At 34.2% G+C, this 72,089-nt stretch overlaps 1 long non-coding RNA gene across 1 annotated transcript; it reads right to left on the bottom strand.

Annotated features, from left to right (window-relative positions):
- Positions 1-34,155: 34,155 nt before the first annotated feature.
- Positions 34,156-42,086, bottom strand: LOC149777657 (uncharacterized). Its single transcript, XR_016415388.1, has 3 exons — positions 41,989-42,086; positions 36,555-36,680; positions 34,156-34,428 (listed from the first exon to the last, which is right to left on the bottom strand). It is a non-coding gene; the product is annotated as an uncharacterized LOC149777657 (long non-coding RNA).
- Positions 42,087-72,089: the final 30,003 nt, after the last annotated feature.

Consider the following 72,089-nt stretch of genomic DNA (forward strand, 5'->3'; position numbering starts at 1 on the left):
TGAAATGTTTCAACGAAATGGAAATGTTTTTCCGGAGTACTTTTTGGCATCATTTTGCGAAATCACTGAGGCGAGAAAAGTATAGGCCATTACAAAATACAGATCGTCATAATATGGTTTAAACATTTAGCTGCAAGAGGTTACTCATAAAAAAAAAATGTTTTTCCTTAAACTTATTCGCTTTACCATTAGTGAGGTCCATCTCTCATCATGAATTTAATTTTGAATACGTACAACATACCATATAGTCCATGAAAACGGATTAACCAAATTATATAAGAAAACATATTGTACGACTAGAATTACTGTACATATTAAGTAATGAGGTTTACTCCCAAAATATTTAAGATAAGCACTTTCTATACTTTTCAGTGGGCCAATATTAACAATATCTGACCAGCCGTACGTTTCTTCGTACGCTTTCTTGTATAATCTGCTAATTCTAGCTGGTTTGTATGTAATTTGGCCTTCCTTACCTTAGTCTGTTCTTCTCTTTTAGTGTTGAAAGTTTGAGAAACATTTTCCTTACTTTCTTGAGGTTTAGTATTCGTGTACCTGTTGATTCTGTTACTAATAAATGATACAACCTCAATAGGTCACAAGGTGGAGAAGAGTAACATATGGCCATTGGAAACACTATTACACGCATTTGTCACTTACAGGTAACACTTGCAGATTGTACTATTACACCACTGCCCTGAGTTACTTATTTTCTAGGAGGAGAAAACTCCATTGCCCTAGTGATGGCATGCTAGTCCTTGTCGTTCTTCTTTGATGATTTGATTTCTTTATAACAACGCGAGTAAAACAAACGTAAATCTCGTGGCAATGTAAATGCTATAACCTACTCCGTACAGTTAAAACGAGCAACATAATGTACTAGTTCATGCGTTAAATGAATATCTATAACCTGCCAGATTTGATTCACATCCAACTAAGTATTCGTTCATTATTTGCTCATAATCATTCAGAAAGAGACATAACAGTGATTATCGACAACTTCTCGATTTGTCTAGATAGTCAATTTCATACAAGAAGATCTTTGATACCACTGACCTGCGGATGACTTCTTAGTATGCTATTTCATTACGTCACTGCTTCTAGATTATACAAGCAATTATCATCTTACCCTCATTTTGTTGAGCTGGTTCCTTGAAAATCTGGTAGTAGCACTCGGATGGTACCAAAAGGTCACCCAATTCCGCTCGGCAGACTGTGCGTGCAGCAGACCAGGATTTACAGCTTGAGGACTCGTATCGATAACAGAATCGTCCACACGCGGTTGAGTACAAGTAATACGTTGATGGACATCCTGGAGAAAAATGTTACATAGGTAGATATTAAAAATACAAGCCTATCTCAACCAATCATGCCAACCAAGAATTAACCTTTTGTATCTTCTTGTAACCTCTGTAATTTAATCTCGTTTATCAATATATTTGTTTTACAACTTCATAATCTTTTGCGTTTTTAAAGTATTACAATTATGTTTTTATAAGCTGTCTTCTGTTTGCCTCACTAGCTTCTCCCACATATTCGTATGATATAGACACTTTAGACAAGAATTTGTTCATTTTGTTCGTAAGCCGTTCTTTTTAATTAATTTGTAGAAAAGAGTTGGTTGATTCATCGATTCTGCGTTCGAGCTGAAAATGTTATCTCTTTTATTATTGGGTGATAACTAGAGTAGGTTTTGTTTTGTTTTAAACGCAAGAACGTCAGGTCAATTTGTTTCATTTATTTATTTAATTATTGTGTCTGTCAATGTTCACTGTAAAATCAAACTATCAATAATAAACTGATTAATATCCTTCTTTCAGTAGCCATTTGCGATGGTAATACTATTTTACATCTGAACATTTATTAGCTGCAACGGTAACTCAGTGAACGGCACGTTGTGTGCCACGTTTCTGGAAATAGTAATCCATTTTTTCACACATTTGGAAGCTGCACTTGAGATTGCTGCCTTCAGTTATCTCTGACATCCAATGGTTTTTAGTTTACGCGTTGATGTGTTGTCTCTGTGATTAAATTAAACAAGTTGTTAAATAATAACTACAGGTAAACAAACTATTTATTATTTACATGATTGTACGTTTCTAAACTTGTGAACTTGTTTGATTTGCTTTCTCCCACGCCAACAATATTTGCCCCCTTATTAGAAATGCTTAAGCTCTGGAATATTTTAATCCAACTACTTTTGGTTTCCTCATTTATGTTTTATAAAAAACATACATCATTAATTACTGTCAAGGAATGGTGTAAATGTTATTCATTAAATACATGTACTCGGGTTTCGTTTTTTCGCTGTACAACGATACCCGAGGGTGATTATGTATATGGTCTATTGTATTTCGAAATCGTGAGTACGATTCGTCCTATGCCACACGTGCAAGGTGCTTTCGATACGGCAAAACGAAAAGTCTAAACGTATAAATACTTTACTGTATGTAAAGGGTCTTTACAATACTAATGGTTTTGTCAGCAAGCGCCCTGCTTAAAGGATTCGCACAACTCCAGCTGTAGGGGTAGGTAATTTTTTGGTCTTAAGTGATAACTAGTGTATTACCATATTTACCTTTGCATGTTTGTTATATAGTTTTCTTTATACAGCATAATGGGTGCATTTTTTATTCTTGTTGCGACGTAGTACAGGATTTATATTGGTAATGTAAAGCTACATTTTTTTTAAAGAATTGTTTACTATAGTCTTATCGAGAAGGGTTAGGTTTGCCATTGAACTTTGTCATTTTGTAATTGCCATTATAATATAATCTGTATAACTTACCATGTATGACGTCCTAACGTTATTATGTCTGTATCAAGTTTAGTACACTGTATCGGGTATATTTTCAGCTGTCTGAGGGTAGGAATATCCGGGGTGTCCGGTGTTGTCTGAGTGTAGAAACGTCCGTTTGTCCGGAGCGTTTAAGGTGCCGGATGTCTACTGTCCGGAGTGTCTAATGTCAAGAGTGACTAAGGTGACCCAGCTGTAGAGCCGTCAAAGGACAAGGGTGTCCGGAAGGTCTAATATTTGGAGTGTCCGGAGGGCCTAATGTTCCGAGTGATCATAGTATTCCGAGGGTCCGGGGTCTGTAGCAGTTGTGAAATTGATTCGTAGGAGCTGTGGAGCGGATATGGTGCACGGGTAACGGAGTGTATCTCCGTACATGTATCTTATTAGCTGTAGGCTAATTTTGGGTTAGTATTTTGGTATCATTCAGGACTGGAAAGATAGATGGCATATCCGTTCTTGTGTTTAGCAACATAATTTCGCTACCTATGAGTAAAAAGCTTAAATCGTTTACTATTTGAGTGAACTATATTCATCTTTCCATTATTGAATCATTTGTGAATCATTTATCCTACATACGTACCTACATACATACATACATACATACTTTCCTGCATACGTACCTACATACGTAGGATCATTAATATTTATAAAAACATACATCATTAATTACATTACACAAATCTGTTAGACAAATGAACTTACTTTATTTCAACATACGATTTTTACAGATATTGAAGATAAGACCGGACCGTCAAAATATTATTTCCATACCAGAATTCAGTACTTCGTGTCTTTCTACCAGAACTTATTCGCGTGCTAAACACATAACTTGTTCTGTCAATTGCAGCACTATAATGTGCAAAACTGACAAATTATTCTGGACGATACAACATCGTGTACGCAATCGAGAATGCTCTTGAACGTCTGTGACTACTCCTGATAAATTTATGTGCCACGTTTTATTTCATTAAATATGCAACTAGAATCTTCCAACAATGCTGAGATGCAAGGAATGATCTTAAGTCTGAATTAATTTATGGTAGGCATTCATGAATTATTATGAATTCTTAATATATGTATTACTGTCTATATGCTTAAAAATGTAAAACACTGCTGGAACACAAGGAAACGATTACACTATAGACACGAAAATTAGTAACGTAGTTTCTTTACATGTCAGACTAAATAATTTCTTAAAAAGTGCCATAAAGGATATTTACACCAATTAAGCAAACCTAAGGAGAGTTAAAAAGTGTGTATATGAACGTAACAATTTACACTACGAAATTAATGAATGCATCAAACATAAGTAGCGTTTAACTTTCTGAGCAAATACGCCAGATTAAAAACTGAATTGTATATCAAAATAGTTTAGCTGAATTTAGGTATATTTAGTTGCAAAGATAAATAGCATACTATTAAACGTGTTATTAAAACAGCTTACATAGACCCAACATATACAAATATAGAGCAAGAGAAATAATTATGAAGAGTAAGAATTTGTAATGCGTTTTGCGTGATGTTGCTTTTACTCCCCCAAATTAGAATTATCCCTGAAGATTCTTTTAATAGAACAATCAGATGAAATATCAGAAATTCTGTAAAATGTGTTACAGGTTTAAACTACAGATCTAAGAGATAAAACTCTCCACATTTGCAAACTCATCGCTGATAATATCAATTAATGTTTGCCCAGCATATTGTAAATGTCTGGAATATGAAATATTTTTCAGAGCAAGCTAGCATCAAGAAATCAGATCTTTGAGCGTGTGAACATGTTAAAATCATTATATAAAATATGTGTATTTAGCATCGATAGATCATAATCAATCGCGTTGCAAAACTTATTAACTTCCATAAAAATATATACAATTTGTCGGCTCAACAAGAGTACCTATACCTAAGGCTTGGATCCGTAGGTTGTGTTTGAGGTTGTTTGCTTAGTCTAGATGATATGGGGATTGGGTAATGCAGGCAAGGCGATGTGGTTCAAAACTCGAATTCGAATTACACTAGGGGAAGAGGTAAAATTTGCTTACCCTGTAATAGTACCTTTATTTCTCAAGATATAATGGCATTTTATATTCTCACTCATCCGTATATGGGATCCGTGAATAGATCTTGCCACAATATCTTGTGCATATTTGCGTTTGCTACATAAATATCTATTACATGGAGACATGTTTATTGATGGATTTAAAAACCTAGTACATTTCCTAATATGATTTCAACGATAACAATAAAGAAACTTGGTTGCAGTTGATATATACAGAGCACGTGTGCATTGTCTGCGCTTGCAAGGTCGTTAAAGAGATAAGGAATAAGAGACGATAGGAGGGTTACGTGGGGTGGGCGTCGTAGGTGTAACATTTCTAAGCCGAAGAAGTTCTGGCAAGATTTCTAAAACAAGAAGTGCGAAGCCTGAAACAAAAGCGAACTTTACAAATACTTAAAAATATGCTCAAAGTAACACAAGTCATGAAAACCAAAGAAAAATACACGCAAATAATCTAGCCAACTATAAATAATTATGTAAGCGAACTATGATTAACTTCATCTGGGTTCTCATCGATCAAACAATGTCATGCTAAATTTATTGTCTAAATATTCTCTTTGATAACATCGTCGTTTTCTGTCGATGTACATCTTGTTTGTTTTGACTTAGACACACAGCTGGTATGCATACGTTCTTCATAATCGATTATAATTCTGTTTGCAAGTTACTAATACTTTTTATACAAAAAAATGTTTGCCCTTGACTGTTCATTTTAGTGAACAAATAAGGCTTACCTTGTTCCCGACCTTAATTCAAAATTAGTAACTGTCACGTGAACAAGTTTTTATTAATTTGTTTATGGCAATAATAAGTTTGAGAATGAGGCAGTGATGGTTACGTGACCATCCACTTGCAAATAGTTTTTAGTTAAGTATGCAACTCAACATCTTCGAGTAAAATGATTGGCTTTTGTCAGCGCCATGTTATGAGAGTACCTGGTGTAAATATGAACATGTAGCGCACATATGGGCATCCATTCTGCGCCGCACAATTACTGTATAACCGTTATTTTAGAGACATAATCGGAGTTAGGCTTTTACACTGGAAAATGTTTGTTGTGTCAGTTAGAGTTATAATTTTTATTCGAATTATTTGGATTCTAAAAGACTGATTCGTTTCTCATGACATATTTAGAGTGTTCATACAAAATTCTTAATCAAAGAATTTTTTAAAAACTTTGTTCGGATTTCCAACACCGGATAGTTATTTCTTGTTCCTGCAAGGAACTGTATACAACGGTACAATACCAGATACATCATACGTTATCGCCTTCCATCTTGGATTCTTAGCCGGGACTCGAACATGAATTCATTAGAACATTTCATTATTAGGACTTCTAAAATGTAATTCGAGGATTTTTTTGGGAGTGTTTTGCTGATTTGATTCTTATAACTGCAAGTTCTTATTTTTCCATTTATAGAGTATTTTCCCAGTGAAATAAGTTTATTTTTTAATTTTTCCAAAGCTTGTTGTTATCACTCTTTCTTGTGTTACTGTTTATCCTAAACACATAACACAACGACTGTTGTGACAAACAAGTTGGTCAGGAAAGGACATTGAGATCATTTTGGGTTTGATAGAGAACATTCTTCTCAGTGTTCACTTGATTATGTGTCATGATCACCCGACAAATCTCATTCACCTATATTTTTGGATGCCTAACAATTCTGAACCAACTAAAGCTGCTAATATTATAATCAACACGCTTTTCCAAAGATTGTGGAGAACTTGGACAATTTCATCAACGCAGTTTCATAATGGACTTGATTTACATTCCAACACCAAAGTGTATTCCATAACCAGCATTAATACATCTGAAACGCAATGACTATCGACCTTGATGCTCAAATTGATATGTTATTGTTGATAAGCATGGAAAACGTGGACGGCACTAATACCCAAGCAGCGTAGTGCCATTACGTGTGTGTAAAATATATTTCCTTAAGGTACTGGCACATAAAACCAGGTGTAAGAAAGTTTCCGTGTCGAAACTGCTTCTGTCTATACAGCACCATTCTTTCTATACATAAAACTGCTCACACGCGCAAGTAAAAAACAGATGAGGAAAATCATGTAATAAATTGAATCAAATAGTGGGCTAAACATAAAAAACACAAAACTATTGCAGCAATATATGCATGGAAAATAATTATACCATTTTATACTAAATGTTTTCCATTTAACTCTCTGTACATAGGTTTAAGCTACCTAACACATTGTAATAATTCAATGTCATTATTAAGAAATATACCCTCTGGAAGGGTTGGGGTAGCATCAATTGAATAATGGTATATTTGTTATATCCTGTTAATCAGTTCCATCTCCACGTATTAAAATAAAAGATCACATAGATCGTGAGACTTTCTGATAATGTGAGGTAAATTTGTTTCTGACCAAATATCTTTTTCACCTTCTATATCTCGTGACGAAAAGCGACTAAAACATGTATATGTTTTATGTTATAATAACTGCGCATGCGGAAGATTTGAGAGGGAATAACCTATACTGCAATAAAAGTACTATGTTTTAAAATTCCTTGGAATCATTTAACATAAAATAGATCTATCCATCATAATGTTGTACATCCCAACATAAATCTATCCATCATAAATTCTTAGGTGCCAACACACACATACACACAAACACACACACACACACACACACACACAAACACACACACCTACACACACATACATATATATATATATATGTTTGCATGTTGAATAACATATTTCAACATTTCTATTTGCTTGGTTTTGAAATATCTGTTTAAAAACATATACTTCGCCCCTGAGGTAATGTAACTTTCACTTCCGTCTCAACTGCTAGGAGTGTTTCTGCTGAATATGATCCTACGTTCTCACAAATCGAGATTCGGACAAATTTTAAAACATACAGATAAATGGAAATCACACCAAATTAATGCATACATGTATCCATACTTACTGATACGTGTATTTTTTCAGTAATGAATATACACAATTTGTTATTACTTTTTGGAGTTCGTATTGCAGAACTATTTCGTTAACTTAGGAGATTTTTAGAGATGTACTGGAACTATGAATTTATCTTAATACACGCATTCATTATAAAACTATGCATCATGCAAGCTTACAGCTTACATATTAGCCCAAATTAAAAATGTAAAAATATACATTTTTTATTTATAGTAATACTTAATATTGTGTTGTTTCCAGTACAGTATGAAAGATTATTTGTATATGTGTGAAAGGAACTGAGAAATTTGACTGCTTTATAATAGGTATTTTCTTATATAGGTAGAACAATTGCTGTGTTCATTCATTTACTTTGCATTTAAAGGCCTTTATTACATGTATGTATGTATGTATGTATGTATGTATGGATGTATGAGAATGTATGTATGTATGTATATATGTATGTATGTACGTACATATGTAGGCCACGTTGTCTATAACGTTCTTTACTAACGGGGAATCTTTGCGATCTAGTAAAACCTGTAAATATTAAAAGTCAATATTAGAAATCTTTTGTTTGAGTAGTCGGTGGGCAGAAAGCAGACGGTATTTAGAAGCAGTCCTTTGTTTAGTTTTATTTTGATTACTGCATGTTTCTATTTTATATATCGCTGAGTATTCCGAGTGTCTTCCTTATTGTATCTGAAGTTATAATTGCATGTTGCAGACCGGAGAACAATATGATTTGTAGAAAACAAAAGCAGTTTGCCAGCTATGTTCAAGATTACGTTGACTGAAACAGTTGCAATAAATTGTCGTTTGGTTTCTCCTAGTCATCCTAATGACATGTTGAAGATTTCTTACAGTGGATAGCTTTGACGACAAATATATAGTTCATGATTCCATTGCCTCTAGATTTTTTTGTAATAATTATTTCCCACGTTTCCCTAACCCATGTCTTAGCAATTTTTAATGGTCATACTTATGTGTTCTTTGTGGTCGTGTTCTACAAGTGGTTTTAAAATGAGCTAGCAGAAACCAGACGGCCATCAACGGCAACTGTTGCATTGGAAACAACTATAAACCCATCAGAAAGAAAGCCCTTATGCTTCAGCGGCGGAGGAAAGAAGTTGGTTTGAACATAGTCCAAATGTCTTTCTAACGCGATTTGGATGCAAACTGCAGATTTCTCCTTTCTTTGTAATTATCAAAATATATGCATTTTGCATGTATAATAGGTAATGCTTCAGAATAAACAGATTCACGTTAAAACTGCAGAGTTCTGCCACAAGTAAATAATAATAAATAATGCCAGTATTTGTTATAATGGAGGTTACATTATATATAACCTTATCTGCTGCAATGGATGAAGATAATATTTTTCTCGTTTCTTTGTACTCTATTTTATTGATAGTAAATAGAACCGTCTCTTTTCATAGGAAAAAATCAACTTCTTGGCATAGACACGGCTATGCTATATAAGGAGGATCAATGATATATTGTGTTATGATGTTTGCGTTTTCTGAATGAAACCGTAGAGAAGACCACATTTATCCAACTTTAAAGTCAGTAAAAACCTTACACCCACCCGCACCAGGAAGTACAACCTTTGCAGAGTCGATGTAGGTCTGGTTACAAATATAATATTAAATTTTACGGCAAGATTAAGAAAGCCAAAAAATATTTGTATCTATGATTACAGATTTCTCGAGTGCTATATAATATTACCTTTTGTGTGATTTGCTTATTATTTTCCATTTTACTTAAGGTTTGAAACATTTATTTAAATACTTATAAACATACCCTACCTTACTTTGAAGTTTGCTTGGATCAACAGTGACGTGCTGCAGATGGCACACCTCTAGATGACGACGTCGACGACATAAATATTTAATATACAATATTAAAACAGAATGATTCAAAATCTAAAAATGAAACTTACTTAGGGTTTTCAGCATTTTGTAATATAGTCTATATACATACCAACTAAGTTATTTCCCTTGGGAATATTATTGCATTACGTTTTGCTAGAGGCGGCAGTGGAGACAGTCTGTACTGCCTTCATTCGTTCTTGGTGAGATTTTAATTTCATAGAAGACCTTTTATATCTGACTTTGAGAATAAGCCACACATTTTCAATAATTGGAAGACATGTGATCGTTTAGGCCTTTCAGTAGAGTTAATATTGTCAACCTGTTTCCAGGCACAAGAAAGTGCATTGTCCTTTTGCACTATGAATTGCACATATGCAAAATAATTTGCAGCGACACAACTAACATAAAGATTGAGCTTACTAATATTCTTTCGATATAAAATATTTCCCTTAATTGCGACCAAAATATCCATTTCGTGATACTAATGTGGCCCCAATAGATGGCCCTTCCATTACATTATTTCCATATAGGCGTATGCACTCGAGTTTGTAAGTTTCTTGGACGGTTCTCTACAATAACGGTTTTCACCAGAGATGATATAAAGTGTTTTAATTGCAAGTATCAAAAAGACGCTATTGAATTTAATATTTATTTTATTTTTAGTACAGTAAGGAGGATGTAATTGCACTTGGAATATAGTCGAAATTACAGTACAGTTTCGAAATGTGTGATCAAGCTTGGGAACTCCTGACATGGCTCATGTAAGTCGGATTTGCAGAACCAAGAAAGTACATTTTGAGGAAATTCTGGATGTAAAACTGTAAGTATATTTTTTGCCATTCGTATTGTCAGCTAAAGGAGACAGTTTGACTTTATAGCTTGCATGTTATTTGTAGGTACCAAGCAAGTTTATGAAATCTAGTGTCTATCGCAAAATCTGAAACAATGTATCAAAACGTTAATGTGGAATGTAGCAAAACAGTTGGTATGTTGCAGTGCACGAAACATCTGCTTTAGTTCATTCAGAAACAAATTTAATCAACCAAAATGTATTGAGCCTACTATACGAATGTACATGATTTGTTTACAAAGTAGTTCATAATACACTGTTGGGCACACGTGTTCTGTGCGTGGGTGCAATATGAAGGTGTACAATATCGTAAAATATTGAACGATTATGATAATGTAAAGTTAACGGAGAAAATAACGAGCATATAATAAAATTGTATTTTTTAAATATTGTTGTAAAAGTGTATGTATAAGTTTACAATCTATTGATTTTTTCTTTCTTCTGTTGGTTTCAAGAAGTGACTGACTTTTGTTTTCGTATCTATAGACTTAGGTCGTAGCAATTTACATTTGTATTGGTTATCCACCCTATTCACAGTGATACATTATTTTTCCATCAAGTTTTCAAGATGCTTAACTATATTATATTGGTATCAGTTTTGTTAGCAACTATGAGTACATAATCGTAGCAAACACCCTCTGCCTTCAGTTTGCAATTCAAATGGACTGAATAACAGATTGAAAAAGAAGATAGAAACGGTAAAAACGTCTGATATGCTTATATTCGTCCAAAACATAATTATTTTTGATCGGGACAAATGTTCGATATCTCTTATTAAAATACACTGGTGAAAACTGAGTGTTTTTCTTTTGCAAGGTCTTACAAACTGTTCACTTCGTACAAATGTCTGATAGATGACGCGAGATATCAACTGGACACATACAGTTCACTGATGCCGAAGGAGATCGCCAAGTTCTGAGAGTTATTAATAAAAACGGATGAAATGTTGAGTCAGATTAGAGATAATTGCAACCAATGTGTACGCAAAAAGAATAATTGAGGATGGTTAAAACCGACTGCATGATTATGATTTGAACTAACACACAGTTATGGTAATAACAGAACAAATCGGATGAAGTGGCGCAAGCAAAAGAGACATCCGACGGCTCAGATATACGTGAAATGAACAAATGTTTTTCGATGAAACTATATTTTCCCACATTATGATTTCAAGTAGTCAATGACAGAACAAACACACTTGCTGGTGTAAAGAGGCTTCTCCCACGCCGCTTCAGTCTGATGTGTTTCAGGTACAATTTGCACAGATGAATCCAGTCCACAATCACAAACTTTCGTCGAATCGAAACAAAATACCAAAATATATTACTTCCAGATCAAATGGAAAAGTTGTTGCAATGCGCATTCATTCACAATATGACTGCAAATTTCAATTTTAACTAGACACGCCATTTTCTTTCAAAAGTTATGTCGAGCGCGCGGCCAAGTTCAAATTTATCTGGGCGGAGTTGTGTGCGCATTAATAATGTTATTGTTTAATGATAAATCTGCGCTTGTGTATTTAGTTTGGAATGCGTCATACATTCATTTACGTTGTTTCTTGTAGTGTATCTTGCTTATATTTGTTTATATTTTGGGTAGAATAAGAAAATGAGCATATAATAAAAAGGTTACTACATTTATATGGGAAAATATGAACTCGTTTTGTTGGATGGATATACTGCACTCCCAACGTCGTTCAGTATTCCATCCAAAAAACTCGTTCATATCGTCCCATACAAGTACAGTAAACTATAAGTATGGAATAAACTCAGAAAATAGAAAATCACACACACAAACACACACACACACACACACACACATGTATATATATATATATATATGTATATATATATATATATATATATATATGTATATATGTATATATGTATATATATATATATATATATATATATATATATATATATATATATATATATATATATATATATATATATATATATATATATATATATATATATATATGCGTATGTATGTATATAGACCACGATAGAATTACAAACGGAAAATTGTTAACTCCAAGGCAGAGATAATTTACTTTCAAAAGAAAGAGAATGAAACGGTTATGATATTGATATAAAATTGATGGAAATACATCTACAATCGATTTAACAGTGTTTCTGAGTTTGCCGTCAGAGTCGCTAAGGATTCATTTTATATTAATAAAAATATACAGGATTGCTATAACAACTATACATCGGCACTTATGCATCATGGGGTTAATGAAGAATAAAACAAAAATATATACTTAATTATTCTGAATCCTCCGACGTTGAAATTAAGGATATTTATTACCCAAAAAGTCAAATGCCATATTGTCATCAGCACCATCTTCATACGATCATGTTACCATAACTACGATTTTGTTTATCTCAGTCGACCTGGTGGTTGTGTTTAAACAACTCATGTGATTGAATTATTTCGGAATTTAATATTTCTTGATTGGTTAATGACACAAAATACTGCTGTAATAATGTAAGGCGATCATGGCCAACCACCGCCTTTTGTTGGATTGTCTCCACATAAATGGCTGAAAAATTTGTGTAGATCATTCTGAAGAAATAATTGATCATCATGTAGCACTTGTTCCAGAATTAAGAGAGTTTAAGAAATTAATCAGACTACAAACGAATAAAAATCAGAGTGAAATATTGCGTAAAGTAATTTCAGAAATTACTATAACAATTTGCAGAATTTATGATGACCAAATGATTTGATAGGGTCAAGTAGAAAGATAATTCGTGATAGACTTCTACAACAATTATTTATGTTACATAAATATATTTTTTCAAATCTACCCGTACCTTGTGTTATCGACGAGCAGATACGTGACGATAGAATATCGCCGTTGATTAAAAAAAATCGAGAAAAAAAGAAAAAAGAAACACCAGGCAAATCCAACAAGAAACCAGAGATGTAAAGCAAGCAGGATCGTTCCCGAGCTCTCCTTCCCATTACTGACAGCCAGCCATTCAACTGTAGGGACCTTTATGGACCCACAGATTGGGGCCAAACTATTAGGGTTCCTTGAATCCATAAAAGCCTTGGGGAGATGCCACCATCCCCTTCCCCAGGAACAACTAGCAGGCTGCGGTGCAGTCAGAAAAAAGTGGCACATGCACAATTGTGCGCACGCCACTATAATTAAACTCAGCAACAAAAACAAATCGCCGTTGATATACCAGGATCGTCAGAGAAACAAAATTTTATATTAAATGATATTACTTTAGTTCATGTCAGTGTTGTTGAGAGCGCGTTAACTATTGGGAAAAAATCCATGGACGCTTGGATGCGCAGTGTGAAGTCATTCATCACAAGGATTTACCATCTCTGATAAAAATGTTTGGTTCGTCGATGATTGAATCAAATGGTCAAACTTATTTTATCTCGCAGTGTCTCGAGTCAGAAGAATATCTCAGGTGCGGAGAATTCCTTTATACTTCACAGACAATAATAACCAAATTCAGCAAGGCAACGATGATATAGGAAAAAATAGTTATAAACAGTGTGACAAAAAAACCATCGAGACTTTGATCTCGATGTTGAATTTATCATGACGCTGAAACAACAGGAAAAAAAAAAACGATCGTGCAAGCTGTAACATAGTAATGTTTTCAAATAATAATCCAAGACAGTTTACTGTATATAGAATTAATAGCAGTCTTGGTCACACCGCGAGAATGTGATGCTGACCAGTCTTGAATGTAATTGACGTCGAGGTGCTAGTTTACAAAAGTGAATGCGTAGGTAAGCGTGTCTTTAGGAATTACGTGTAATTACTCACGTACAAAATCCACGTTGAGGAGCAGTTGAATCTAAGCTGTAGATTACAGGTCTCCCTGTAGACTCACGTGACTCAACAAACGGAATGATGAATTCAGGTTCCAAATTATGCTGTGTGATATGAAGTGATATAGCATGAAATGAAATGATTGAATCCCAAAATTGAAATCATGAATTCAGATTTCAAATGATTTGGCGTTTTATAAAATGATTCGAGAAAACAAAACGGGATGATGATATTTGCTTCCAAATGACGTGTTATTCAATAAAATGATGCTGTTTAAAATTAAATGATTTAATTCAACAAGTGAAATCATGAATTTGAATTCCAAATGATCTGGTATTAAATCATTTAAACAACAAAAGGGATTAATGGATTTTTCATTTCACATTACATCATTTCATTTAATATCAGGTCATTTGGAATGTATATTCCTCATTCGGTTTTGTTCATTAAATCCTTCCATGTGACACCAAATCATCTGTAATATAAGTTTATTATTTCATTTCTTGGGTAAAATCATTTGATTTACTTCTACATCATTTGATTAATACAATTTTGGCGGTGTCGGCTGCCGATATATTTCGTTGTACTTTATTAATAAAACGTCAGACACCTGACAAATCTCTGCTAACATGAAATCACCTTATCGATATTATAAATTAACACAGGGTGCACAAGCGTACCCCCCCACCATCGGCTCGATTCGACTTTTCTCACGCGTATTTTATCGCTTTAGAATCGCAATGAGACTGAAAAACTACAAATATCCATTCAAAAGACAGTAACGTAACGTACCAACTCATGACTCTCGAACGACCATCGCATGAATCCATTTTAGCCTCTATTTTCACCATTACGGTCACAAACCCTTTCTACATGACTCCATCAGGCGGAAGTTGCCCATTTTAGTGTGGGCTGAATAACATCATGAAAGAATATAATTCATCGTGCCTATAGTCATTATATAGCTTCCGTTTGCATTTCAAATAAAAATATCTTAGTCACTAAAATTTCTTGAAAACAATTAAATCTGAGTTAATAGAATTCAAATAGTAGTACCAAATCACATTGAATCAGTCAAATTCTAGGGCGTGCGTGATAGCTTTATACAGGGCAAGTATTCTATGAATCACATTCTAATTTACGTAACCCTCGTTCATATTCGCGTACCATTCTTTATCTGTTTTGTTATCGATTTCAGCTTTGATCTACGTTGTCATAAATGAATAAGATTCACAAAACAGAATAATTGTACTATTTCAATAGTGCTCACCATTAAATTATCAGCAGAGAGGTTAAACAGACCACTTGCTCGAAGATCTATTTTTAAAAGAAAACAAGCCTCTAACTAAAACCAAGAGTTTCTCTAATTGGGTTAGTTTATTTTATTACTCTATCGTTGTCGTTTTTTTTTAAATTTAATTTTGTTTACCACCGTGATACTTATTTGTGGTCGGAATAGTTTATATAAACAGATGCAATAACGATATAAAAATGAAGACAGCGGAAGGTATAAACGTCCACCGAACGCGAGGCGATTTAAAGTTTAGTGTACCACATGGAATTAAAAGGATACAACTAATTAGAAAATATTTTCATAACTTTCATTGAAAGCAAACGTTATTACCAGTTTTAGTTTCATTGTAAACTCGTATATAGAGAATCTAGCACAAAGTGAGTGAACTGAGAAAGCTAGTATCATAATTTGCATTGAAGTTGATGCAAGTAATATTAATGTTTTCGGAAAAAATGAGACTGTTCAAAGTGGATATCAATAAAACCAAAACGAACTTGAATGGCACTGCCAAACTTCTAATTTTGTGTGTAGTTCATGATAATATTTGCATCTCTATTATAGACAGGATCAATACCAATCATTCTGACATTTACAGTTAGAAACTATTTAACATACGCATTGATCCAAACACGACAAATCAAGAAACATTACGAAAAGATAAAACAATATCAGAATCACCGAGTAGTGCCGGAAAAACTTCTATATAATCTTCCTCTCACATGTTGGTATCTATCAATATGCAATATCACGTAGTATATTTTAATCAACATTCAACTTGTATTGGCACTTAATTATTGTGCAAAGTTTGTGTCTTGCATTTAATATCACTTGTTAATGACATTTTTAGATTGTATTACGTCTTACCCGTTTCTAGTCAGTTATAGTTTTGCACCTGTATTTTTGTCTTGGTTATTGAAATGTTTAAGACAAATTCAGTTTAACATACACTGAAACAAATTATTTCTTTTATTTGTGCATTATACACAATGCAGAATCCAACTTTTTCTTAATGTCATACAAAGCTAAATGAAACTGTACTTATAGTCTTTATCGGTGTCTGTGTAAATGTTTTATTGATTCTTAAGTCTTACGGCAATATTTACTTAGCTATAATACCAATAAGATTTCATGATATCTGTACATCTATTTAAGCTTTTTGTTTACGTATCTTTTCTAGCAATTGATCTTTCACTGCTACATTTGTATAAAGATCTAACAATGCAATTAACTCGAGAGTAAAAAAACATTGTACGATAAACATTATTTTCTTTTCTAAAATACTTCTTTTATCATGTTGTCAATGTGTATGTCATTTCTTTCATCCTTATGCATAATTAACATTACACCTCACCTGTTTAAAACATATTCATCCATTTAGCCATGCCCGATCATAAATAGTTTTAAATATTCGAAGGAGACAAAATGGGGAATTATGGCTAGAACAGACAATTATACTGCATTAATCAATTCATATAACAGATTAGTACATTGTTTTTGAATTAATTTTTCCAAGGATGCATTTGAATTTCAAAGGACGAAAACTTGATAGTGTCAGCAACATTTATTGGAGTTGGTTTTATTTTGTCCATTTATCAGTTTACAACCGTGGACTATTCTGAATGTAGGTTTAGCGAATGCACCAAGCTTACCCCAAATCATAGAAATAGCAACAATTTTGTAGTGCGCGTAGGGAAACTGCAGTCGTATCAGCCAGTAAAAATGCGTACAAATCAAATTCATCCAGTGATTGGATTTTGCCATACACCATGGCTTGCTCTTTATCAACATATGTCCAGATAAATAGATGAACGGATCCGAAAAAGGAATTTGAGAAAGACTTCGTCAAGATAAGCGAATTCGAATTCGACGATGTGTAGGATCTTGACATGTTCTAGATTCAAAGGCCACTGACCCTGTATTTGAATCGAGGGAAATCTTTGATGACACTTTGCTTTACATAACATAAAATGTAAACAGAAACCGAATAAAACCAATATGCCCGTTAGCGTGTCAGTACTGAACCTGTCGCATGTGTAATTTTTAATTTTGCAAAATCAAACATTTTTAACGCCCAAAAGTGAATGTTACAACAGCGAGAATACGAAAACTCATCCTACGATTAATAATACCTACAAGTACATCGTAAACATTTCGAGGAATAATAAGGACTGTTCCGAAAATGAACTCTATTGTCGAGGAACCAAAGAACATATAAAAAAGGAGAAAGGAGTCATTCACGTGAGTAATCTATGAACCTTGAGCATGAGGGCATATGGATGAACCATGGTGAGTGTGAAACGAAACGATGGAACCACACGATTTTCAATCAAATTATGGTATAATAATACTGGCAGTTCTGTATTCACAGGAAAGACTTACAAATCCACTAATACTAATATTCTGCTAGAAGGAGTTTCCATCCCTGGAGGAGTCTCCTATGGTGTGACCGTAAACGCCAAATTTTAGCGTGCTCGTTATTCTGGAAAATCATTCCATTATGAAAATGTAAAGATATTGTTGGAACATGTCGGTCAATAGTGCCAAGTTGAACAGGTTCTAACTCCGATGTTGCTTTCAGATAACGAAAACGTTGCTTCCTAGCAGTTCTAAAGGCGCTAAGGAACAAAGGTATTACACTAACATCAAATGAGACATCATATCCACGGTCAGTTAAATCACTAACGAAGCCTCTCAAGAATATTTGTCTGATGTAACGATCGCAAATCTAGCAGTGAGAAGCGGTTTCTGAAACACAAAATATATTTATGAAAACCATAATGCAAAAGTAATAGCTCAATTAAAAGATATATCAGTTCACCATGGACACACTGCAAAATCGAAACAGATCAGTTTATCAATACTACTCGTGCGAGGTTATGAATCACAAAACGGAGGGGCCAGTAGTAATACATGTTCAAGACCCATCTCAGTAATGTCTTCTGTGTATTGCATTCTTGGAAGTCCAAATAAACGTATTTAGGAGACAACAAAGTTACATACGGAGCCAACGATAACGTCGAATTTGTTAATAACCCTGTGGTGACATTGTTTAGCAGTCGATGTTACTTCATCAAAGGAAAGAAAATCAAATCAATTATTGACAATGTTGACGTTATTGCAACAATATTTGAACACACCTGTTACAACGATGTCTCTCTGATGGCCCGTCTATAATGTACATCAAAGGCACAATCGATTGAATCAGATAACGTAGACACAGAAGATGATGCGGTTGCCGTTGAAAGCCCTAATTTTAATAGAGATCTTTCGCAGTTGTAGACACCTTCCAAAGGTTAGTTTTTGGGGTAGAGGACAAATTAACGTTAAGCAGAAAGGGAAATGCCAATTATGTAATTTGGAGTGATGCTGTCACCGTTCCAACGAGGTAAAACATGCATTATTTAAATATACTGTTTGGATGTCATCAGTACGTCAATCAGTGGGTACGGATGCACGTTTGACATCATTTATGGGGTTTGGCGGAATATTTATAATTTGGTTTCTGGCAAAGACCGCATATTCACATCAAGTAGACGGTCGAGGAGAATTATGGCAATTACGTATTGACATATAAAACTCCAAATATCACTTTTATGTATAAAGTCACCAGTCTTCTAATCTAACTAAAGTTTGGAAGGAGAGTAATTACTTCTTAAATATCGTATTTGACATATACCTTTCTTGGAAATAATCAGTTTGCAGTTTATAATTAGGAGGTGCCAACAATTAAATTCAATCACCAATGTCGCTAGTAATTCCATTTTTTTCTTTTTTGGGACTGATCCAAAAGTGACGATGCAATACGTTTGACAAATTCCGTTAGTTTATCATCAAATAAAACCCAGCTTTACACGTCGCAGACAAATTTACTCTAGAAAAAAAAATGGACAGGCACACTTTTTAAGTGGATCTGAGACTGAAAAAGCGCGCATTATGTTAAAATAAGACTCAGGTGATTTTTGATGATCGGCTGTGGTGACTGATGGAGACCGAATTTGAGCTGAAGTTTGGCTACCTGTTACGGATGTCTATATTAATTGGTAGACATGCGACACCTGCATTTAAAAAAATATTGTATGTCAGTGCTTGCCGATAGGAAATAATACTCGTAAATCCTAAGGCCAGTGTGAAGTTCCAATGCCGCAGTTACGTACAAAAGTCTTATATGCCGAATCGACTAAATAATTCTGAATCTGTACAGATACTGTTCCTAAACAACTTCTGATTCCCTTAAAACCAGATAATACCGACGTTTTGTCACATTATGAGCCTGCTAATTTCTCCCTACAACTTAGAAACTTGCCATTTTTCATATATGTATGAATTAATCTGATGTAAAGCGGCGACATCAGTGAGTGAATCAATTTCTTTCGAAATCTGGAAAATAACATATGATGACGTCATTGTTGTAACATAAAGAGAAACACCAAGACATTTTCACATATCCAGTACCATAACCACTTGTTGCCGGAAATAAGCATATGGCTAATGGAATCAAAATATTTGACTTTATGTTTAAAATCAAACATTTCATTAGATAGAAGTAAGGCTGCCGAATTTGTGGATTGGGTTGTGAATCGGGCGACCTGTAATGCTAACATGATATTAATTATTTTCCACGTGTCAGTAAATATCTTCTTCAAGAAGTCTAACCGTACCATCAGAATATTCTAATATAATTTACGAATAGGCCAAAAATACATATAATCTTTAAGCCACCCTAACGTACCAATACGAACTCTACCAGATCTTGAAATCATTGCATTAGCACCTGAAAACGCTTAACTGCTGTTTGAGCCACCAGGCATACAAAAAAGCTCAGAGATGGTTTCTACAACGAGAAAGTCGATTTCGCCGCTGAAGAGAGTGCAAGTTCATTATCTTGAATCAACATTTATTCAGCCAAAGTGAGTAAAATTTCGACTTTCAAGAATATACTTGTTCAGAAAGCAGTCTTTAGTCGAAGACGAGAAAGATCGTTTCATTGATTAGACATTGTTGTAATCACCACCACTATGGCGCTAGGGACCGAAAACGTACAATCACCAGATACTTAAACATTCCTCAGAGATTTTATATAATGGTATGACAGCTATATCAATAAACTTATTTGCTTAGAAGCAAGTGCGGGTGTTGTATCTAATCATGGACGGCATACAGAGAGTTATTCTACATTTGATGATGTTATTTATAGAAGAAGAAAAAACAAAACACATGTTCACTGTTACCCACTGGATAATATAATCAAAGAAAAGCAGCTAGCGCGAATAAAGACATTTAAAAAACGGTGAAATACAAACGGTTTGTGTGATCATATAAGATATGTGCGGAATCTGAACAGCAGTAACTTTTGTATAATGTGATGTGAATAAGGACTTCGGCAAACCACGTTTGTCACGCGTATGAGTTTCGAGTGATTAATATTAGAAATTGTATAATAGCGGTTTTGTTGGTTACTGATCAAGATCACAGTCATTTGCACCATAATACAAATTTCTTTCTTCGGCGCCTTTTGGTAACTTTCACAGATTACAATACGCGAGTTGTTTTTCATACATTGTTATGTGAGGACAAAGTAATGTGGGGTATTACTTTACATCATTCGATCAGTAACAATAATCCCGAGAAAAAAAAACAATGTTATAACTCATTTGCTATTTCTGTTCAGTGTGATTTGTGATACGATTTTGATTTTTAGCGTAGCTTTAACAATTCTTCAGTCATATCGCTACGATGTCTGCAATGTGGCAGTTAATAGTGATGTCTAGCACTGGGGCATCATGCTGCAGACATGTAGCATGATGTCCCACCCAGTCACATTATCCTGACACCGGGCCGACCAGTCCTAACACTAACCTCTTAATGCTGAGCGCCAAGCGAGGCAGCTGTTAGTACCATTTTTGTAAGTCTTTGGTATGACTCGAACGAGGATCGAACCCACGACCTCCCGCATCCGAGGCGGACGCTCTAACCACTAGGCCCCCGGAGCGGTTCTATTTCTGTTCAAGTGATGCTATAGACAATGTTCCATGAAAAGATTGTAGTGGAAATCTGTATCGCTTAATTACCAGGAGGGTGCGGGTGTTGAAATTTTTACATATTTTTCACGGTTTAGTTTACTTATTGGACCACACTTTTGATGACTGTTAACGGTGAACCAAAATAAATTTAGTTTTTAATATGTAGGATATTATCAGATTATTGATATAAAAATCAATTTTCTCATTCGTAACATTTATTCAAATGACTTTGACCTACATGAAAAGTGCGGTCACCTCCAATTAGGAAAGGTAGTACTTGATGCAGGAAACAATTAAAATGATTTCTATTATTTATCAATACAAACAAATAGTACATCCATCAACTATTCAGACTGGTTTACTTGTGTTTGCATGTTATCTATACACGCAACTTAAAACGCGTGATCATGATGAGGTCGGAATACATTTGAATGAAGCTATAAAGGTCAGATGAGGTCATTAAAGCTCATATTACAAATATTGCTGACAGTTTTTAAAGGCAAACATTATATAATCCGTTCATCTATCCATACATACATGCACATATGCATATCTCAACGTCCCTTTTTTATTTCACGTCTCTCGGTTCATTAATAAATTCATCAATTCATCGATCCTTCCATGAATAAATGTTTACATCCACATATGTAAATATTTCTGTATATGCACAACAGATTTATACATTTACAATAAAAGCCATCAAAGTAAAATTATGCTTTTTATTCTCCATATTTCTCTCATAAACTTGTATCGATCTGTTTCCCACAGTTGCAGCAATTATTGAGTATCGCTAGAGAGAAAGTCGTTATTCAGATAGTTAACAACTTTCCTGATACCCAAGCAAATATCTGATGTGTGTATATATATTTCTTTATAAGCGCATAAGATTCACACATAAATATGAATACACATCATTCCGTTTACAACGAAAACAATCAAAGTAGAATTATGTTTTTATTCTTCACATTTTTCTCAAACATGTATCGATACGTTTCCCACACTTCCTTCAGTTATTTCAGTATTTGACAAATAAAACTTTGTTCCTCGCTACAGGCAAAGTCGTTCATCAGATAGTTCAACGCATTCGTCATTTCTAAACAACTCGCTGTTCCGCCATCACCGTTAGGTTCACCAGGATACCAAAACCAGAACGTGTTTGAAATTGGAGCTCACTGTTACATAGCTGGACCCAGGAGTTGTTGTATTACCCCCTAACCAGAAATATGGAGGGCAACTTCCTGAAAACGAGAAATATTCATTGTAAGTTCTGACTTTTCAATACCTTTATATATTATGCCTAATTACTAAACTTTTATCCAGTTAAATTACGAGAATGTAACGTTTCAACGAAATGGACATTTCTTTTCTCGACACTTGTGTCCAAACATATAATTTATTTTTCCGGAGTTCTCTTTGGCATTACTTTGCGAAGTCACTGACGGGAGAAAAGTATAAACCAACACAAAATACACATTGTCAAAATATCGTTTAAATATCTAGCTGCATGAGGTTACTCATAAACAACGTTTTTCCTTAAATGTATTCCCTTTACCGTAATTGAGGCCCATCTCTCATCAATTTAATTTTGAATACGTAATAAATACACTCAACGTACCATATGGTCAAGGTAAACGGATTAACGAAATAATACAAGAAAACGTATTGTATGACTAGAATTACTGTACATAAGACGTAGATGAGATTTACTCCCAAAATATTTCAGATAAGCACTTTCTATAATTTTCAGTTGGCTAATCTTAACAATATATGATCAACCATACTCCTTTTTGTTCGCTTGTTTTGTATAATCTGCTAATTCAAGTTGGTTTGTATGCAGTTTGGCCTTCCTTACCGTGGCCTGTTCTCTTTTAGTGTTAGAAGTTTGAGATACATTTTCCTTACGTTATTGAGGTTTAGTATTCGCGTACCTGTTGATTATGTTACTAATAAATGACACAACCTCAATAGGTCACAAGGTGGAGGAGAGTAAAGTATGGCCATTAGAACCACTATTACACGTATTTGTCACTTACAGGTAACAACTGCAGATTGGTACTATTACACCACAGTCCTAAGTTACTAATTTTCTAGGGGGAGATAACTCCATTGCCCTAGTGATGGCATGCTAGTCGTTGTCAGTCTTCTTTTGTGATTTGATTTCTTTATAACAACACGAGTAAAGCAAACGCAAATCTCGTGACTCAATCTAATACAATCCGTAGTACCTTGTTAACAATGAAAATGCTATAACATACTCCGACAGTTACAAACGAGCAGCAACATGTACTAATTACTGCGTTAAATGAATCTCTATTAGCTTGACAGATATGATTCACGTTCAATTAATTCGTTCGTTATTTGCTCATAATCATTCAGAAAGAGACACAAGAATAATTACCGACAACTTCCCGATTTGTCTAGATAGTCAATTGCATACAAGAAGATACTTGGTACCACTGATCTGCGGATGACTTATTATTATGCTATTACATTACAAATTTTCTTGTAGATGATCTTTTTTCCTTGATTTTGTTGAGCTTGTTCCTTGAAAAACTGGTAGCAGCACTCGGAGGGCTCCAAAAAGTGACCTCCTTCCGCTCGGCAGACTGTGCGTGCAGCAGACCAGGATTTACAGCTTGAGGACTCGTATCGATAACAGAATTGTCCACACGGGGTTGAGTACAAGTAATACGTTGATGGACATCCTGGAGAAAAATGTTACATAGGTAGATAATAAAAATACAAACCTATCTCAACCAATCATACCAAACAAAAATGAAGCTTTTGTATCTTCTTGTAATCTCTGTAATGGAATATCTTTTATCAATGTACTTGTTTTTTCAATTTCATAATCTTTAGCGTTTTCAAAGTATTACAATTATGTTATTATAAGGTGGCTTCTATTAGCATCACTAGCTTCTTCCACATATGTGCATGATATAGACACTTTAGCCAATAACTTGTTCATTTTGTTCGTAATCTTACTCAACATGCGGCTTTAAAAACAGCAGAATGTAAAATAGAGAGATATGTAATTCCTTTCACAATACAATATAATCCTTGATTACCTAATATAGGTCGTATAATTAATAAATAGTACAGTCTCCTAAACTTATTCAATAAAATCAGCGTAAAATCACTTTACAAAGTTAAAAAGCAATTCTCGCTTATAGAAGACCCAAGAATTTGCAAGATTTTTTAATTAGAAGTAAACAAACAGAAAATAAAACAATTCATTTTTTGTCATCTAAATGTAACAGACACCGGTAGACACCGGTGCTCTCAATGTGCTAACATAAGAGAAAGTACTTCTTTCAGTAGTGCTAATACAAAAGAGGTACTTTCTCTACGTGATAACACTAACTACATATCAACTGATGTGATTTATTTAATAACCTGTAAAAAATGTAGCATGCAATATGTTGGACAAACACGTCAACAAGTTCCTAAGAGAATGAATAATCATCGCTTTCATATAAAAAATTATAGAGAACTTCAGTTTTCCTCTAATATTTCAACACACTTTAACACCAATAATCTCTCTCTACTCGATTTTTCTTTCATGTCAATAGATATTGTGCATGGTGACATGAATAGACTGATAACAGAAACTTATTGGATTCATAAGTTAGATACTTTGTATCCTAATGGACTTAATGCTAATGCACTATATAAAATTGTATAACTTAAATTGATATATTGTATATTCTTTATAACAATATAATTATATGTATGACTATTAGTCTCCATTTTATTTTATTATTTTACTAATTCAAGTTTCATTAGAGACTCGTGTATCTTTTAGATCTTGTCATATATAATTGTCATGATGATGCATATCATTTATGACGTTACGTAATGACGTCATTGTTTAGATTGAATGCGAAACTAGTTGCACAAATGACACTTCCTTCATGCAAGAATCAACATCGTATTAATAAATTTATATTCAGGGTCTCACCACGCAGATCGAGTATATTTCCAGATTGATTCGTCAGTGAAAAATTTACTTGCGATAATAAATTATTATGACATAGAAGACAAATCGGATTAATTGGTTCTTGTATGATTAATAATCCTGGTTGTTCTTTCGGTGAAAACGAATAAAGAACAAATCCTTGATGAGCTTGATCCGACACTGACGCATCGACGCTGTAGCTGTTTTCGACGATATCACAATTGAGATTAACTGCGACAACATTAGTTATATTTACTATTTCAGGTGAAATATGCCGTCCGGTACCATCGGGAGCGTTATCACGTTTAAGAATAGATGCCGGTGGAAATTTTTTTCTCCACGCGTCACGTAACTTAGTAAATAATTCATCAACGGTGTCATCAAGAGATTTTTTTAATTCTGGTACGTTATAACTTGGAAATCTAAAATTTGGTAACATCTCCTCGTCAACGAATATGTGTCTAAAAATTTTTGTTTATTATCTGTTTTTTCATCTATTATTGTTTGAATTATTTTCTCGTGTACATATTTCATATTGTACATAATTTGATTTAACATGTCTACGTATTTAATGATCTCGCTACATGAACTTGATACATCAAAAATACACTCCTGAAAATATTGCCGTAATCGCTGTAATTGTTCTTCATAAACCAGACTATAAAATTTTGATAATTCATTAATCTTAGTTAGATAAAACGTAATATGTGATGATGACCAACTAAAAGTCCACATCATGTCATCTTTTTTCCTGAAGATAAAATCAATATTTGTTGATGCCACTATGCCAGCTAACATTGATTCGTAACCTCTAATATAATGATAAGATTTTCTGTCTGTGGTATAATCAGATTTTTTGGGTTCTGTTGGTGGTGATGGTTGCGGTGGTTGATCCTCAGGCCAACCTAGTACGGTTCTTATTGAACTAGCATAAATATCTATGATATAATTTGAACTGACCTCGATGATCGACGTTAACGTTGGCTCATGTGCGGATATTTTTATTCCAGGATCTTCTCCTGTTATATTTTTTATTCTGTGTGTTAGCTCATCATTGATTTGCTCAATCTGATATGTACCGGTTGGTAATCCAACTACGGTCCAATCCGGCGATCCGTCTGGTTTATTTTTATTAGCAAAAACAATTATTTGATCGTAATCCACCAAATGATTTTGATTTAATATTTGGCCAGCTGTGGTAGACTCATAATTGTGCTAGTGCGATTTCATTAATAGAAATAGCTGTTGGAAAATTAATACTAAACTCAGGCTTAGTTGAGCTCGCCGATATCATCGTTGTTTTTTGTGGGATCGTGTTCGCCGCAATCTGCTACAGCAAATCTGTCATTATTTATATTCGTGGCTTTAATCGTTTGATTGTAAATCTTGGTCATCAACGAGAACTCTGCGTCAGATATAATACCATCATTGAGACTCTCTGATAAGAACGAAGATAACTTTGAATATGCTGCTGTTGCTGTGTTTAACTTAGCCGTGTCCTCGGTTAATTTTGCACCGGTGCATGAAGACATTTTTTTTATAATACTAAATACACCAGCCAACGTAGTGGTCACAGAAACAACAATAGTAACTGTTATTGGCATCATCATCGTCATCCCAGATAATATTATTCCTGCACCAGCAACGGCCGCCGAGACAGAGTAGACAACAACATCAATGATAACCAATCTGCGCTGATATTTTTTTATTTTTGCCTGCTATATATCAATGATGCTCTTCAACGACGTTTGCCATGCACTCGCTTGATTATATCTGTACTTGGATGCGCTCATTATACCTTTTGTATCCAATTAAATGTTAAGATGTTTTGCCAACAAATTCTATCATGTATGAGTAAGATGCTCTAGATAAAGTAGTATCATCTGATTGTAATACAAATACTGCTTCAACATCTTTTTCTAATTCAGTGGTTACCGGGTAAAATGGCTCAATTGGTGGTAATCCAGCTTTGATTATTTCAAATTCCATTATGCTAATTATTGATAATCTATATATGCCAATAATTGCTGTAGTATATTTTATTGTGTTATCTGTTTTTGTCCATGTTGTAGATGAATATAATACCATGCGATCTGTATTAGCAATATCTTCAGAGATTTCTTTTAATTTCTGCAAGTTTTATACTAACTATAAAAGAGTTTTCAAAGAATTCCTCAGCTGCTTTGCTTGATCTCAAAGTGTTTTTTCTGAAGTTTGTAAATGTGATTATATGTTGATCATATTCTGCGCGTAAAATACCCAATTTTAAATTTACATCATCGATGTATCTTTTTGTTACTGCGACTTTACCTGCTGTTGGGTCTCCAAGTGAATATATTTTATTTTTATTCATATTAAGTTCTCCCAATATTTTATCACCGGCGATTTTTACGCGACTATTAATTTCTTCATTAATGGTCGCAAATGATTTTTTTGAGTCTTTAATTTTACCATCACTGGTAATATCATCTTCGACGGCGTCTGAAGCGCGTTTGATTATATCTGTTCTTTTAAATATTACTCGTTTTTAACTTTCCATGTTGATCTTGAAAGACAGTAACCTCGTCAGGATCTACTCCTGCTATCGATAAAAGATTATTAACATCATTTTTTGTTGCATATTTAGATAAATCAACACCAACGGGAGATTTTTTTAACATAAGTGATATCAGAGATCTACCATAAATATAAACCATTATTTATATTTGATTGATTTAATTTATTTGACGTGTACTCGTGGACTGTTTTATGATAGGGTTTATTTAAATTAGATATCGCTGCAAGTACATTTATTGCTTCATGTCTACATATCGGAGGATCGGTTAGTGTCTGTGTTGGTAACGTAGAATACCACGTTGGAGTATTTAACTGCGATACATAATTTAAAAACCCTTGTGGCGGCGCCAACCAGTATGAGTCGGCGTAAATAATTTCACGTGGGTTAATAGCATAAGCAACCCAATGCGTACCTGATCCAGTGCTGTTATCGAGATTTATAATTCCAGTCTCATATTTCTTTGGATGCGCTGGTATTCGATCTCGCATAAATACTCCTCTGAAAAAACTTTATTTTTAGTTTCTTAGCAGCGTCAATTAGATCGAAATTCGACATTGGTGTTAGATTTTTCCATACCATGGAGGTGTTCCTGGTAGTCGAAGGCCTTTTCCTTTGTTTTACCAAATTTTCGACCCATTGCTTTTTTCAGTGCCATTCCTGATGCTGTTCCAACAGCACCCAGCCAGCAGCTTTTGCTCCGGCTGGTGCGGCCGCGGCCATCAACGCTGGTAACGCAGCTAGCAGCGGAAAAAATTCACCTATTTTAATCATATCTTTGACGGTGCTTGCAGATAAATCAAGTTGGACCCCAATGTTATGTGATTTAGCTTTATTAAAATGTTTTTGCTGCGCTTTAGTTACTGATAATTTATTTGGCCCACTTTGAATCTGATTATTTTGTAGTGTTAATTTTAGTGTGTTTTGTTGTTCCTACTATGTATTAAGTAGATTCAGCGCTATTAGAATTATCTTTGGCAAACATCATACTAGGTCCAGCTGATCTAGTATAATCATCTGAATATCTTGCTAGGCCAATAATTGTTCTTGCCACATCGACGTTATCATTAATTGCTTCAATTTCTTTTCCATCAATCATGTAAGCGGCGCTCTTGAATAACGCCATGATATCATTATTGACAAATCCAATTTTAAAATTTGCACCATATGCAGCATTATCATTTTTATGATTTCACCAACAACTTCAATAAACGCCTCACATGGCAAAAAATACCTGGTTGTATCCTGTACTTGTAACTCAGTTCGACTACTACTATTCGGTGTTATCGCGTCATACGAGTAATATTGATAATCTCGTATTGAATCATCCTTACTTATTGGCTCATTCATGTCAAAGGCGGCGTTAGATATTCGCGAGAACATTTTGTTATAAAAGATTATCTTCTAAAACGAAGACCATCTCCTGAAAACATACTAGTATTTGCTATCTCATTTTGTTGAAGAGACCTAATTTTTGATTAGCTGCGTTATTTATTATTTTACTGACGAAGCCAGGCATCACATTGGTACTAGGTTATTTCACGGTTGGTTTTTCTCGCCGTATTAATTTTAATATTCTCCTTAACGGCGTCAAATGCTTTATTAGCAGCTGCGCTAACAGCGGTGGTGGCTTTATCGCGAACAAAGTCCATCGCTTTCATTGATAACTGTTTAGCAATAGGACCTACTTTAGCAGCTATTCGTGTAATAAAACCCTTGACTGTATCACCTAATCCCGTACCGTATGTGAATTTATACATAGGCAACCGCGCATTAACTACGCGAGCTTGTACCTGTCTACGATGACTTTTGTGTACAATCATTTTATTTAACTGTTTATCTTTAATCCTGTAATCATCAACAAGCTCATCAATAAGATCACGGTACACATTAATATCAAAAATGTTATCTTAAGATAACCTTCGACAGATATCAGTTGCTTCATTAATTATTTCGTGTGAATTATTTCCGGCTCGTTTTCCTGCAATAAGAACCTCCAATCGAGATACATCATTAACAACGTTGTCAGGGCAGATAGAATTATAACCACTACCAATAGTTTCTGGTGCATCTTGAAATTCTTCTGAAGATTGTAGTTCTCGAGATTTTATTTAATCACTAACAAGTTTTCTAAATTCTAAATAATTAGGATTTTTCGCATCATAATTTTCACCCGTAGAAGCAAAATATACTAAAGGAATCCATTTTTTTCATTTATTTTATCTAAATATTTTGGTTTCAAATAGTTGGGCTGAATCAGTTGCTGATGGTGAATGAATATGTGATGTCGCTGCGTTATCAGCAAAATTAAAATTTCCTTTAATGGTAAAAACGCTATCGGGTGAAATTTTATATTCACCTGCGCATAAATTCAAAGGAACACCTATTGAGATAATTGACCATAATTCTCATGCGTGGACTAGATCGGTAATACTTTTCCAAGAGATCGTAATATTAAATTCTATCCAGCAGAGAATTCTACGGTAGAAAATTCCACAGTAGAAAATTCTACGCTAAAACATTCCAGAGAAATGTTTGATTTTATTTATAAAATAAGTAAATTCGACCCAGTGTCTGTCTGGTTGTTTTCCAGCGATGAGAAATACGATCAATTCGTCGACCCAACGGAGATATGTACAAAAGTGAATAGTTACATAATTCAATGATAACGATAGCAGAAAAATATTCAACAAATAAAGATTTACTTTTTAACTGTTCTACTATTTCATCTGTTGTTGCACACGCAGCAAGAGAAAAAATTCATGGAAACCGACGCGACGAGAATTTCTTAAAGGTATACAACAAAGTTGCATCGAATATGGCCATGGTGGATTGTGGAATACTGAATACATCATTTGACATGATGGCGTGTTATCCAGGAAGTTTTTTAGGATTAGGTGAATGCGCTAAATATTTTGCTTAGTTTGGTCATCCTACCCACGAAATGACTCGTGTATCAATTAACGGTCCGTTACCAGAGTTTCCATTAACAGGATTCGCTCGTGTTGTATCGTTTAAACTCGCTAATGATTTACATAAAATATGTTATGTTTGGTTTGGTAAACATTTTTCAGAACAAAAATGGGCTCCAATAGTGTTACTGAGATACATGTTAGATTCAGCAATGTTAACGTCGCTAATAGTCAGTGAAGCAATTATATCATATAAAAAAAACAAACTGAGGTTTGGTTACCAACTGAACACGACGATGCAAAAGATTTAGGTAGAAAAATAATTGGTAAATTTACTCAAGGTGGTGCATATGATCATCAGCGACACCATTGTAGATTAATCATGGACGAAGCCGAAAAAGGTATTTTTTGTAACAGAGAAAGTATTTATTTATCTGATGGAACAAAATTGGGTACCGTGGTTAGTTATCTCGAAGAAGAATCACCACAGTAAACTCACTTGAGATCATCGATGTTAGCGTATGCGAGTATAAATTTATTATCGATGATAAATAAATTTCCCAGCGACGCAGTTAGAGTAGCAACCGATTCGTTCTGCATTGATAGAAAACATTTATCGACGCTAGAAAAATTAACAGGAGATGGTTCATGGGGTACATGGAGAGTAAAAGATGAGAGTATTTTATATTACTGTGAAAACGCTTATGTATCAGCTGAAGATAAATACTACTCCGATAGCGTATTAGAAATCTCAACGGCACCGTCTATGTATGATCCTATCTCGAAATATAAAACAGTTTACGTAAACGGACCGGGTGGATCAGGAAAAACGACGCAAATGATAGAATTATTTAAAAACTCTGACGTGATCGTATTAACGCCAATAAACCGGTTAGCGCGAGAGATGAGGCAGCGTGGTGTTAATTCTAGTACGTATCACAGTTTTTTCAAATATAACGGTGGTGCATGGAATCCTTCGCGAATGGGAAAAAAATACATAAATAAAGTTATTATCTGGGATGAGATTTGTACTGTCTTTTTTGGAGTACTAAAAATGTTATTGGATTGGTTATTAACAAAAAATACCGCCGTGATAATGTGTAGTGATCACGGCCAACCAAATCCTATTGATGGAGAATCCATTCACGAGAGGTTCAAAAATTTTGCTGATTATTATGAAGAAGTTAGTACCGATTACAGATCACTTGATGGTCGGTTAAGTGAATTTAAAAAACTAATTCGATTACAATCAAATAAAATTCAGTGTAGTGTAATGCGAGAAATAATTCCAGAATCATCAATGAAAGATTTTTATCAGCGTGGACGCCAAATGATCTAATAGTCGCTAGCAGAAAAATAATTCGAGATGTACTTCAACAAAAATTATTTAAATTACATCAAGAAAAATTTCCATTATTACCAATGCCGTTATATTATAGACCAGCTGATACCAGACAACAAAATATTGATGTTGATGTACCTAGTAAAGGAAAACAGAATCTTGTGTTAAATTATATTATCACAGTTGATATTAATTTTGTTGAAGACGCACTAAACGCAGAAAAATCTCCGTGGACACTAGGATATGCTATGACGATTCACTCTTCGCAGGGATTAACTATAGCTGATACTCGTGTTTGGATTGTTGATGATTACATAGAATGGTCTAACTTAGTTTACTTAGCTGTCTCTAGGGTTAGAAAAATATCTCAATTAGGACGCATCGTTCTAGACAGATTAATTATTAAAGATGAAATCGACGATTATGAGATAAAGAAAAAAATATTCAGTTACAAACAATTTGATAAAAGAAATAACAATATATTTTTGATTTGGATGTAGATTTTATTTTATCGTTGAAAGAAAAACAAAGCAACCACTGTTCCAGCTGTAATAGTATAGTGACATGGCAGTATCAGAAAAATGATTCAAGGCAGTTTACCGTAGACAGAAAAAATAACCAACTAGGTCACAATCGTAATAATGTTACCTTAGCGTGTTTTGAATGTAACAGGCATGGAGTTGATTATCTAAGTGATTGAGGTGGTAATTGAGTATCAGCTGGAATTACTTGTAATTGCTCACGAGTAAAACCACGCTGAGGAGCAAGCAAATCAAGTGTATAAATCGCTGGTCTGCCTGATGATCTTCTTATAGTTAATATTTAATATCTTGTTGTACTCCAAATAGGATCTGTTGCTCTTTTTCTACCACCTTCACCTTCACCTGGCTTATATAAATATCTAACAATAGCATCACCTAACACTGGCCGAGTTCAAAAATCACGTCTTTTTATTGGTATAATATTTTGTGATTGCAATTACTGGTCTCATTGATATTGCTCGTGTCGGTTCGTTATTTATTGCTGCAACAACACCTGGTAACATAGTAACCCAGTCATTAGATCGCTTATTTTGAATAAATTTCATCGCATATTGATTCCCAAATAGCCTGTCAGCTAGTGTTCGATTAAATCGCTCAACAATTGCTTGATCGTTATGGATTTTAACTTTTCCACGTCGTATTTTTACATTGTTCTGTTTCATTAGAAAAATTTGGTTGTCTATGATGACATAATGTTAGATAAGCAAGCGAATCCAGCCAGAATTTTTTCACGAGGACATCATACAAATGCTGGTGTTATTTATGTAACTCAACGGTACACATAAATACCGATAGTGATTAGAGATAATTGTAACATTTTATTCGTTTTTAATGGCGTCGACGCGCACACGTTGAGAAATATTCACCAAACTTGGTGTAGCGGTGATATGGATAAAAATAAATTCAGAAATTTCTTCAGCCGCGCTCAGGCTACCCCTTATGGATTCGTAACAGTAAATTTATGTGATCCTAGAACAAGATATCGAGTTGGTCTTGATAGAATATTTTAATACAAAATAAAAACTCTAGTGTAAAATTTCCTGACTGAGTGATTTTTTTTTACTATAGCAGCATGGAGGGCGGACTCTATCTTAGTTGGTCGTAAAAATTAAAACAAAAAATTAATATCCATGGAAGCATTTATTTTGATAATCAACCTTCTCTTCAAGTTAATTTTTCATGGTGGTTTTATTTATCTATCGGAATCCACCGGAATCCACTTAAAAAAATTAATATTCATGGAAGCCTTTATTTATGAAAAGCAGCCTCCCTTCGAACTCAGTTTTCATAGAAGTTTTTTTTATTTGTTGGAAACCCTTGGACGGCTCGCCCTCCCTGCTCCTCCTGGGGCTGGCGTTGTAGACGTTGTTGTAGGCGTTGTGGTAGGCGTTGTTGTAGGCGTTGTAGGCGTTGTAGACGATGTCGGTGTAACATTTCTAAGCCGAAGAAGTTCTGGCAAGATTCCTAAAACAAGGATGGCGAAGGCTGAAATAAAAGCGAATTTTGCAAATATTTAACAATATGTTAAAAATAACACAAGTCATGAAATGTAAAGAAATAAGAAAATAACCTAGCCAATAATAAAACATTATGTAAGCAGAATATGTTTAACTTCATTTGGTTTCTCATGCATCAACTAATTAATCATAACCAAAATGGATTACGAAGAACGTATACATGTCAACTGTGTGTCTCTGCCAATAGAAACAATAAGTACATCAAGAGACAACGAAGAGATTATCAAAGTGAATTTTTAGACAATGACTTGAGCATGATCTTGTTTTAGACGAAATAACCAATACATAATTTCCATCGAGGCATTGGTCACAACAAATCAAACTGAAAAAGAAAACATGTTATTTTATCAGAATTTAACCAAACTTTATTAAACTTAAGAACACCGACATAAAATCAGCATATAGCAATGAACTAGCCAATGCATCATTAAAAAATACTTCTTTATTGCTCTAAAAGCTATGCATACATACATACATACATACATACATACATACATACTGTCACGGAATTGTATAAATCCTTTCATTTATTCAATACATCTACTCGGGTTTTGTTTTGTGTATACTACGATACCCGAGGTTGATTTATGTATATTGTACAATATTTCAAAATAGTTAGTTCGGTTCATGATATGCCGCACGTGCAAAGTGCTTTAAATGGGAAAAGCTGAATGTTTTCAGCGCACAATGTACGATGACTTCGTCTGTGTATAAATACCTCACCGTAAGATTAAATATTTACATTACGGAACGTCTTATCAATGAGCGGTCTACTTTAGAGACTTGGGCATCTTCAGCTATAGAGGTGTGCTATTTTTTAGTTTCTTGTGTATAAGTTATAACTATTGTACTAATATTTTTGTATGTTTGATATGTAGCTTCGGTTTACATAGTGTAATGCAAATAGTTTCTATTCTGGTTTGTGGCTTTGCAAGGGGTTTATATTAGTTGCATTTCTAAGAAACGTTTAGCATCGTAGAACTCTTGTCGGGCATGGTTAGGTTTACTTCTGAGCCTGTTTGTTTTTTTGTTATTAGTGTACCAATAATGTAAGCTGTATAACTTACCGTAAATAACGTCATTACATTTTATCGTATATGCTCGTGTCATGCATTGTACACGGTGTTAGATATATTTTCAGCTGACCCGAGTAACCTATGTGATAGGAGTGGTCGGACAGACCCGAGTGACCAAAGCGATCCGAGTTATCGGAGTGATCAAAGTCGACGTGGTACTAGCTGCGGACTGCAATGCTAACCATAGAAGTGGACCATAATATATGTGAAGCTGAACCATAACACCCGTAGTGCTGAATAAACAGTGTAGCTGATCGAGTAGTAGGTGATCGGGCGATGCTGACCGAGATGGTGGGCGCTGATTGCTTGATTTACCAACCTGGAATACTTATTGCTTGATTGACCAGTGTGACTGGTAGCCGAGTGTGCTGGTGATGGAGTGTGTAACTCCATACATGTAATATTTTAGCCGTGGGCTAATTTTGGGCTGTTTATAAAACCCAGTGTGTTTTGGGCCCTGTAAAGCTGATTTGTATAGTTGTCCCGTTCGTTTACATTATTTCACCATATGAGTGAATACATTTTACTATATGTCGAGTACAATACTAAATTTATTTTACTTTATGAGCAAAACACATCAATCCTTTCGTTGTGATTCCACTGAATCATTCACTCCTAGTCCTAGTACTGCGTAAGGTCATTTATTTGCATTTTCATTATTAAATCCTTGCGCTTTTATGTTAATTGATCCAAAATTTGGATCATATACACGCACATGGTAATCATAAAAAATTCCTCATTCAAGTCGTTCATTACCAACATTGTATTTGTGTCACCATCAAGTGTTCTGTTGTGAATCCGAAATCCCACCCAGTTATCTTGTTATACATACATACATACATACATACATACATACATACATGCAGACATACCTACATAGACATACACACATATATGCAACAAATGCCTTTAAATGCAAAATAAACGAATGAACGCAGCAACAGATTAACAGAAAGATGACAGACAGATAGACAGAAAAGATGTCGAATATGCACGTATTCAATGAGAGAATAAACACCAAGAATTCCAAAAATAGATCCATATCCGGTTTGTAACCCTAGTGGTCCTGGAATCATCACTCTTGGGATTATCAGTCTTCCGTGAATGAAGTTGGTTACTGGAAAAGTGCTGAGCAACCCAAGCACTACAAACAAAAAGATCGAGTATCTCATTCCGTTTGGTATCTGCACGATAAATCAGAATTGTTCAAATCGACTTCTATCTCTATCTCTTTTTCTCTCTCAATCTTTCTCTCTCTCTCTCTCTCTCTCTCTCTCTCTTTCTCTCTCTCTCTCTCTCTCCCTCTCTCGCTGTACATACATGCATATATATATATGCCTCTTTGTGTCTCTCTCTCGCTATCTAACGTTTAGTGACACGATTAGAGTATTTGTAAATGGATTCGGAGGACATGGCAGCAATTTAGTTTCAAACAGTTATTTCTCCCTTCGTCAAATATATAGGTTACTGGAATATTTCTGTATGCTGTTGACTCACCTTGAAATAAACCGCATTCAACTTCTTAAACGTTCATTCTATCTCGGAATAATAATGGTGCACAAATATATTATTTGTTAGTACCACCACTCCTCTTCGGATGGCCGTGTCAGAAGATCCGTTCCAGCTAAGCGTGGTCTCATACACCCCATTATTATACAACTCGCTGTGACATATATGCCAAGAAACTTTATAGAGTTTTAGTGGACTTTTGTATACTGCCATTCGAGACCAGAGGAGATCATGCATACATATTGTGAATGAATTCGCGTCTGAATCTAATATTGGGAGAAAAACTTTATCAGATTCATCATGAGTTTATAGCGTCAAAAAAACTATTTAATCGCTCTATTTTGAGTGTATTATATCGAGTTTTCGCAAACACTAAAAACAAATTGCATTATATTTTAAGTAAGTTGGAGTAAACAAAATAAACACTTAGCGAAGATTATGACAAAAATCATATACTGTTTTTATATGAAGTCCTGAAAGATATATATGAGTCACAGACTTTGAGTTACCCAGCAAGGTCTTGAAAATAGTGTAACATCCTGCGAAGACAGTGACAACAACAAAGACAGTGTATTTATTGTAAAAATATTTATCAGTAAATAAGCAATTAAACTTATGTCGACTGTGAAACAGATTAAGAGAACGTAGGATACGTTCTCCAAGTGGTAGAAAAAGACATATTCTTGGCACTAATAGGACGTATAGCAGCCACGTCTGATTGTGAGGAACCATCCTCCAGATGAACCATAGGTGGAAAACTGTATCAACTTGAGAAATCCACACGAAGAAACGGAATTTCGATACCAAGAGTTATAACATAAGCAGGTATACTTGCTCTACTAGTATTTCTGCCGTAGAAGCCAAGCCAGAGCATGAGGCAGCTTCGTCAAACTGAAGTACACTTATTTAATCAGATTCATCCACGACGCAGTAAGGTCGAAATCGTAAACGTGGTTGCTAATGAGGATATATGCCGCCAACGGAAAAGCTAATTCTATATACCCTGTTTTACATTGCCCAGCTGTTATGTATATTTTATTTAATCTGTATCTGATTTAATTGTTTGTAAGTTTTTAAATCTTTCCATTATTTTATTTCATTATATGCCAAAATAATGTCGTTCTGTTAACGAGGGGCTCATACTTTTTCCAGAAATATGTTTGTCCTTGACTGTTTAGTTTAGTAAACAAATAAGGCTTACCTTGTTCCCGATCTTAATTCAAAATAAGTAACGATCACGTGAACAAGTTTTTATTAATTTTGTTTGTGGGAATACTAAGGCTGAGATCGAGGCTGTGTTGGTTACGTGACCCTCCACTTCTAAAGGCCTCATATGGGCACCCATTATGCGCCTTAAAATTACTGGATCTACATTGTTTTAGCGAAATAATTAGAGCTGGGCTTTTACACTGGAAGGTGTTTGTTGTGTCAGTTGGAGTTATAATTTTTATTCGAATTATTTGATTTCTAAACGATTAATTCCTTTCTCTGAAAATATTGAGAGTGCTTATATAGAATTCTTGATCAAAGAGTTTTCTTAAAAATTGTGTTCGAATTTCCAGCACCGGAGTGTTATTTCTTGTGTTCCTACCAGGAACTGTACACAACAGTACTGTACCAGATACATCATATGTCATCGCCTTCCATCTTGGATTCTTCGCCGGGGATCGAACATAATGCATTAAAACATTTCATTAGTAAGACTTCTAAGATTTAATTCGTGGATATTTTTCTGGGAGTGCTTTAGGGATTTGATTATATAAGTTCTTATTTTTTCGTTGTTACGGTATTTTTCCAGGGAAATAAATTATTTATTAAATTATTCAAATCTTGATGTTTTCACCCTTTCTTGTGTCACTGTTTATTCGAGCCTCAACAAGTAACATAAGAATTGGGAGCTCGTTCTCAGATAAATTTGAATTGTGGCAGAAAGATTTCAGAAAACATTCTTTTTGAAATTTGAAATCACCATGTTTTGAAATCGACAAGCTTTTTCTAAATTGTCATCAAAAGTTATTTCAAATCCTATCCAGGAACAATTAGATCTTTTAGAAGAGATGAATTGATTGAACGGCCAGAAAAGACGATCTTTCTGAGGTAAAAAGGCTTCCTTAACAAAATTGGAAATAAGCAATACTTTGGTTCACTATTTGGTAGAAAAGGATGTTTTGGATAAAAGTGCATTAATTTTGATCAATGTACCTGTATCACACTCTGATATAAAAAGAAAAAAAAAATAGAATTCAAATACAAGTTGGAATTGGGGTTGAGGAAGCTAGAACTTCAGAAAGAAAAAGGAGAAAAACAAATGCAGTAGCAATTCAAAAAAGAAAACGAACTAATGAAATCGGAATAAAGAGCAAATGCATTTACAATCGGAAGAAAGAGAGAAAGAAAGACAAATGCTATTACAAAAAGAACAAATGTATTTACAAGCGGAAGAAAGAAAGTAAGAAAAGTAATTTCATCTGGACTATAATATGGCAGGAGGCTTTGACAAGTTGAAAGCCATACTGAAAAGCGCGCCAGGTCTTACAGCTCGACATTTCATCCAATCATTTAAACTGTCTGTTGATGCAAGTGAGCAGTTTTGATTCAAGAAGACGAAAATGGTATTGATCATCCAGCGTGCTATTATTCTAAGAAATTAAAAAAGCATCAAAGAAATGATTCATCATTCGAGAAGGAATGTTTGGCTTTAAAATTGTTATTACTCCTTTTTCAATAATTGGGTTTAGTGACCACAAGCCCCTTATTTTCAGCGGCAAGATGTAAAATCAAAATCAAAGACTACTAAGGTAGAATTTGTTATTACTGAATGTTTGTTGTGTCAGCTGGAGTTATAATTTATCTTCCAATTATTTGGATTCTAAAAGATTAATTCATTTCTCTGGAAATATTTTGAGTATACAGAATTCTTTAACCAAAATGTTTCTTAAAGACTTTGTATGGATTTCTAACACCGGAGTGTTTTATCTTGTGTTTCTACAAGAGACTGTAGACATCAGTACTGTGCCGGATACAGCATACGTCGTCGCCTTCCATCTTGGATTCTTCATCTGGTCTCGAACTTGAATTCATTAGAACATTTCATCAAATGACTTCTATAATTTAATTCGTAAATTATTTTTGGATTATTTTTGTTATTTGACCCTTATAAAGGTAAATTCTTACTTTTTCATTTTTACCGTATATTTTCAGGGAAATGAATTATTTGATAAATATTTCAAAGCTTGTTGTTTTCACCGTTTCTTGTGTTACTGTTTGTTCGAACCTAAACACGTAACACAACGACCGTAGCGACAAACAAGATTGTCAGGAAAGGACATTTAGATCATTTTGGGGTTGATACTTGATTATATCTCATAACCACCCGAAAAATCTCGATTCACCGGCAAATGATATGTTAACAATCTAAAACCTATGGTTTTGGAGTAATGCCTTGAAAATACTGAGCCATAATAACACTGAGGCTGCTAATATCACAATCGACACGCTTTTCCGAAGTTTCTCGAGAACTTGGACAAATTCACCAACGCAGTTTCGGGATGGACTTGATTTGCATTCTAACACCAAGGTGTATTCCAACACTAGCATTAAGACATGTTACACGCAATGACAACCCGTGTTGCGAGTGGTTGCTGTAATACGCGCTGCATCTTGCGTACAATCATACAGGTTATCGACATCATGCTGAATCTACCCTGATATCTCTGATAATATGCTTGCTTGGAATACAACCGAAAGCTTTTGCCGATGTGACTATCAACCTTGATACTGAAATTGATATGTTATTGCTGATAACCATGGAAAACGTGGACGGCACTAATACTCAAGCAGCGTAGTGCCGTTATGTGTGCATAAAATATGTTTTCTTCATGTACTGGCACAGAAAGCACCGTGCAAGAAATTTCCGTGTCGAAACTGCCTCTGTGTATACAGCACCATTCTTTCTATACATAAAACTGCTCACACGCGCAAGTAAAAATATATGAGGAAAAATCATGTAATAAATTGAAACGAATGATGTGCGGAACATAAAAAAAAACTAAACATTTTGCAGCGATAGATACATAGAAAATAATTATACCGTTTCACACTAAATGTTTTCTATTTAACTCTCTGTAAACAGGTTCAAGCTACCTAACACATTTTAATAATTCAACGTCATGATTATGAAATAATACCCCCAGGAAGGGGTGTGGGTAGCATCTATTGAATATTGGTATAGTTTTAATATCCTGTTAATCAATTCCATCTCCACGTATTAAAAAAAGATCAAATAGATGGTGATCCTTTCTGATAACGAAGAGTGAGGTAAATGTGTTTCTTACAAGATCTTCATTTAAGCTATCAAAGAATCTTTGTATCGTTGGAGTTGCTGTCTTTGCATGTCGAATACTGGCAGTGTCATTGTAATGGTTACCACATTTATTTCTCATTAGGAATCTGTTTATCATATGTAAGAATTTCATATTCTCATCAATCAGTTTAAGCGTTCCAAACGAAATGTTAGTACCTTTAATAGTTTAGTGCAAAGTAATATAGCTATGAGGACATTCAAAAAGCTAGCGTGACTATATGCAATTCAACGTAGGGCTCGTGAGATAAAGCTATATCTATTTACACTACCACAGACAAGAAAACTAACGTAACAAACGCGTGCGATTCTACTTGAGAGGAGCAAATGTACTTCGTTTATATTTACATGAAACAAGAACCGCAAAGTAGATAATGTTTAAGTTCGTAATCTTTTTCTTCCATAGCAATTCCAAATTGTAGGGATTTCTGAAGGAGAACCATACCAAAAACTCTTTACGAAACATTAAGATAGATGTATAACAGTGAATATCGTGCTCTCGAGTTTGATTTGAAGTTAGAGCCTGGCAAGTCACTGTGGTAAACATAATCAGTATTGTACAGATTAGTATAATTAAACTTACCGTTTCCTGCTCCGACACTGTCACAACTAAGAAGAGAAGAAACAAAGCCCTATTTATTTAGATCATTCCAACACACGACGGCCAGTACCAGAACTGACCAATTATCTTTTTGACTGATGTCCCGCCTTCTTGATCGCGTGATGAAAAGCGACCAATAAATGTAAATGTTATTTGATATAATCACTGCGTATGCGGAAAAATATGAGATGGAAAACTGTACTGCAATAAAATTACTAACGTTATACCTTGAAGCAATTTAACATAAAATAGATCTATCCATCACAATTTTGTACATGCTAACATAAATATATATTTATCATAATTTCTTTACCTGCCAACACACACACACACAGATATATATATATATATATATATATATATATATATATATATATATATATATATATATATATAATTTATGACTAAATAGAGATAAACAGTTATATCAATATTTGTGTTATGTTTAATGCACTTTTATTTAAGATATCGAAAATAAATAAATGTAAAATAAATCTTATATATCGATGACAAATGTTAAATATTTTATCAGAACTCAGTTATTATAATAAAAAATTATTGTGTGCATAATCGTTATTAACAAGCATTTTATATGCAATTAATCACATTATATTGAGAATTAATTTAGAAATGCATTTTCATTTTTAAAGAATTAGTAAACTTACTTGTATGATATTAGATTATACTTTTACCAATTAAGTTTTCCTGCAATGTAGAATAATATAAAAATATTCTTATCTAATTGTAAATAGGGGACATAATTCAGAAAGAAAAATATATAAATAAATAAATGAATAAATAAATAACATAATTTGTTAATGTCATATAGTGTTTTTGATTTTAGACCATTTGGATATACCGTATCAACACGGTGAATCAAATAGGTTTCCTTTAGCAAACGTTCTATTTCAGAATCAGCTTTAACAATATGTTGGAAGGAGAAATCTTGCAAAGTATGGGAAATTTTGTTAAAATGTGCGGCAACATGAGATGAAATGGATTGATCGATATAACTTTTTTTTATATCTTATCTATGTTGGTTCATACGTTTAAATATTTATTGAATTGGTTTGTCAGATATATTGAATGCCACATTATTTGTATGTATCAAATAAATAACATTTGATGTTGCACAATTAGTATCACAACTCATATTAAAAGTTTATTTCGTATTATTACTATTGAAAGAAGTATTTTCATTAATAAATGAACAGCGTGAACATCTTGGTCTATTACATTTAGTTGATGAACCTATTTTATATGATTTTTTTTTTCTAATTTAGAATTAGTTAGGAAATCTTTAAGATTTTCAGTCATTTTATAAGCAAGTATTGGTTTGTTTTCGTGTAGCGATTTAACACTTGCTTTACATGATAAGTTTAATAAATCCCAATATTTACTGATAATCTTATCTATATTAGGCAAACTTGGATTGTACTCAGTAACAAAAAGAATGATATCTTCATTTCCACTTTTGAGTTTACATTGTAAACATTCAAGCTGTGTAAGAGATGATACATTTTGGAAAGTAGTATTAATGCTGTCAATAGGGTAATTTATATTTAAGAAATTCTGACCTAACTCAAAGATGATTTAAAAACAGCGTCATCTAAAATAATTCGTCTATATCTTTTTGCTTGGCTATATGGTATCCCGTTTTTACATGATTTAGGATGGCATGAAGAATATTCAACAGATTGATGAATATTCGTGCTTTTGACATGAGCAATGGTAGTAATGTCGTTAATTTTATTTTTCACGACATCTACGTCCAAAAATGATACTTTAGTTTTAGAGACATTGAATGTAAATTTTATTGTTGGATGTAATTTATTTAAACTGTCTATAAAATAATAAAGGTCTCCTAATGAGTAACTCCAAATCATAAAGATATCGTCTTAAAATATTAACCATACATCTGGTTTCAATAGGCATTTATTTACAAAATCATTTTCTAATTTTTCCCATAAATAACCATTAGCAGATGCCATAAGACTATCTGTTGCTGTTCCCATTTTTTAGAGACAGTTTGTATTACCAAATTGAAGAAATTTATTTTCAAGCGAAAGTTTTATCAAATCACAAACATGTTCTTTTGATAGTTTATATGTTTATTCGTTTTCATGAAGATAATATTTACACGCTTCGATACCATCATTATGTGGTATATTCGTGTAGAGTAAAACCACATCAAGTGTAACAAGGAATTAATTTGCAGTTAGTTTCGGTAAATATTTCAATTTGGTAATGAAATCAAAAGTATCTTTGACATATAAAGGTAGTGATTTCATCAGTGTTTGTAAAATGTGATCAATATATTGCGATATATTATTTGTAATTGAGTTATATGTGGAAATAATGGGTCTACCTGGATATCCTAAACGTAGTGACTTATCAACCGTTTTATGTATTTTTGGTAAAATATAAAACTGAGGTGTGCGTATTTTATTAGGGAAGGTATTTAGTTCATCACATATGGAACAATTGAGTAGAGAGATTTGATTAATACATTGGCTTATTTTTCTTTAATTTCTTCAGAAGGACTATAGGAAAGTTTTGTGTAATATTCTTCATTATTTAATTGTCTTTCTGCTTCTTTAATATAATACTCCTTATTCATTATTCCTATGGTACTAGACTTATCAGCTTTTTAATAATAATACTTTCTTCTTGTGATAAGGTACGTAAAGAATTTAGTTCTTCTCTAGATATGTTTGTAAATGTTTTCTTTTAGAACTGCTATTTAAAATTTCTTGTTTAGTTGCTGGAAGATAAAAATCAAGATAAATATCTTGTCCACTATAAGGTGTAAATGTTGATTCTTTTTCATTGTAAAATTGCTTATTATGTAAATGAAAACTATTTTCATATTGTGAAGGTGTACATGATTGTGAGAAAAATTCTTTTAATTTTAACGATCTTGTGTATTTGAAAAATGCTTCTGCTAAATTAACATTATCATGCACTTTGGTTGTCGGACAATATGATAATCACTTACCTAGAAGAATGTATTCACTATTAGTTAGAATTCGTTTAGGTCGAATTTTCTATGCCTGAGGCTGTTAAGTGCTTTGCTTGATCATGTTTGGAATTGTTTCGAATAAGTATATTTATTTTTCAATTGATTTGGTTGATAGCTAATTCTTGCTTCTTGGTGAGTCCTGTTCTATTTAATTTTCATGTCTTGGTTGTTGGTTATTACGTGTGTGATTCTTAGTTACTGCACGTTTCTTTATTACATTGATGAAGATAATTTCTTCTGGCGATTTATTTGGTTGTTGATTATCTCTTTTTGATTTTTCTCTAGTTGTTTTCAACGCTGATGTTTCTTTGTCCAGGAAAATTGTTTTTCTCTCTCTCTGTAAATTCTGTAGCCTTTTACATTTATGTACCAGTCCCTGTTTATCTTGTGTGTGCCAAGACACAGACCCACACATACATACATGCATATATACATACATACATTCATACACACACACATACATACATACATACATACATACATACATACATACATACATACATACATACGTACATACATACATATATTGAATAACATTTTTCAACATTTTTATTTGCTTGGTATTTAAAAACACCTACTTAATCCCTGAGGGAATGCAACTTTCACTTCCGCCTCAACTGCCGGGACTGTTTTAGATGAATACGATCCTAAGTTCTCACAAATCTAGAGTTGGACAAATTTAAAAACATACAGATAAATAGAAAGCACACAAACTAGATTTTGACAAATTTAAAAACATACAGATAAATGGAAAGCACACAAATCTAAATATGGACAAATTTAAAAACATACAGATACATGGAAAGCAACAAAACTAATGCATACATGTATACATACGTACTGGTACGTGTATTGTTTCAATAATGAACATAAACAATGTGTTTTTACTTTTTGGAGTTCATATTGCAGAACAATTTCGTTAACTTACGAATATTTTTAAAGATGTGCTGGAACTATGAATGTATCTCAATACCTGTAATCAATTAAAAAACTGGGCATCATAACAGTTAACCTATTACTTGCCCAATTTAAAAATGTAAAATATAGATTTTTATTTTTAAAAATAATGATTTCAAGGAATCTAATGGGTATGCTCATACGAGCGAGTACAGCAAAGTTGTCTATTTAACCGCCTAGCAACGATGAAGTTTCTGATATATTTGGTTACTTAAAATTGTGTTGTTTCCAGTACAGTTTGAAAGATTATTTGTATATATGTGTGAAAGAAACTAAGAAATTTGACCGCCTTATAATAGGTATTTTCTTAAATAGGTAGAGTGATTGCTGCGTTCATTAATTTACTTTGCATTTAAAGGCATGTGTTACATGTCTGTCTGTCTGTATGTTGTCTGTCTGTCTGTCTGTATGCATGTATGTAATGTATATATGTATGTATGTATGTATGCATGCATGTAGGTAGGTAGGTAGGTAGGTATGTAGGTCGGCATCTAGCTAGCTACGTACCTTACGTACCTACGTACTTTGCATTTAAAGGCATTTGTTACATGTATGTATGTATGTATGTATGTATGTATGTATGTATGTATGTATGTATGTATGTATGTATGTATGTATGTGTGTGTGTATATATGTATGCATGCAGGTAGGTATGTACGTAGGCATCTAGCTAGCTACGTACCTACGTACGTACGTATGTATGTATGTATGTATGTATGTATGTATGTATGTATGTATGTATGTATGTATGTAACCATACATGCGTGTATGTATATATGTATCTATGTATCTACTTATACGGAATGATAAACTTTGGATGAGCTAAGCTAAACCCCATAGCTAGCGCACACTCGCTTGCACGTACGTTTGATTGTCATATATATTAGTATGCGGTATCTGATTTTTTACCGATGCCATTTATGAAATGGGAAGGAAAAAACACAAGCGATATAAATAAAATAGCCACATATAAAGAAAGTTGGATAATTTCCACAAATATATGTGAGCTACTTACTATTTGTATCTTATATATCATAATAGTTTGAACATTATTGAATGCGTCGTGTTTATCTACAAGGACGTATTTAATTTATCTGTGAACTGTTAAGGTAACGCATTGTAATCATCAGTAGGTTACAAAAATGTTAAATTTGTATGATCTCCAAAAGCTTGTCTGAGTTATTATATACTACCCTTTCCATAAGAGTGTCGCTATTATTATGTACATAAGTTGAGTGTATTTACTAAAAATCAAATTAATCATAAGTGCATAGAATTACCGCATACAAAAAGCACAATCCGATTTACTCATTTTGAGGTTTTCAGGGTATAATATATTGTTTGCGATTAAACTATTTTTAATTTTAACCTCCGATGAAACAAATTTAAATTACTTCCAAACTTTCCGAAATGAAATGGAAAATTTGTCCCCCCTCCCACCACATTGAAATTATAAAAAAAATGTACTTTATACGACAATCTCATTATATATATATGTGTACTTTCAGGTAGCTATCACAAAACATGATGAAACACGTGAATTTGATGCTCACATATAACTCATTCTAAAACTCGACATGGTCATGCTTTGCACCACATTACTATACATTTCTTGAGCTCCTAGAAGAGGGTTTCACGGTTAGCATCTCCCCTTGAAAACACCAGAGGACATATCGGTGCAACGCACTTCTGGATAGTTCAAACAATTCAGCTGGCAGTTGTAGATCAATAAAAACGGTGATACACCGCTCACATTTTGCAAGCATATATCTCATCATCTTAAAAAGAAACTCTATCAATATTTGATCAATTTGTTTTGACATCTTTTTTTTCTTCTCGCTAACTTGCGCTGCTCCCAGTTTTCAAATAAATATTATCTGCCCATTTCAGAACTTTATTATCTTTCCACTGCTACCTTATGGTCTAGTCTGTATTATTTGATTTTGCGAAAGTGTATCGCTGCTTAAAAAGTTCTTACAATTAATCTCGCTTGAATAATCACTACAATACTCACACACACACACACACACACACACACACACACACACACACATACATGTATTAACGTCAAAGTGGGGTCTTTAACAGATATCTCTGAAACTGGTGTCCCATGTTTCTTATTGTCGTATCTTCAAAATACCGTCAAACATAACAAAAACCTGGCCTTCTGAAATTAGACACACATTTAAATTTAAAGATATTATTTGTTTTGTTTTTTTTTTTAAATACCAGCTCTTGACAATTTTGACAGTAGTCCTAGAAATTGGGGACCCGGAAGTCACTAATCACGTGATATACTCTCGCACCCGAAATGGGTTCCGAAAACACTCACTTGAAACTGGGGTCATGAAGAAAATCAACTTATAAAACAACAATATAATGCAATAAATAATCAATTTATAGTGTAGAATGAAATGAAAGATGATTTAGCTCTTTCGTTCTTATATATGTATTACCTTAATAAGGGCCACACTGAAATGTACGCCGATAAATCAGCCCCTCACCCTTGATGATAATGATTGGTGGTTTAGAGGCTGATATAGGCTATTCTTTAAAACCTGCAACCTAGACTTGTCGGCATTTCTCATGGCTGTGGAGCTACGGTCGGCTGAAGAGTTTTGGTGACATGTACATGATATTTCCGGAGCAAATCTTATGTTTGGTGACTTGTAAATGCATGTGCAATAGCACAACCCTCTGTCCATTTTGAATTTCGCACTAGATATGGAATATGGTTGTCACCAGTTATTGGTATGTGTCTAAGGTGTATGCATGTTTGCACATTTTAATGACCAGGTGAAATCAGACCAAAATATTGTCCATCAGTATCAGCAGACATATTGATAAAATAACCAATTTTCAAGCCTTGTTTCGGAAAAATTCATACCGGAACACAGCGATCAGTCCGCGATAGCGGGTTTCATTTCAACCGACTGTTTAACTGTATTTTAAAGCGTCATAAGTGCCAAGAATGTATTTTCTTTTAAATTTTAGCTATTATACCTACATTACATAATAGAATAATACAAATACATGTCTTTTTCACATATCCAATATAACACCAAACACGAAAAAAATGTACATGATTTTCCAATTGTATGACACATTAGAGTACAGAACTATCATGGAAAAAAAAAAAGAAAAACCTTGCTCTCTCTCTCTCTCAGGTGGAAATTTTGTCTCCATATTTAAGCCGAAAACGTTGACAGACATCTAGAAACTATAAAATTCTCATGTTTTATTCGTTACCTAATACGATTGTTTGGCATACAGCTACAGTCACTATCACTTATCCAAGCACATTTTTTCACAACTTGCGGTTTTATATATGTTTTGTCCAAGTTTTGAAATGATAAAGATTTTTGAAAGTTTACCCAAAAATGTATTACCTCTAGGCTACATGTCACAAACCAAACCCATTACTTCTAGATTAATAGTCATAGCTACAAATGAAAGTTAAGTGCCATAGTAAGAAGTTTTTGTGTCTATCACAATTACATATGTTACTGTAGAGCCCCTAAAGATGCCCATGCTCACTCACACATAATACAAATATTTATTGGCAGATCAGCTGATAGAACGTCATATTCATAATCCAAAGGTTGGCTGTTTCCAATATCAAAAGTCGGCTGCACTTGGCTGCTATAATGTGTTAATAGTGCTACTAAATCAACCAACCATTAAAAATAAAGTTTAAAATTGCGAGCAGAGACTCACTAGACAACCTGCAATACAAAAGTCAGCTTCCTAGTTACGATCAGTTCTGCTCAGGATACTTATCTGTTAACAAGGCCTAAAATGCTACATCTTATAGTAAATAACACGAAACATACAACAAGAACCAGATGCGGGGCAGAGCCTATGTGCCTTTCGTCCCGAAGAACAGGTTTTCATTACAATTAGATGGTTCAAATTATGCCCTAAAATCCATCAGAATGTGAGGGTTCTGTCCCAGTGAGTTTGCCTACTTGGTTTTATAACCCCACCCACCACCCATTTTATTTCTGGGTAAGCCTGTGAACTAAATTCAGATCATCATCTCGTATACGCCATGTTGAAACAGGAAGATGCGTGCAATACAATTAGAAAATTGAACCTGGCGTATTTGTAATACGATAATGAATTTCACTTTCTACTTAAATATCAGTGCTACATGGGATTACAAGAGACAGCCAAATATGGCAACATTTATAGGTTTTTCAAGTATTAATCAGAGGCTTTTAAGATCTTTTCAATATCTCAACAAACCATTTTGAAGTCTGCACCAACATTCTTCAATGAAATTACTTAAGTTTTTTTTTTTTTAAATATCCTTTCTTACCCAGTTTCAATACATTTCCATAAAAATTATAATTCAATATTTTTAATTTTTTGCTTTAGCTGTTTGTGCTAATAATGTAATCACTTTTTGTTTTCTTTTGATGTGATTGTATTTTTGCTTCTTTTCTCGTTTTCTCCAGTTTGTTAGTTCGTTTGTGGCAATTAAAACATATTTAAATATTATAATGATCCATAATCGGATTCATGTGTCTAAACTTATTTAGTTATTTTGTGATTTGAAGATATTTATTATTTTAACCAACTGCAAAATACATAAATTATTCCTCTGGTTATTTTTAACTTCACAACTGTGAAATCATATAATTTCAAACCATTTGTCTAGCAAAACAAGCATGTTAAAGCAAATGTTCGTATCACAGGTGTCAGACTGTCTTGACTGTCCGCCATAACTGCACTCTAATCGGGGCTCTAGGTGGACGATTTGTCTAAAGGGCTCACCTTTTACAGTTTGTTCATCTCATCTCCATTCTTGTGGGTTTGTCTCGGTCGTGTTCTGTGAGAAAGCTTGCCAGTAGCTTCCCGTAGGTTGTTGGTTAAAATATAAAGTATTTACGGATAGAACAATAAGAATGTAAAATTCAGTCAAGCAACCAAAACACACGAGTTTGTTCATTTATTATTCAGTAGTAAAACAAACGAACAAAAAAGTCCGATAAAATAAATTTGATAGTTGTAAATCGTGACTGATTAACTATTTAGCAATTAATAACATCCAAAACAGCACTAACCATCATGGATATTGGAAAGAAATGTGATCGGGATGAAAAGTTGAACCTGAAGATATCAAAATATTTCAATTGTATATGATCGAATCTGTTCTGATCGCTCAGATATAGTGAGAAAACACTGAAGTGATCTTTTGCACGCTATTTCACAAGCACGAGTCAAAGAACACTTCTGTAATCAAAGGTGTACAATTTGTGTTAAAGTCAGGACTTGTGGACCATACGAGATGTTATGAATATATACCTTCCCCAAAAGCCGAAACAGTTGCAAAATGCAACACTATTGTTCCTATGATAGACAAAGGGTCAGACAAGGTAAAATATGAAGATACTTCACAATGCCTGTCAATAATGTACCTTTTCTCTTGTCAAGCACTAGTTCTAAACCACCCATAAGATCGCGTGAGTTGCATCATTATGCAGCTTTTGAACCTTTGTTACTGATATAGGTCAAAGTCTTCTGTATCCCACGACTTTACCCTCGAATCACGCTCGATTGCATGATTTACAGAAGTGTGTGCAAGCCCGCAAAGCAACGTTACCATGAGGTCCCCATGCTAAGTCGTGTGGGAGGGAAGACATTAACCTAATTCAGTAACCAAACAAACAATTACGAAACCATACAATTGATGATTATTTTTCCAAATCCTACAACTATACGAGTGTAGCCTTCTAAGTGACATTCTTATAAGGAGCTTCAGTACAGCCATTTAAAAGCATTGTACTTGTTTTTGGTCGCTAATGCCCCGGTTCCGTGTGTATGCTCGGAGCTGATGGTTTTCCATTTTGACTAGCACAATTTCAAACTCGGCTATTCTAATAGTTTTATCGTCGATTGTCACCTAGTCCAGTTTACTTATTCTACTGAGACTGCTTTGTGCCGTCGTGACAAATTCAAAATAATATATGAGTGGAATTAAAAAGAGGATAATAAAAATGATAAAAACAACTTTTTATTGCTTTACTTTTATTTTATTTTCTAATGTACATAAAAAGCATAACCCATATACAAGCAAGCAAAAGATGTAATGGTTGGCATGTATGGATATCGTGAGAAGTCTTTTGATGAAAACCCTATGTGGATATAAATTCTTCTGTAGTAGTGATAATAGTATTTCCAAAGTTGACACATTGGTTTTCATATTGATATCATACCGACATAATTTATATTCAGGCCTAACTAAATTTTATAAGATATCTTCTGATGAGAAACCCCATAAGAGATTTCATTTAGGAAGAATAAGGATAAGATTTTCAAGATGGCTATCATGATGGCCATATTTGAAGCCAGATCAGCACATTTTTAATAAAGACAACTAGATATCATAAGTAATCTTGTCACACACCCCCCACGGTCAAAATGACTTTCTATTTACGGAGGAGTCGCGAGAACTAGATAGTGATAACAGATATGCACCATTTTTATTTAGCACCATACACAAAATGACATGGTAATAACCAAATGTTTGCATGGCTTTGCATCAAGATGTTATAGGGACACAAATATTTTCAAACTGGCCACTGTGGTGGGCATAGTGTATGTCAGATCTTCAAAATTTTCTTAACAATGCAACTAGATACCAAACCAATTCCTTTTGTGAAAATACCATGTTGATACGACTAAAGATGGCTCATGTTGTGGCTAAATTGGATGTCAGTTCGACGCAATTTAGATTTAGGACCAAGTCAACATCATACAATGTCCTATATTAAAAAAAACCATGGTGATGTTCAGAAGTAGCAATAAAAAGAAACAGAACTGTGTTTAGGTAGGACCACATGACATCATACAAGTTCTTTTTGTCAAAAGTTTATGTCAATTTTCGTTCCTTGAGTAGCAACAAGATTTTCAAGATGACTGCCACATGGGCAGCAGACATGCATGATTTTCGTTCAGGACGTGAGTTTTTTTTTTTTTTTTGTGAAAACCCCGTATTAATATTACCATCAATTCAGGATAAGTTGCAACAAGATTTTCAAGATGGTCATGCCTCAGCAGTACCATTTTCATTTAGGACCAACTAGACGTTGGGATGACTGCATGTAATGTTTCATGGCTATTACACGTTTAGGAACCTTGTTGACAAACTTGTGCTTAACAGACAGACAGAAGATAACAGACCATCTAGTTAGCTCTTTTGGTCTACGACTAGTATAGCTAAAATCTAAATACCTGTATATGTATTATAAATATATACAAACTACTTAGTATAAATACAAATATTTCATCTTGTTGTTTATGGATTAATTTTCTAAATGTTTAATTTCCAACATAGATTTTAATGATTTCAAATACACACAGCTGCACAGTTGCAGAAACATTAATATGGTTGTGCTGGACATCCCATCTCCCACTGACAAAATTAAAATGAACAGCATAAAAAAAATCCCCAAAATCTGATTATATGTATGTATATGTGTTTTGATCCACAGCGTTGTCATGTTTGCCATACATATTATGTAATGGCTTACGTCTTCATCATCATGGGAACCACCTTAGATTATGTCAAAACTGAAACTTTTGCTTCAGCTGCTGGGCACATCATTGCAGTGATGGTGGTGCGATTACTTTTCAAGATGGATAAACTTTGAAAAAAACAAGTTTTTGATCCATTTCCAGTGATTTTATTTTGATTGCGAACTGATATTAAAATGTCAGTAACAAAACTCATTCAAAACTGCTGCCAAATTCTCAAAAAGCTCACATATCATTAAACCCTAAAATGATGTCTCTAATTATATACAAGATTTCCACATTTTTTTTGAGTTTTCAAAACTAACAGCCAAGTTAAAATGCAGCAACAAATAGGTTTTTAAATAAATGTGAATGTGACTTACTCTCCCCTGCATTAGTTTTTAATAATGTGAGGAACACTGTTCCCAATTCATTAACATGAAGGTATCATGTATGCAACCCAAATTATGCCATTCAACTATAATGCACAGGTTAACCAAGAAAAATAGGTCACTGTGATCATGTTCTGGTGAGGTTTTGTCTGATGTAAGGTATCCCTTGACCGAGTTCCCAGGTGGTATCATATCCACATATGCAGCTACTAATCCAGTCACAAAATCTCAGCAAAACCTTGAAGCAACAAAGTAATAATTGCAAAAATGTTGATCACTGTAATCTATTTTAACTTTGGAAGGTTCAGAATCTTACAATTATAACACTGACCAGAGTTCATGAAGACTCAAAAGCATAGATCTTGATAGGATGGGAGGAAAACAAAATTCTTACAATTTGGTTAACCTGCCCGTAAATGTTGCTTCCGACACCAGGGTTACTATACCACTAAGCTATTCTGTATGTTGCACATGTGATATAAAATCACGGACTGTGCAAAGAGACCACAAGGACCCAGACTTGGAGCAAGACAAGTAGCAAATAAAGATTTTTGGACAAGGCACTTTCATATAAGCTATCTAGATGTTGTTGTTTTCTATTATGTATGGATAGATAAATATGAGAAAAAAAATGTATACCCCTTTATTACCATAATATTACATTACATTGCTTTTAAGTAGCTTTAAAGGAATAATGTTAAACAAACTCATTTCAATTCATACACTTGAAAATGATATATTGATATTGCACCAGACAACTCATAAAAGGGAATAAAGCAGAAAAAAAACCAGCAAAAATTAATGCATTACATCTAAATAATCACTTGCTTATGCTGCAAAAGCTGGTGAAAATAATCCTAACATAAAAGGTCAGTTACTACCTTTATTTTTTATATTAAGATAGCATATACCAAGATTTAACAAAAGGCTCAATTGGGCCTGTTGTAGCTCATCTGGCTTATGTAACTATTTCACCAATCAAGTTTATGTAGTAATATGAGAACAAATTCAATCTAAGCTGTCTCAAAAACTTCTATCATGTTGATTTTACCTAATGTATGATATCCTCAGAGGTTATTTCAAAACATAAATGCACAATTTATATGTACTGGTAGTCTCTTTCTCATAAACGAAGTCATTTAGACCTTGATGATAATAAACCAAACAGGTCATAACCATGGCTTCACAAGTGCAATCTGATAAAACAATCCATCAATGCTTGGATCTTATTTTAAAAAACTCGGCAGATCTTGACAATGTAAACCCATTATTCTAGTTACGATGAAAGTTATGGTCTCCAGAATGGTAACAATCTCAGCCAATCACACACAAGACTGCCTCATAAATATGCATAGATCTCGCTTAGTACTGTACAGTCCAAGCTTTTGATCTTCATCAAAGATCTGCATGATATAAGCTGAAATTTCAAGTTGTTCAAAATAGGACCAGAAATATGGTTGCTAGAATAACAACAAGCCTGACTAATCAGATGCAAGATGCTTCCTCAATAATATGCATTGAACTTACTGAACTTGTTCGAGGTCTTATTGCTATAATTTTATCTTCAAAGTTGGATCAAACATAGAGCAGAAATATGACATCCATCGTGGCAACAAGGTTAGTCAATCAAATGTAAATCCCTTCATTAAGTTGCATACATCTCGCTCATTATCAACATCAAACATCTTTATGATATAAAATAATGTCTCAAGTTTGATCAAGGTCAGATAAGAAATAGTTTAGTAAATCAGATGGAAGATTACCTAATTAATATGTGTGGATTTTGCTCATTATCAAACTCATCTGAGTTCCTGATGATAATGTAGACATTATTGTTATAATTTTTGTTGCAAATACAAATTCCTAAATACAAGTGTAAATATGTGATAAACAAATTCTTAAAATTTCTATATTTTAAAAAATCTGATTAAGTATCTTGATTTAAAAATTGTGATAAACATATCAGCCATTGTTTTACACTATTATTTCCATTTTTATTTTGTATTCATCAGTGATATTAATATTGTTTTTACTGCAATCTTCATATTTTAATTAATACTTTGAATTTTTTTTTGCAAGCATGTACATATTGTTCTTCATCTTTTCTATAGTAATACTAATGATGATGATGATAATACTAATATCGAAATTGCTTGCTCTTTTATTGTAGTCAAGGCATGGATATTTTAAATGACAATTATGAATTTTAAACAAATATTACAAAGCATTTTTTTGTTCAAACTGTACTAATTTGGAACGTTCGGCATGTAAAAAAGTGCTAAATTCTATATTCTACCTGCACTACATTTTTATGATTCAGATAAATCCTTTACTGTTTTCTCATACCCATTTTCTTAATTTTACTGGATATAGCAGCTGGTATCTTGTATGTGCCAACTTTGTTATTATGCTAGCATCCATATCAAAATCATGCATGCAACTCCATCTACTAAAAAAGTCATCTTTTTTAACACTGCGCTTGCTGTTGATGACTTTAAGTTTCCAAATTGAAACTTTTTGTGCCGACAGAACAAGGTTAAGTTTGAAATTTGTATGATATAAATTAATTAAATAATACTGAGCTTAATTGTAATTGTGCTTTGTCAAATGGTTTTGAAGACAGGATGTATGGTACAATTTCATACTGGACATGAGGCAAACTCAAGTAAAGCTAAAAAGAAAAAAGTTTTTATGTGTGTACATGTTGAAAACTAAGCACAATGCCATTTTTAACTTAAAAGACAAATAGTTACTTGTTGTGCAAATGACATTACAATTTCATATTTATTCTGACCCTTTGTATCTGATAGTAAACAAAGTCCTTAATATTTCGCCATGATCTTGATCCAAGGCAGGGTTCTTTTGCAAGAACATTAAGTACATCTTTTTGCCTAGGTACTTTGAGCATCCTGATGAAACAACCCAAGTGCTGGAGCACACCATTCCTTTCTTGACTTGTCCAAGGTCTTCGCCAAGTTTTAGATTTGGTGCTTCCATGTCTCTTTGTTGATACTGCAACTGGTATAGTGCTGGTACATATCTTTCTAGATTCAAGACCTGAAAAATATAAATGATTTCTGAGATAACAAAATAATTATGTTGATAAGACTAAGGAAAAACTTTAAACAAAATTCAAACAAGGGACTGATGCTCTATTAGCCAGAGGATCATATGATTTTGATTTTTAACGTAGCTTTAACAATTTTTCAGTCATATCGCTACGATGTCTGCAATGTGGTAGTTTATAGTGATGTCTAGCACTGAGGCATCATGCCGCAGGCATGTAGCATGATGTCCCACCCAGTCACATTATCCTGACACCAGGCCGACCAGTCCTAACACTAACCTCTTAATGCTGAACGCCAAGCGAGGCAGCTGTTAGTACCATTTTGTAAGTCTCTACTAACCAGAGGAAACAGGAACTAAAATTCATATTCTTTACAATTGGTGTCACACATGCCACAACAAATATCTGCAGAAGATAATGGGGGGAGGGGGGCAAGTTAACTACGTGGACAAACTAATTTATTTTAACTTTAACCATCACAATCGGCTCAAAAAGTAATATTAAATTAATACTGGATACGAGTTTTAAAATACCATTAAGTAAAACAACAACTAACATGGACCTGTTTTGATACCTCTACACCATTCTCATGGTAGCACATTTGGTTGCCTGCTGTAAACGGCAGCCATTTTGGGCTGGTTTTCATAGTGCCACCTTCATGGAAAACACCCCATTAGATACAACATTCATTGATATGAATGATCATTATGTCAGATCACACGGTCAATGTTTAAGCTCTAGTCCTAATCTGATATTTAAAGTAACTGGCTCAGATTTTCAACTCTCCAAAAACGATGCTGCGGATTTTGTTCAGTACTTTCTGGAGTTTGCATGATCAGAATCACGACTATTGAAGCTTCAATAACACAGGTAAGAGCACTGATGTTTATGTACGCATCAGTGAGCATTTAAAATTTATCAGCTTCAGGTGATTTAGTCATGGAGACATAGACAAAGAACTGATAAATTTAGAGTGTGAGAAATGGCAGCTATGGTTTGTTATATAGCTTCAAATGCTTGACAGTAAATGAGTTCTCTAAAAGCACATAAAAAAATTATTCTGTGAAAACTAATTATACAACTATAACGATCAGATTTTACTCTTAAATCTTTCTATACATAATAGATGTATACCAAAACTGGAAAATGGTTAAAATTTATGTTGAACGTATGGAGTCAAATAGGTAACAGATGTTCTATTTATAGCAAACTGCACTGTATAAATCAGGTATCAACTGCCTACAAAGCCATATATTATATGAGGTAAAAGGTTAAAGTATTATATATTTATGTAGCACAAGATCGCTTAGTGCTGAATTGCTTGAGAAAAGAAATGAAAATTGTGCATTACTTTTAAATTGCCTTATTTTAACTAGGCTTGGTATTATTCATTTCTACATTTAATTTCAATTACTGCGGTATAGGTGGAAATGGCCATTATTCAACCTGTTTTTGACCATCCAGCATGTACAATGGACTTGGGAGCTCCAGATGGCTCAGTGACCTAAATGCTCCTCTTTACAGCTCTCCCACATCTGTCCGCATGGGTTCAACTTTTGGCTTGACCAACATGAGTGTGTAACAAAGCTTGGCAGTAGCTTTCCATGGGTTGGTTGTTCTTCTTCCACCAAATATACTGACTGCCATGTATCATATGCTAGAAATGGTGTTAAAACCAACAACACCAAACCAAATGTACATTTGTCTTGTATTCAACATCACTTCCAGTAACACATTCTCTGTAATGAAATACTTCAAACTTTCAAATTATTGTCATCATCACCAACTTCAGCCACTATTTGCAAAAAGGAAATCATCACCTAATGATGAACCATGTTGATAGTCCGCCATGTGTGGTTGTCTAGGTGGCACATATTTTAAACAAGAATCTGTATAACTGCCTTGATGAATGCAAAGTTAAAACTATAGCAAAATGCTTGTTCCAAAGCCCAATGTACCTATTAAATTAAGCTTAACACCCTTCATGTCAAGCTGAAGTACCCAGATGTGTAATAGTTCCCTACCTGAAAAACAACATTGCAGTAAGCATACAAGATCTTGACCAGCAGCACAACTTATGTTTTGTGGAATGCCTCAAGGGTTAAAAGATGAATTAAATTCTATACTATGCTGAGTATACACATGATCCTTGAGCTAATTTGCGGGAGTTCTTGCGCTTCACTGATTCCTAAGGGCTCAAATTCACAAAACTTTTTGCACAATTTGCACACTCATGCACCCTGGCAGCTTCTCTATTTTAAGTAACAAAATGCAGGATGAAAGTGGGGCCTGGGGTCTAAAGCACTCAAATTTACCAATCACTGCCATCTCACCTCTGAGTGGGTTTGAGTCCAGCCAATGTCAGTTGCTTCCAGTGAGTTGGTGGTTCTTGCCAGGGGTTTTTGGGGCTCCTCCTCAAACAGTTATAATGACTGCCATGTATAGAATATCATGCATTGAAAATTGGCATTAGACCCAAAACAACAACTGTACAATATAATGGAAGCAAAACAATCCTCATTACCAAAACAATACATGCATTAGAGGCATGAGACATTTCACAAACGTCTTCTCAGTACAGAGACTTTGTTAATGGCTGTACATTACACAAATCCTAATAATTTTATAAGTTCATATTTATTTAAAAATAGATTGTGAAATTAGGGCTGATAAAGTGTAAACTAGCTGTTTTCTTGGATATGCTATCTGTCCCGCTTTTTGTAACTTTGAACTATACATAAACATAAATTGATAAATGGAGAAAGTATTTATCTACATATATACCCTGGAGAAATTTTATTAAATAATAGTGTACAAAAATAGAAACACATTACACACATTATTAAAGTCATCAGCTTTTAATGATATTTGAAGTTTATCCAGTCAACAATATCTAACAAATCTATTGGTTGATTCTAGTGACAGAAGCTACATATTTTTAATTACATTTTTAATGCAAAAAATTAAAATCAATTTCACTTCTGTGCTGTGTACATATTGAAAACTTATGGCAAATCAGAACAGTATATCCCAAGGAACAATATTACCACAATCATTTATAAGATTATGAAAATTGCAATCCATGATTTGCTCATCTGATTTTACCGATCAATCTTCAAGTATAGTCTATCGCCAAACCCTTAACCATGACATCACAAAGTTCTATCCTTATCAATGAGTTAAAAAATTATCAATTCAATATTTTTATATTATCATCACATTTTACCTGGAATTTCTGCATTCTCTTTAAGTTCATCTGAGATCTCCCCTTGCTACGTTTGCCCATTTCCTGTTTTAATTTCTTCTTTTGCAATATCTCCATTTTCTTCTTCTGGCACAATAATATCTGACAAAACAGTTTTCATGTGATAAGATACAAATGACAGACTTGTATTATTTAATTCTTCTTGCTACTATTAAATTAAGATTGATATGAATTAAAATATCCCACGGTGACCTTAAAAATACGGATCATTCTTGATATTGGGAGTTTTTTTTGGGGGGGGTTGAGTGCCATTTTCAGCACATGATAGACTATACATGGCGGCCAGTATAATTGGTTGAAGAGGAGCCTGGGAAAATCCCTGTAAGAACCACATACCCTGAGAAGCTAATGAAAAGCTTTCTCACTGACTCTCATTGGCCAAGGTCGATACTTGATCCCATGTGGACAGAGGTTTGGTGGCTGGGATCAGTAAAGGAAAGCACTTTAGACCACTCGGCCCCTTGGGGGATCATTGTAATTTAAATTCTACCTGCAACATTCACAGAGAAGCTATGTTAATTTATAAACATCTGGTTTCATTTTTGTAATGTTTATAAGACTAAAAAAATGTTTCCTGTTTCATGCAAACACAAAATTAAAACTTAGGTCAGTCAATCAGTAAAGGTTTGTTGTTGCTTTGGGGTTTAATGCTATTTCTCTGCATAAGATAGGCTATACATGGCAGCCAGTATAACTTTAAGACTTATCTGCCACCAAAAGCCATTAAATTTCTTTGCCTCATCTCATCCACAGGGACATGGGTCATAACTGAAGGGATCAGCATTGGAATGCCATAATTGTATCAAGAAATTATAGAGAGACATGATGAACTTTTGAAGAAGTTTCCTAATATATATCACTCAAAGATTTGCGGGATGGGGATAAAATGAATATGAATGCGCTATCTTATTCAGCCAGTACAAGTTCTTTCCATCTCCATAGTCATATCTAATCTCCTCACCACTGTCAATATTTATGGTTGCAAAGAGACAAAGCCTTGGGCAAGAATTGAACACCTCCAATTTCATTTGTGCATTGCACGATTTTGTGTGGTCTGCAGCATCATTCACAAATTGGCACACGTGTCCTCTTGAAGATGTTGCATCTATACTTATGTAAAAGCAAATGCAACTTACACAAAGTTACATCTTCCAATCCTTTAAATAGATCAACAATCGTAGCAAATATCTGTCCATGCTATCTACTAAAACAAAACTGTCAAGTCACATTAACCTAGATCCTAGAACTGAATAGGAGATGATGGGAATACCAGCCACCCCATGACATATAACAAGTTCTTAAATTATAATTACAATGCCCACTTGTCTACATCAAATTTTAAGGGACAGATTTGCAAGACACAAGTGGCCTTTTGCCTGATCTTTAATGCATTGAAATAGTTCAATTTAGTACATGCATAATTATGTCTCAGTGCAGATGTCTTTACAATGCAAGTCTTAGAGTGTTGGGCTTTACACCTCAATGATGCTATGGACCACTGCAAGGTGGTGAGTTTGTATACTGAATTCAGAACATCTGAATAGTCCTTATAATTTAGTCTTAAATCACTTTCATCTGCATTTGCCTAAATAATCCTAATATATGCAGAATGGGCTGTAAAAATACTTCACTATCATACTTTCCAGTGTTAATAGGCAATTTTCTACACCGCAGAATGAATACAAAAATTTCTTAGTCTATGGCATGTATCTAGAGAAAATCTGAATATCCATCAGCGATAATATGCCCATGATCTCTTCTTCCAAGTTTAATATTTGGTGGAAAAGGGGGTCTATTATTGAAAACACCCACAACCCTGGTAAACTGAAATCAGTCTGTGATTTCAGTCATCTTAATTAAAGCCATCCTGAAAAAGTGTTCTTTTGAATTCTAACTAAAAATCAAATGAATGTACCACTAGATGCTATTCTCCGTTTATTTTCAAACTCAGTATGACCAAATGCTAAGTGCTGAAGATCTACTAGGAGTGAAAAAGGACTAACTCTTATTCAGCTAAATGTGGGGATTATGTATAAATAAATTGTATAAAAGTTTAACTAAAAGAAAATTGCACAAAGAGACATTCAGTGTAACTTGAAAGGTGTTTCAACATCATGCACACAGCCAGTTAATTTAAACATGCCCCCAAAAATCTAATTTAGACTGAATTAAAGGATTGCAACTATTATATACAACAAATAATACACAATTCCCAAACAATTTACTTGGCTGAAAGGATTTGTTTTTTGTCTCTGATATGACCTCTACTCTATACCATGTTTTGAATGGCATGCAGGGAAGAAGCCACTTTCACCTGATTGGTTGCACAGGTTAATGGAGCAACTCTGCTGGTGAAAACGTGTATTCATTGCAAGCAAACACTAATGACGATTTTTAACGTAGCTTTAACAATTTTTCAGTCATATCGCTACAATGTCTGCATTGTGGCAGTTTATAGCAAACATCAATGAATCAAAGCTTAATTGCTGATTATAGTTTCCGTTTCCATTCAAATTTCCAGCTAGCAATACAACTTTCACTAAACTAATTGCAGAAATTGGAATTTGTACATTGATTTATTTCTCATTTGCAACATAAAACAGATTAAAACAGATTAAAAAAAAGCCTGTTTTATGCTAAACACTAAATAATACATACAAAAAGATATTCCCACATATAGCACTCATATTATCATGCAATTTTAATGTTGAAGCTATGTTCTGATTCAAGGAACAATTTACTCTCACATGGAGAATTTTTTGGTGTTATCAGCAATTTTCTTCTATTTGAATTTCTCTTTGTACTCACTGCATGAGGTTTTAATTGTAGACTTTTTAGCCCACAAATCCTTGCAGTGTCAGCCCTGATAACTGTATTAAATCTCAGATATATAATAATTATATTAGCTGAAACGTACTAATGTGTATTCTGATGATATTTAAAGCCAGAGAGATAACATCTGTTATATTTATGATTTCGTTGTTCCCTGCTATATCTTTTCTCCCTTCTCTCAGCCTCTGTGTCAATCCTTTCCCCTACATACTCAAGTAGAAAATCACCTCTGTTGAATGCCACATTTGCAAAGACACCATAACCTATAATGGGCAAAAGGCAAAAGCAATAAATTAAAAATTAAAATAAGCATGCAAAGGTGTTCCTAATAACCAAAGCTTAAAACTAGAATTTTACGAGGATATATCTTGTGTAATAAAATGAAGCATTATTTTGTAAGGATGTTATAAATAGTTCAAAGATCCGATAACCTGACACCCGGGACGTCTCTAATTTCAAATGAGTGAGGAGCTCGTCCAGCTTATTGAAAAAATCTAATTTTACCTGACAAAGCTCCAATTATGCTGATGAAATGTAGAAATTTATTTTTAAGATGTTGACCTGCCATAACATAGCATGTCATGCTAAAACCAGGATTTCTATTCCCAAAACCCCTGACACTTTATGTTTAAAAAAAATAAATGATTTTAAGTAAGTTTCGAAAATAGAACAAAAATAAATACATCAGCATACGCCCATTACATGTAACATGTATAAATGGTAAGCAGTCATGTCTAAATTTGATGTAAAGCTCCTTCTGGCAGTTTAAATAAGGCAATTAAAAGGCAAAAATGTCAGGTATAAACCACTATTGCATGATTAGCTGGCTCACAATAGCTAATGTGGTGCATTTGAAGACTAGTGGGTGATCCCACTGTGCTAATTTGCACAGGCAAAAAAGGTCACAAAATGGAACAACCTAAGAAAGGAAAATCAAACAGATGCTGGATGCATGTAAAAAGTGTTCCAACTGGAAAATGGGATCCCATCATCCCAGCCACACAAGGTTGAAAATGAGGTCCCATCAACACTTAAAATCGGGGTCCCAAATGCATATATAGTTAGAACGGGGGTCCCCAGAATGCAATGCCTCAAGTGCAACAAAACGTGATCACCATGAAAATGGATAAAGCACATGACTAGTGCTGAAAGAACACAAGGCCTTATCTGATTCCTGGAGTTTTATATTATTTTGTTTTGTCTCAACCACTTACAAGATAAATTCAAATTATTCACCAACATAACCAGATATATATTTGTTTTGAACACATCTTGGTCGAACCCAGTTTCACATCATGCTGGGTCTGATTTTTGGGTAACAGGTGCTTAAGCAAACTGTATTAAAGATTACTGACAAGTTTGTGAATGGCAACAACATTTCTTTTGAAGTCAGATTTTACCCCATATACATAAAATGAAAAGCTTGATTACTACAGTTGCTTGAATAGTGTTCAAATTTCGAAGGTGATTTAGGAAGCAAAGCAAGCAAAACTAAATTTCAGAAATCTTTCTTTGACAGTTTTCTTTGTGAAGCATGAGAGCAAAAGGGGTGGGGATGGAGGATTTGATTCTGGGCACATATGGCAAACAATTTATTGGTTCATGATGTCATTTCTGTGTGTACCATCAAATAGGAGACCATCTTTATGTTAAGATATTCGACACATTGAATTCAACCTTCCAATTAGTTAATTGACCTATGCTTTTCATTATGATTTTATCAATGGAATAGATTGGCTGACAGACAATAATACGCACATGCTTGTTTTTTGAACAGTTGCTTTGTATTGTTTAAAAGATTAACTATCTGTACTCGACAGGCATTTAATTGTAATCCGGGCTTGTGGAATTTTAGTCAGGGCTTGTGATTATTTTATAGCCACCATCCCTGGGCATTTTTTGACATTTTTAATAGGTATCTGCTTTAACACAAGCAATAATTTAAGAAAGAAAAAACAAAAAGTGTTCAAACTGGAAAGTGGGGTCCCATCATCCCAGACACACAAAGCTGAAACCGGGGTCCCATACACGCCAGTTAAAATTGGGGTCTCAAATGCATATCGTGTATGCACAAATAGTTTATTTCCCATGAATACAAACTGAAAATTGAAAAAAAAGTACAATATTGTGATTTAAATCCCAAATAGTGCTAAACGTCTGATCACAAATCCAAATGTATAAGAAAGTGTTAAAACTGGAAATTGGGGTCCCATCATCCGAGACATACAAAGCTGAAACTGGGGTCCCATAAACGCCAGTTAAAATTGGGGTCACAAATGTATATTCTGTACAGTAGTCCCCCTCTTATAAGGCCACCCCTACTGCAGCAAGGTAGTGGCCTTATAATGAGGGTGATGATAAATGTGAATAGTAAATACATATGAAGAAAGTCACAAATACATTTAATTTTAAAACATTTAATAATTTCATTAAAATATCACATGCAGGTTGTGAAATAAATGAAAACTGTTTCATCATTTTCAAAAGAATGTTATGAATAACCATTATTATAGTTTTAAAACTGTCTTTATAAATATGTTACAGATCACATCATCTGTCACTCTGTTGGTAACAGTCTAAAAAAAAAAAACAGTCTCGTCACAATTAAAAATATCCTTGCTGTCATATCCCTTGAATATATCATTTAGTCTTTTGTTCCAATCTTCGAAAACTTCATTATTAACATCTGCTGATTCTCCACTAAGGACAGAACACGTAATATTGTGTCGCACTTGAAATCCGTGCAACCATCAGTTACTTGCAGTAAAGTCCTCATATCCCAATTCAACTGACAAAATTGTTGCTTTTTCTTGTCATTCAAATCAGGATACAAACATCTCCCGACTGAAACAATCTTCCTTTCTCCGTCCATTTCACCTTCCAACTTCTGCAGAATTGTTTCCTTATCTTTCACGATATTGTTTATCTGAGTCTTTCCAACGTTAGTTTTCTGCAAGGTTCCTCGACACCACCCCGAACCTCTTGGTCAGTTGAATTACTTTCACTTTCTCTTTTAAACTGATTTTTCTTTTCCTCAATGACATGTTGATCTTTCTGCAGTAAGTTATTCATGTTACCAACTACAAAACTGATAAAACAATTTTTTATGCATTTCAACAAATTCCCACTTGCTTTTAAAGTAAGTGATCTTGTGACGTGATTTGTTAGTCGCAGTTCGGTACCCTACTGTTTTTATACATTTCTTCACACTAAGTGAGTGAAGCCAAAACGGCTTCGATATGTACCATTTAACATCATGCAGATTTGACCTCGCGGCCGTTAGGATGTAATTTTGACAATTATTGTCAGTAGTATTAGCAACTAATTATCAAAGTGAACATCTTACTAAGAGAAGCAATAAAGACTATCAAACCATTTTCCTGCTGACTTGTGTATAGTACATCAATGCTGCCACTTCTCAGCTGTTACTACTGTTCAATAATTGCAATCTTAACAATTATCGAAGTGACTAAACCAGACATCTTATGATAACACAGCTGTAAGGCTATTTGGATTGCATGCACTAACCCTTTTGTATGGATTAAAATTTTAGTCTTTCGCGGCTTTATGGAATAAATGTGGCTCCTTGTGAGGCGTAAATGATATAATATTAACCTTAGTGGTACATGTACTTTAGTCAACACTTCTTTCAGTAACGAAAACCTGACATCGGGAAACAGAAATCGGATTACTTAACACATGTTATGAATAAAATACTGGTTCTGGATACGTATCAAATAAAATGCATACGCTTGTGAGGGGTAAATTTTATATTATTGCACTAATATGCTGGCCGCTTGTCGCGTTAGGCAGGTGGCCTTTCATGAGGAGTACTTTTTACTTTTGAACACAAACTCGTCGGTGCCAACGGATTCTGGCTGTAAGGAGCGGGTGCCCGCTGGTCAGGGGGGTACGTTCAAGAGGGGGACTACTGTATGCACAAATAGTTTATTTCCCATCAATACAAAATGAAAATTGAAAAAATGGTACAATATTGTGATTTAAATCCTGAATAGTGCTAAAAGTTCGATCACAAATCCAAATGTATAAAAAGGTGTTAAAACTGGAAATTGAGGTCCCATCATCCCAGACACACAAACATTAAACTGGGGTCCCATAAACGCCAGATAAAATTTGGGGTCACAAATGCATATCGTATATGCACAAACAGTTTATTTCCCATCAATACAAAATGAAAATTGAAAAAAAAGTACAATATTGTGATTTAAATCCCGAATAGCGCTAAAAGTTTGGACACAAATCCAAATGTATAAGAAAGTGTTAAAACTGGAAACTGGGGTCCCATCATTGCCAGTTAAAATTGGGGTCCCAAACGCATATCGTGTACAGTAGTCCCCCTCTTATAAGGCCACCCCTACTGCAGCAGGGAAGTGGCCTTATAATGAGGGTGGCCTTTCTAGAGGGGGATGATAAATGTGAATAGTAAATACATATGAAGAAAGTCACAAATACATTTAATTTTAAAACATTTAATAATTTCATTAAAATATCACATGCAGGTTGTGAAATAAATGAAAAACAAACTGTTCATCATTTTCAAAAGAATGTTATGAATAACCATTATTATAGTTTTAAAACTGTCTTCATTATGTTACAGATCACATCATCTGTCACTCTGTTGGTAACAGTCTAAAAAAACAAAACAGTCTCGTCACAATTAAAAATATCCTTGCTGTCATATCCCCTGCATATATCATTTAGTCTTTTGTTCCAATCTTCGAAAACTTCATTATTAACATCTGCTGATTCTCCACTAAGGACAGAACACGTAATATTGTGTCGCACTTGAAATATGTGCAACCATCAGTTACTTGCGGTAAAGTCCTCATATCCCAATTCAACTGACAAAATTGTTGCTTTTTCTTGTCATTCAAATCAGGATACAAACATCTCCCGACTGAAACAATCTTCCTTTCTCCGTCCATTTCACCTTCCAACTTCTGCAGAATTGTTTCCTTATCTTTCACGATATTGTTTATCTGAGTCTTTCCGACATTAGTTTTCTGCAAGGTTCCAACGTATTCTGGCCGAAAGGAGCGGGTGGCCGCTGGTCAGGGGGGTACGTTCAAGAGGGGGACTACTGTATGCACAAATAGTTTATTTCCCATCAATACAAAATGAAAATTGAAAAAAAAGTACAATATTGTGATTTAAATCCTGAATAGTGCTAAAAGTTCGATCACAAATCCAAATGTATAAAAAAGTGTTAAAACTGGAAATTGGGGTCCCATCATCCCAGACACACAAAGCTGAAACTGGGGTCCCATAAATGCCAGTTAAAATTGGGGTCCCAAACGCATATCGTGTACAGTAGTCCCCATCTTATAAGGCCACCCCTACTGCAGCAGGGAAGTGGCCTTATAATGAGGGTGGCCTTTCTAGAGGGGGATGATAAATGTGAATAGTAAATACATATGAAGAAAACGCATATCGTGTACAGTAGTCCCCCTCTTATAAGGCCACCCCTACTGCAGCAGGGTAGTGGCCTTATAATGAGGGTGATGATAAATGTGAATAGTAAATACATATGAAGAAAGTCACAAATCCAAATGTATAAGAAAGTGTTAAAACTGGAAACTGGGGTCCCATCATCCCAGACACACCAAGTTGAAAATGGGGTCCCATAACACACTTAAAATTGGGGTCCCAACTGCCTATAGTGTATACACATGCTTAAAACTGGGGTCCCCAGAATAGTGACTCAGTTGCACAAAACCCCAATCACCATGAACATGGATAAGACACATTATTAGTGTTGAAAGCACACGCGGCCTTAAATGATCCATTGAGTTTTATATTATTTTGCCTTTAGTCACATACAAAGTAAATTTAAACTTACTCACCAACATAACTAGATATGTATCTTTTTTCGACCCCATCTTGATCTAGCCCCGTTTCACACCAGTACTGGACCCATTCTTTGGGTGAAAGGTTTCTCATGCCAGACTAAAACAAAAAAAGGTCCAATAAAGAGTCAAACTGAACTTCTTCTAATGGTCTGAATCCAGAATTATCTGCATAATAGACTAGTCTACATTTCTAAAAGATTTCATAACTGGTGGCTATAGCACTTATTGGGCTATAACTTATTTTAAATCACGTGCCCTCAGCCCCTTTAAATGTGTATGAAGTCAAGTAGGTTACAAAATAATAGGTGTTCTATGTATAGCATACTTCACTGTATAACTTTGCTAAAGGTGTATTATCTGCCTACAAAGCCATATATATGAGGTAAAGGGTTAATTATGCATGGTATTCTGCTTTTTCTACTGCTAGGGCCGTCCATTTAGTATGTACGCATGGTAGGGGTGGGGTGTTAACCCAAATGTGTATGCCTGCATGGGGGGGGGGGGTCACTGATAATGTACGTACGCATAGGAAACGGGGTGGGTGGTTTTGAAACCTCGACAATGATTTGTCTAATATGTAACCTGTTTGACAGGGTTCACTCGGCGTTTGAATTTTAGCCGACACTAAACAAACGTTTTAAAGTTACACATTTATTTATTTGATGCAGCCAGATATTATGTGGACTGATTTATTAAACACGTTAATATTATTAATCCTTGATTCTTTTTGCATGGACTAAATATAGGCCATTCTATAGATCTGGGCGGGGTGTTTCGCGGTTGCATCAAGTGTATGTACGCAGGGGTGGGTAGGTAAAAAAGTATGCATGTGTACAGGGAGGGGTCAAGCTTTGCCAGATTTTTGCGTACGTACTAAATGGATGGCCCCTTATGGCTCTATTGTCTTTAAGCAATAAAAAAGAGTGAAAAGCAACAAGTGTGTGTGTGTGTGTGATTTGGTTTTTCAATGTAGCTTTAACCCTTTCATCACTGTATACCAGTTTTCTGGTCATGGGGAAGTAAGTCCATAAACCCTATGGTACACGACTATATATATTTTGGGATACCTCTAATCACTTCCTTCCTGTAATGGAGATATTATATTTGGATTATCTCGTGAGTTAAGCTTGAATACAACCAGAAATCTTGAGGCAAGAGGACACTTTTTGAGCATGTTTTCAGAATGGTAAATTTATATTCAAAATGGTGGAATTCGATGCAAGATGAGAATGAAGTGTTAAATTATGAATTATCAAAATATTTTGCTGTTGTGAGCTAATACAGTTGATTGAAAATGAGAGAAACCATCTGGACAGGCATTTGACTGTGCTTGTGGGTGACAGTGATAACGATGAAGAGGACTTTGAAGGTTTTGAACCAGAGGAAGAGTGAACTCCACGTTTTTGTTCTGGACGAAACAACCTGATTTATTTCAGCTTTCTGGGAGAGTTTGACCCACCAGAGTGTTAGATGGCTCCAGAAAAGCTCTTGAATACTTTCAAATCCTTGATTTAGATGAAGTTTTTGAAAATAATGTTCATGTAATGAGGCAAATAAAAAATTGCTTCTGCATTTTACTTGTTGTGTTACCTGTTTGCAACTGTATTTTAAGTTACAATAGATCTACAAATTTTATTTAATTAGTTATACAATTTTACTTTTAACCTTTATTTTGATACTTAATCCATCCAGATATCTTTAAAATTGGCAAAGTTATATTATTTCAAAATCCACAGGTCATTTTGCTTTAAAAGTCCAAAGATTCTTAATATGTTTAGGGCTCTATGCCTGCAAAGTAGCTTAGTGATGAAAGGGTTAACAGTGTTTCAGTTCTGCCCAGTCACATAATTATATCGAGCCAACCAGTGCTAACACTGATTTCTTAATGCTGAGCGCCTAGCGAGGTGAATAGCAACAAGTTGTGTCAAATTCAACAAATAGTTCATTTTCCTAGAATGCAAAGTGAAATTTAAACAAAAAAATTTAAAATTTACAATATTGTGAATTAAATCTCAAACAGCATCTAAAACAAATCCAAACGTATGATGTTCCAATTCAATTCCAGTGGTATTCCAAATAAATTCCAATACTGAATGTGTTGATGTGCCAAGTCAGAGAAAACTTGGATTATGGCTTGGAGTGTGGTGATGTGCTAATAGTCTTTTGATGTTTCACAGTAATATAATCCAAAATGTTCTCTGAATTCACTACAATTCCAAATTAATTTTGAATTTCAAGAATATTACTGAGCATTAATTTCAGTGAATAATAATTTGAAATAAATCCATCCAAATTAAAACCTGAACACAGCAATAAGACCGATTTTGCTTCAAATGTTAATGCAAATATGCACAATTTTTCAAGTAACCAAAATATATAAAAGCTAAGACAATAATACAGCCAGGATGTAGGCCAGTTTCCTTTGAGAAAAACATTTAAAGTTGTCCACAAGTTTAGGAATTTCCCAGTGAAAAACTATTGTCTTTCACTCTGAATCAAGAAAACGTCTACTTCCATCGATAATGAACTGAACATTTAATCTATGATCTTAGAAAAATATTATCTATGTATCGTGTTGTTTAAAAAATAAATGTCATTGGTCAGGTACAGCATTAACTTGATTTTGGACAAGTACAAAATACAGATATACAATGATATATAATCATTAAGAAAAGCAAGCAAACAAATATACATAACCTGATAACATTACATGTACATGTAAATTTCAAGACACCCTGAATCGGGGACTGACCAGTATTCCATCTGTTTTTTGTACATTAAACTCAAATTCAATATCATTTTCAGGCTCAAATGGTACATTCATGAACACTTCTCCAGCTCCAATAATCTGAAGTACTTCAAAACTTTAAAAATCAGTCAATAGCCAGTTTTTCCCCAATAAAGATGAACGGTTTGCAGTTTTGTAGGTAGCCTTTATTTAAACATGCATTTGTAAAACTTCCTTGATGAATGCAAGGTCAAAATATGAGAGATTGATTGTTCCAAGGTCAATCAAAATTAGTTTAGAACCATTTATGTCAAGAACAATGAAGCGTCATGACAAGAACCACAAGACTTCTACTGGCAGCATGACTCACGACAAGCACTCTGTATAATGTGCAAAGTGCATTTAAACTACTGTATATACTTGTGCATA

Source organism: Sinohyriopsis cumingii, chromosome 17 (assembly GCF_028554795.1).
Source record: "Sinohyriopsis cumingii isolate HCF-2022 chromosome 17, ASM2855479v2, whole genome shotgun sequence".
Classification (NCBI taxonomy): domain Eukaryota; kingdom Metazoa; phylum Mollusca; class Bivalvia; order Unionida; family Unionidae; genus Sinohyriopsis; species Sinohyriopsis cumingii.